General features: G+C 46.1%; 1 protein-coding gene across 1 annotated transcript; it reads left to right on the top strand.

The window, feature by feature from the left end:
- The first annotated feature begins 23,300 nt into the window (after positions 1 to 23,300).
- Positions 23,301 to 46,684, top strand: Msrb2 (methionine sulfoxide reductase B2). Its single transcript, XM_032885001.1, has 5 exons — positions 23,301 to 23,430; positions 30,032 to 30,132; positions 35,307 to 35,383; positions 44,601 to 44,748; positions 45,996 to 46,684. Exons 1-5 carry the CDS (start codon positions 23,337 to 23,339, stop codon positions 46,098 to 46,100), a joined length of 525 nt encoding a protein of 174 aa, XP_032740892.1. The 5' UTR covers positions 23,301 to 23,336; the 3' UTR covers positions 46,101 to 46,684.
- The last annotated feature ends 25,405 nt before the right edge of the window (positions 46,685 to 72,089 follow it).

Below are 72,089 nucleotides of genomic sequence, written 5' to 3'. Positions count from 1 at the left end.
GGTTCCCCGTGCCACTTGAATGGTAGAGCTTACAACTCTACCCAAAATACAAGAAGAGCCTGCAACCCAGTATCCATTTTTGGTTGGGCTGACATATTTTTAAACGGAAACACAAAAGCCAAAACCACCATCAACTTACTTCCTTTTCTACTGTCTCAAAGATTTAAATCATAAAACTTAGCAGTAATAAAGTCTGATTCCGAAGCCACTAGACGCCATTTTTACCAGGCCCACCTTCCCTTGCCACACGGCCTGCTGACGTCCAAACGAGTCCTTGTTTGCCAAGAAGATGTTCATGGTCAAGGCAAGTTGTGACTTTAAAGCGACAACAAAGAAAGCGTACGTTTGCAGGCTGGTACACAGGCTGGGAAAGCCCTTGAGAGATTCAGACAGCTCATGCCATACTTCAGACTTCATAGACCTGGGAGACATCCAGCTTTCTCCCCCAGAGAAGGCAGGCGCAGCCTGGTCCCTTCCCCTGCCACACCATCTGGTCCACAGAAACACCAGACTTCCGTGTCTCTCGGCCCTATAAAAAGCAACATTCCTTTTCCTGTCTTCTCTCCACCAGTCCCTCCCACCCGCCCCTGCCTCTCCTCTCTCCTTGCCTTTGGTCTCTCTTATCTTATCCCTTCTCCCGTGCCAATCATTTCCTTTCTACTCCACACTCCTCCTCCACTTCTCCTCTGTGCACCTGCAGTGCTACTCTTTGTCCAGCCGTGAAAACATCCCTGAAGGGCTTCTAGAACATTCGTGTGTCTGGAGGAGTTAAGGGTCCTCCAGCACTGGGGTTGGCAATTCTGCCCCCTTAGCTTCCAGGACAGATGAAGCATTTATTCCGAGGCTTTGTGCGCCCTCTTGTGGCTTCTCGTCGTGCCAACTCCCGCAGACAATGGCCGCTTTGTCCAGGAGAGAAGCCGATTTAGATGACAACCTGGCTTAAACCACAGAAACTTTCCATTTCTCCTTCTTCAGTATTTAGTAGAAGGATGGCCGTGAGAAGGAAGTCCTTATGCACAGAGCCACCGCCGTTTCACGGCGAGGTTCACCTGGCCCATGAAGATTCCCGGACACAAAACCAGGGCAACAAAATCAGGATGCAACAGGATGGAGGGGCAATGGCACAAAGGTTGGGGGTGGGGAGGCAAAGCACAGAAGAGGAGTAGTGAGGATTGACTGAGCTCAGGCCAGAACACTTGTGAGACGATTTCTCTACTCTGAGCCTGACAGTATTCCCTCTTGGGGGCGGGGATGGGGGTTGGGGAGGTGGGGGTGGCCAGACTGTTAAGCTGTCTCCGGAGGTCTCAGAGTGACTAGAGGCAGATGCTGGATCCTATGATTGCTGGACAGCTCTCCATCTCCCCTCTCCTTTCTCTATCCCTTCCTCTCCTCTCCTTCCCCTCCTTGTTCTCTCCTTCTGAGCGTCTCTCCCTCTTTTGCTGATCTTCTTTGACAGGATCTCACTCTACAGTCCAGGCTGGTCTCAAACTCACAATCCTGCCACCACCTTTGATTAGGGAGATTGCAAGCCTGTGCCACAGAGCCCTGTCTGCCTCATTCTCTCCAAATGGCAGGTTGTTCCAGCAGAAACAGGGTGCAAACACGTGCTTTAACTCATGACTTCAAACGTCAGGTTGCCATGACCTAGAACTCTGGAACATCATGACATCACAAACATCAGTGCTGGGGAAAGGCAGTATGTCCTGGTATCAGTAATGTATGCATCCCTGTAAAGGCAGGTTTTACAGATGTGAGCATATCCACGAGCTAGTAGAACATCCCCAGTAATATCTGTCTGCTTGTGAGAGACTGGGAAGATACCTCCTGGGCTTCAGGCTTGAGTTCAGGGTAAGGCAGGAATAGTATTTCCACAAGTACAGACTTGAGTTTCCTGACGAACGGTGCAGGTCAGAATAGCGGGTCATAACTATGTGACCACTTTGTTTTTGACAGATTCGTGCAGGCAGGAGGTATGCCTTGGTCTTCTTTGATCCATACTGATTCTTAAATTGCTCTAATCGATTTAACCCGAGGACCTTAGGTTTCCCAGAGACAGCAGAAACACTAAGGGGAACTTTGGCATGTCCCTAGAAAGGGTACTTTTTCCATGTTTGTCTAGAAAGAAATAGAGCCATTGTGAAATGTAGGATGATGTCATACAGGTGAAGGCAGGTACAAGATAGAAGGAGGCTTGTCATTGGATGAGAAGGAAGAATGGGCAGGAGAAAAGTTTGAGGAAAGAGGAGGAGAGTGGAACAGGAGGAGAAAGAAGCCACCGGGAGAACATGGAGGCAGATGTTAAGATTCTTCTCTGTACCTTTACAGGTTGTTATGAATATTCTTAAGGGATGGATGTGTACAGAGTTTTGTATGCCTAGATGAGCAAATTACATCTTATCAATTGGATCAGAGGTTATTGTGTTGTGTGTTCTTTCATGTGGCGATTTAAGTTGAAGAGAGTTTGTGGGGGTGGAGACACTGGGCCACCGTGGAATTGGGATGTCTATTTCTGGCATGGTGGCCACCTGCCTTGGGAACTAGATGGGTGGAGAGATTGTTGCCAGGCTCAGAGAGAGAGACCATCAGTAGTATGACATGGGATGGAGCTTTGCTGACTGAGATGAAGGTATCTACCAGATATCTTGAGGCACTGCGGTGCCTGACCTAGCGGGAATAAAAGACAGCATTTTATTTTTTATAATTTTCCAGCAAAAGTGAAGAAGTCAGTGGAGACTGCTCCAGGCATGGGGTAGGGCCCAGGTCAAAAGGTGAGGGGCTGCAAATTTCCTCTTGGAAAAATGTGTCACTTATTAACAGAAGAAAGTACAATAACGGAAAGAAGCCTTTCTCGTTGCAGGCTGGGTAAAGGAAAGGTAGTCTGAGGCTAAAGCCCAGAAAGACCAATCAAGGGTGCTAACACCAACATTTGGCTTTTTTTTTTTTTTTTTCCAGAAAGACCAATCAAGGGTGCACTGAAAACAGGGGGCAGGCTGGGGGGTTGTCCAGAGTCTGTCAGAGCACATGGAGCAGGCCAAAGCTCTGAGCACTGAGATGCTAATGTCTGGAGCATCAGACCTGCAGTTAAGAAGCAAGGTAGCTTACGATGCCCGCTTGCTTGTCTCTGATGTGCCCTCCTGTCATGGCGGCAATCTAGGAACTGAGGGGAGAACCCAGGCTGGGCGTCTCTCTGGAAAATTGGCCACCAACTGCCCAATCTATTGGTACCATGATAAAATTGTAACTCATCAGATAATCGCTGAGACCACTCACTAAGGCCAATGGGGTATGTTTTCCCTGGAACCGCAAGCCACCGAGAGAGGATGGGGATGCTCCCAAGGATGTACTTGTGTGTCAGAACACTGCTTAGTGAGTGCAAGGCCGCAGCCCATGCACCATACACATCCCAGAGCCCACAGCCACATGACTGGTCTCCAGCACTGCTAGCAAACAAAAAGTTAAAGGATCTTAAAACTTGTAAACATGGGGTTGGGGATTTAGCTCAGTGGTAGAGCGCTTGCCTAGCAAGAGCAAGGCCCTGAGTTCGGTCCCCAGCTCCGGAAAAAAAAAACAAAAAAACTTGTAAACATTTAAAATTAACTGATTTGCTAGGTATTTGCCAAACACATATTGTATAGAAGATGGTATGTGTCACAGTAAATGCACTCCTTGTATGCAGACATTACACATTCTTGTCTAACATGAATGAGAAAATTTGCTGTAAATTTCTCTTGCGTTTATTACTATGTTTTAGAGAGCTTTCCGTATCAGGACATATGTATCTGCCACCATTTTCAACTCTGCAGAAGATACCATGGTGCCATTTTTATTAATTTCTTTTTTAAAGAGTTTTTAGCATATATTAACTATATATATATTGAATATTGAGTTTCATTGTGGCATTTTTATGTGTGGCTATAATGCAAATTGATTACATTCACCCCCATTACCCCTTCTTTTCCCAACTAGACCCCTTCTACTATCATGGTGTGTGTGTGTGTGTGTGTCTTAGAGAGAGAGAGAGAGAGAGAGAGAGAGAGAGAGAGAGAGAGAGAGAGAACTGAGTTTCAATAGGGTTGTTTACAAGAACATGGGGAAAGGGCTATTTATAGAAGTATGGGTTCCTTATGCCACAAAAGAAATATTTCTTCTTTGTCTAGAAACCATCAGCTGCCTGCCAGACTGTCAGGGAGGGGTGGGGCCTTGTGAGCGTCTTCTCCCTCCATTGCAGGGTGGTGATGAGTCCAATCTTGTGCAGGTCTTATACACGGAAGAACGAAGTGGCCTCATCATGCCCGGAAGACAGTGCCCCAAGATACTCCATTCCTTCTTCAGGTCCTTACATTTTTATGCCCACCTCTTCCAGGCTGTTTCTCCAGCCCTGGACAGGGTCATATGGGCAACCCGTTTGGGGCTGAGTGCTTACCAGTGGCTTGTTCTTAGAACCTTGACAAGCTATGACTGACCCTCCCCTTTCCCACCCATGCACACATATGTAACCTGTTGCCAAGACATTGATGCAAAGGCATAATTAGACATAATGTTAATTGCTATAAAAATGTAAGTATACATAAATTATAAATATAAGACCATTCCTATTTATAGATGTAGGTATGTTTTTAACTAAATGCTATATGCTAATCTCTCAGAATAGAGCTGTTCTAATATTGTAGGTGCCCATTTTTTAAGGTGAGTACCAGCCATATCAAAGAACACTCAGCTACTTTTCCTTCTTATTCTATAAACTGAATGTAGTCAAAGTCAGCAGAATCTCTACACTGAGACAAAGCACAAACCATGCATATTAATTATCCTAATCTAATTAGAGAAAAGCAGATTGTTTAATGACCATTTTCCAGGTTTCATGCAGCTATTAGGTCTAATGTGTATTAGACATTTGATTTTTTTGTTTCAGTAAATCATTTATTTACTTCTTATGTTCAATTTCCCTCGAATTGTTCTTCCTTTTCCTTTGATGTGAGATATTAAATGTATCTACACATACAGTTACTTGTTTACACACATGCATATATTAAGTGTGTGTGTGTGTGTGTGTGTGTGTGTGTGTGTGTGTGTGTTTCACCCAGCAATTGTAAGCTTGCAATACCTTAACCTAAATATCCAGTGCACGATGTTAAAGTCTGTTCAGTTCTTTCCTAATACGACGACGACCTTCTAGACACCTCCCTGCAGAAGCAGTTGAGTTTCACTGGCCACGAGAACCATCTGGATTCTGGTGATAACTGGGTCCTGTTCTCATCAAATAGGTGTGTGGTGAGACCCAAGGTTCTGTACTGAACTCAGTCCCTGGAGGCTCAGACTCTGTCATGTGAGCCACTGACCTAGGATTTGTAAACATCTTCCACTTAGACCAGGCTGGCTCTGTCTTCCCCAGTGTCTGTGTGCCCGGTGTTGCTGGGGCTGCTGAGTCCTGCAAAACTCTGTAGCCGCCTTCTAGTAGGAGAACTGTGCGGGCTGAAAGTGTCTCTTAGTCTCTTCCTTGATAGCCAATACGATGTCCATTTTAGCCAATGTGGGGGAGAGATTATTAGCAGAAATGAGGTAAATACTAACGGTAAAATGGAGCGCCTTCCCACAGCAGCTGCTACCATATGAGGATGGTTCAGCCCCGGGAAAGGACATTCAGCTCTCATTTCCTCCCACTCCGTAAACTGAATATATTCAAAGCCAGCAGATCTGTAAGATATTCCAGACAAAGCACCAGTAGCAGAGAGTTAAGATCTAAATGCAACAATTCGAAAGCCAGGAGAGACACCAAGAAGCACATGATAGCTTTATTATTCTAAATTGCCCATTTTAGCACAGATTCTAAAATTGAAACAGAGCAAATTCTGCCTCTGCCTGTATCAAAATGGTCCTCGATGCCCTCCAGCCCTCCAGATCTACAGATTGGAGATTCAAATGAGCTAATGGGTCGTTCCAAGCATGTGCTCAGGTGAGCCTTTGTGTGTCCTTCCTTTCAGGGAAATGCCCTCTGCCCACCGCCTACAGTTAAAGGATTTTGTGGGTTGATTCTCTTCAGCAAAGAGCTCAGTATTAATCCAGGCTAGCTGGGTCAGCGACTCTTTCCTACTGCCATCGTAAAAGATGTTAATGACAAGCGAGGAGTCATCCTGTGACTCTCAGTGATTTCTCCTTCCTTTTTTATTTCTTGTAAGTGGCGGGATGAACATAGTCAAATTCTGGTGCCTGTTAAAAACTCCAACAAAATATTTTATAGTCAAATGCTTCATGTTTTTTTTTAATTTACATTCATTTTAAACTTGTTTATTTTTAATTTCTTTTATATTAAATATTTGATAGCTCTGTTGCCAAGAACCTGGAAACACCTGATGCGGCATCCTTGGTTCTAATTTGCTTCTTAAAACCCCAAATTTAGGGACGAAAGTCAGCCTCCTCAGATGACAATCTTTCTCAAATAAATTTGTTATCAGTGTACTAAGGGTCTTAAATTCCTGGAGAGTTTGGACATTACTTGCTCTGTAACTGCAGCCTTGCAAGCACTGTGAGGCCAAAGGGATATTCCTCCTTTCTGAGGGATTTCCCAGTCCGAAGCCACCATTTCTGGTCACCTTCAGTCTTCTGCAAAATGCTTGGGGGAGGGGCATAGTTTTCAGGTGTGGGGTGGAGTGTGTTTTGATTTTTTTTTTATTGTTTCTCTTCTCTTCTTTCTCATCCTAGCATACTGGATTTAGTTAGAAAGTTGAAGCAACAGACTGTGCCCTAACTTATGAGTAGGGGAAAGACAGAGAAACACACACACACACACACACACACACACACACACACACACACACACACACACGGGGCGGGGTAAGGGGGAGGATACGTAAGTGGTTGTATTAAGGAAGTATTTACTTAATACCAATGCTCTGACTTGGATGTACTTTGTCCTCCAATGGTTGTAGACTGTATAGTGGTGGGGACCTTTAAGATGGAGTATTAGAAAGGTGATTAGGCCATTGGGATGCTGTCCTCAGAAGGGATTAGGTAGTTACCATAAGGCCCTGACTAGGAAATCTTAAGGAAATGAACCTGAATGTTGTTTCATTTTTCCTGGAACACGTTTCATGTTTCAAAATTCTTAGAATATGGACTGAAATAAAACCTAGATGGCCATTTCCTTCTTAATGAAGCTTTCAGAAAGATCATTTCCCAGGAAGTTTACGGGAAGATGAAAAAGAACCACCGTTCCCATTCTGTGTGCCATACCAGAGGAGCCCTGGTTGTCCTGTGAGCTCTGTGATCCTCTCCCATTGTGTGGGAGCCACAGTATCTCTCAGCTTTACAAAGGAAAGCGCCACAGACACTCACTCCGTGTTACAATACAGGAAGCTAGCACCTCCTCGACCATGGAGAAGCTTCATCTGTCTTGACTTGTCAGGGCTTTGTGTGCTGGGATTGATGGAGAATTCCTCAGGGGCGAGCTAATGAATATGCATGTATAACGGAGGCACTTCATTAATGGCTTATGTAGGGGTGAATTGCTCTACTAATTTAGTTTGCTAAATGACACAGGTCTAGTAGGGAAAGGAAACCACAGAATTCCCCCCTCCAAGAGGTGACCTAACCAAGTCTGGTCAGTGTTGCATAATGCCATTGTATCAACTACCAAATAGAAGCACACCGTGCCCAACATGGCGGTACATGGTGGTACATGCCTGTAATCCCAGCTACTTGGAAGACCAAGGCAGATGGAGCAGCCTGTGCAACACGGTGAAGCTCCATCTTAAAACATCAAAATAAAATACACTGGAAAAATCAAAGCCTTATTAATCACAAGCTCCTTTCTTTGTAGCCACTGAGAAATGAGCCAATTAACATTGCTGATATCATCGATCCACCTTCACTTCTTCAGATGCAGATTTCTTATTCTTGAATATAAAGGGCACTGAAAGGGGCCAGGGAGATGGCTTACCTGGTAAAAAACGCCATCTCTCAAGCATGACAGGTAAATTCAATCCCAGGACCTACATGGTGGGAGGAGAGAACCAACCCTTGCCAGTGGTTCTTGAAGTCCACACACAAATTGTCTCATTCATGTAAGCATCCTCACATACACACATGTGCACATAAATAAAACCTGTGAGATGTGTTGGGGAAACTTCAGTTCCATGAGTCCATACCATAATTTTAGCTAATCCAAGGGCTAGCCTTTTAGATTGATCAAACACCATTTCCCGTGGCAAGTGTGTGTGTGTGTGTGTGTGTGTGTGTGTGTGTGTGTGTGTGTGTGAGAGAGAGAGAGAGAGAGAGAGAGAGAGAGAGAGAGAGAGAGAGGGAGACTATTTTGGGAAATAATTATCAGATATCCATCTGAATGACCAACATTTTTGTCATTATTTAATGTGACATCTGCATAAAATAGATTAGAATGTAGGTCTGAGCATGTTTCATGCCTTTGGTCTCTTGGTTTGGTTTGTCATGCTCTTGAGGAGAGACAGAACCAGGGCCCCATGGACAGTAGACAAATGCTCTTTTGCTGACCTTTATGACCCATCTCTTCTGAAGCAAGGAGGTTAAAAGTTCTGGTCCAGACATGGGTCTTTTCCTTCAATTATTAAACTTATTTATTTAGTGCATGTGACTTATTTATAACTATAGGCTTTATATGTTCAATTAGGGCCAGTGGAGTTTAGAGATAGCTCAGGACCCCTTCTCTCTCTCTCTCTTCTCTCTCTCTCTCTCTCACACACACACACACACACACACACACACACACACCACACCTGCATCCCTTGCTCCCCCCAAACACATGTGCACACATGTAAAGAGTTATATTCATAACAAATACAAATGGCACAGCATGGAGCACATGGGAGGAGGTCAGCAGATGACTTTCAGGGGTCTGCCCTCTCCTGTTATTTTACTGTAGGTGTCCTGGGATTGCAGATTCACGTCGCTCTATCTGGGGTTTCCACGAGTTCCTAGGGTTGAACTGGGATTATCAGGCTTGCACAGTTAAGTGTCTTGAGCCAATGAGTCATGTCTATAGCCTGAGGCAGGATTCTCTTCTGCTTAGCGAGTAAAGCCTTATCAACGGGCACTCCGGGATGAGGGCATAGCTCTTTGTGTAGTAGCAAGGTTGTGAGGGAATAAACGGGCTGTATTGGCCTCTATAACCTTCCTTTGACTAACAAGGAGGTTGGATTTGATGGCTGGTGGAGTCCTTTCTTCTTGCCATTCACAGTGCTTGCACAGACTTGGGGTGGGGGAAAAATCCTGTCACTATCTGATCCATTCTTGACTGGAAGTCACTGCTGAGTTGTTTTTTTTTTTTTTTTATTTTTTGGTTCTTTTTTTTTTTTTAGGGCTGGGGACCCTCTCCCAGGGCCTTCTCTCTCCTAGGTAAGCGCTCTACCACTGAGCCCTAAATCCCAGCCCCACTGGGTTCTTTTTTTTTTTTTTGCCCCCCACTGAGTTCTTAAAAGGCTGTCCTTCCACTTGCCTGAGGAAAGACGGGCTGGCTGCTGCCAGTCTCGGTGGTGGTGTGGAGACGTGGAGAGTAGACTTTCATCATACTCAAAGTTCATGGACTGCAGCCATCCCGCTGTGTGTTTGAGGTGAGGGTCTTCTCCTGAATTAGAAAAGGAAGCCAAAGCTTTGAGAAAGTTAGAGAGCTTGAGTCAGACTTCCTTGGCCTCATCTGGGAAAGAGACAAGCTTCGGAGAACCTTTGGAATAATTAGAAACAAAGCACTCTGGGACAAAAGCTCGGAGATGAAGACAGACAAACATGTTGTGTACAAACTATTTTTAGTTTGGTTTTACAACCTACAATGGTTACATGCCTCATAGACATAAATCCTTTGCTTTCCTCACGAGTAAAACGTGGCTCTCTACAGACCTACCTCTATATAAAAACCTTTCTGTGTTGCATGTAATATTATAAAACAAACCACGCTATCATCGGTTAGGCCTAGCCCAGCACATAGCCGGAGACTGCATATTTCCCTTTTGCCAAAAGTCCCACCAAAGTTGGCTCTGCCTCTCCAGAGCTCCGAAATCGCTCTCTTCTTCTTGTGCCTCCCAAATTTCTGCAGCTAGCTGCGGGCGCACGCTGGACAATCCAATGCTCCTCAGCGGTTAGCTTTCCCTGGAGCTCAGTTGAGTTGCCACAAAATGGGAAACACCAGACAATCTTAGTTTAGAATCAACAGATAGGACAGTCGCTAGGCTCAGACTCTAGCATCCTAAACTCACCAACTATTCTATGTTAGAAATCTTCCAGTGGCGGATCCTGGTGGATTTCACCACCTGAACTAACTACCACCCCCACCCCCACCACCCCAACCCCTGCTGTCTACATCATGTCTGCTTTGATCCCACCCCTCTGCATCTCTGTCCAAGAAGAAGCTTCCTGTCCCCTGCGTTCCCTCTTCCTCCCAGGACCCGGAAGCCCCGCCTCCTCCTCGCCCTGTGATTGGTTTCTTGTCATCTTTATTATTTAATCAATTAGGGGAAAATTTCACTACGTTTCTACAGTTGCCAGACTTCTAATCTGCATACAAACAAGCACAGCGTCATCCTATTAAGTACGATTACACAAACGAGCTTGCTATCCAAGAGGCAGAAGAGGGACTAAATGAAGATGGGAAGCTTTCAATGCCACCATGGAAATGCCAATGAGCAAATAAAACTGGAATCACAGAAAAGGAGGAGTAGGGAGAAAAAAAAATAAGGACTGAAAATTCCAAACTTGTAGAAACATTTCAACCCATAGACTCAGAAATCGCAGCAAATTTCAAATAAAATAAGCAGAACGTCTGCCCTGTCAAGACACGCTGTGCTTAAAATACTGACAACCAAATATTAGTGTGAAGATAACTGTTGACTTCCCATAGGACACAAGGCGAGCCAGAAATCAATGGAAGGACGCCGGGGCAAGGGGAAAGGGAAGTTGACCTAGAACTCTATAATTAGCAGAAATATCTGTCCACAATATCGAACTCTCAGCAGATGAAGGGATAAACAAGACATGGTGGAAATATACAACGGCGTTTTCTCTAGTCATGAAGAAACAAAGAATGTTGTCAGGGGAATGGGTAGAACTGGAGAGCATCACGTTAAACGCAACAAGCCAGATGCCGCAGGTTTTCTCATTCATGTAGAATCCCTACTTGAGCGGATGCACATTTGTTGTCGATGATCAAACTTCTTTGTAGGTCATTTGACAGCTGGAGACACAAATTAAGCCATCCGTCTCCTCTCGAGGTTGCCGCCTATGCTGAGGTAAGATGTCTACCAACAGTGGCACCAAGGCAGGAGTCTGCTCAGCAGAGGGTCCCGGCTCAGGGTTCCGTGGGGAGAGGCCGAGATAAATTGTACGATGATGCCATCACCAGAGCAGCCATTAGAAATGAAAACTGAGGCATAATTTTAACAGCCAATGAAGGAAGAAAATGGAATATGAAAGCCACCAAAACTTAATCCAAGGAAATAATTGATGTAATGAGAAACAAAAACCAGACTGGACAAATGGAAGTGAAACAGAAAATAACCCCCTGCGCCAAGCATAGTGGTTCCTGGGCAGACTGGCTTCCTGCAGAAAAGTCCTAAGAGATACGATTAAATCCGCTAAGTCATAGCAGCTCAGCGGCGCAGCCGCACGGCAGCGCACAGACTCGATAGCCACATCCATGATAATGTATACAGCCTAAATTAGACTGAATGGGTTATTAATAATTTCTACTTACCGTCTTGTACACAAGAGAACATTTTAGAACTTTTTTTTTTTCCCCAGCAGTTTCAACAAAAGGCTTAGAAGTTCTGCCTTGCCACAGGTAAAACACACCTTAAGCCCAGGAGTTCCTTCTCTAACCATACAGGTGATTCCGATTCTGCGGGTGAAGTCTTATTTTGACAGCTTGAGATGGGAAACTCTGGGTTCGCCACTTATTCCTAAGCTCTTGCCCACAGCTTTTGAGCATGGGTGTGCCCTTGTCTCCTGGTTGGCGGTGGGAGGGCTTAGACACTGGGACCAGATGGAGCTACAGAGCATTTACATGAACTCCTAGGTCATTTGAAAATCACAACTAAAAGTTCCACAGTGGGTGTGGGAGAGCAACCTGAAGGGCACAGATGGAAAGACTGGGAAACTGGTCATGGGTACGGCAGGCGCGAGAAACCTCATCCTCAAAGCAGAGTTCTGTCTGTGAGCAGGGGAAATCCTGGGGGACACAGTAGGAAAGGTTATACCGAAGGGAGCTCTGGGAGCTTCCTGGGCACCTAGACGCCAAGTTACAGACGAGGGGAGGAGAGATTGGTCCTGATCATTTGGAATTTGCTTTCGCACTCATATTCTTTAGGAATTATCTAAGTGGAACACAGTGCATGGTGATGTTGTTGACAACAGAGCAAGATACTGGTTACCAGTTGCTCCAGAGAGAATGGCGACATCCGGTGGGGAAGATTGGAACACGCATGCGGAAATGGTCTTCGGTTCTGGGATATCATCGTCATTTCTAGAGCTCTTACCTGCAGGCTCGTGAGCTCCTGACCTTGGAGTCTACTTGTGTGGTAGAGATGGAGACTTTCTTTAGAAATAGCTGTCTTGGGTGTGCTTCTGTTGTTGCTGTTGTTAACACGGGCAGCTTAGTCTCCATGTGGTTGGTTGTCTTTCTCCATCCATAAACTGTGGAACGTGATATTTACAATATGCCCAGCTGATGGGGAGTCTCATAAAATAAAGTAATTACAAAGACTTTTATGTTATGTGTGTGATAAAATAAAATTGACTCCATTTCTCCCGCCTTTAAAACAACGCACAGTGAAGTCAATGTGCCATTTTATAATGAGGACCGAAATCTAATTTAAATACCAACTTTAGTCACTTGTAAAATTGAAAAGAAAAAAAAAATTACCAAGGACCCTCTTTGACTTGACTGAAAAGTACACCCTGTTTTCTTGTCTTCTAGTGACCTCTTGATAGTCACAAAAGATAAGGTTACATCTATGTCATCAAAAATGTAAGTATATCACGGTTCCTAGCGGTGCTTTAAAAATCTATTATGCTGATAATATTTCTGAAGAGACATCAAATTCAAGGTACAGACTCTCATCCATCCATCTGTTTGCAATACCAGTTTTCTTACTTCCAGTGAAATTCTGACCATAACCATCAGATGACAGAAAAAAGCAAAAAACAAAAAACAACAACAACAACAAAAAACCTCTGGATTCTGATTTTACCCCGCTGAGGTACGACAGTTTTATGACTTGCTGAAGGCAGTGCCTGAGAGGCTGTGCCTCGGGACATCTTCTGTGTTCTCGCTTCCTGGTGCTCAGACCGGAAGCTCATCAAGCAGGCGGTGGTGAAGTCAGTCGTGTGATTATTTCCTAAGCCTAGCGTTTGAGAGCGATATCTTACTTTTAAATGTGGCCAGCTCCCAGGGCCTCTGAGCAACGCCAGACAAACACACCGGCTGCTGCAGGTCAGCAGCAATCCCAGGGCCTGCAGACGACGCAGAGCAATCAGACCGTGGCTGTTTATGTGGCAGGGATCCCCAAAGAAAGAGTTGCACAAAGCGTGTGAGGTCAAGAAACCCAAGGTGGTGGGACAAGCTATGTAATAATTTGCTCTTAGGTTTCCTGCCATGGTTCTGATTTCCTAAGATAGGGGATTCCCCATTCCCTCCAGCTCATTAATCACAGTAGCTTCTCATTATGAACAGTACAGTCCCAAAGACAGTACTCCAGGACTTGGCAGGGAGATCCTGTGTCTGTCCTTTGAATGTGCCAGAACCCTCTGAACCCTGCCACCTCTGATTGCACTTAGCCTTAATTGAAGAAGCTAAGGAACATAAGCCTTCCTGAGCTGAGCCACCTGGAGCAGATTAAAACCCTGGTCCTGCTGGTGGAGTGGCCCAGGGATTGTGCACGCGGGGTTGTTTTAATCTTTTCCAAGTCAGGCTGTTTAGAAATATCCATACATCAAATGTTCATGGGTCTCATACGCTCTCCTTCCTCGGGGGAGAATTCAATCACCGGTAACACAGAGTGGGATTACCTCGTCGTGGCGAGCCATCTGGAGAGAGAGGACCCACTACCCCTGTAAATATGCTCAGAGATTTGCCACTATGCTTGTGTAGTTTCCGAGGGCACTCCAAGCTGCCACGTCTAAAAGACGTTTCCATTAGCGTGTTGAGAAGAAGGTGCTACTGGAGCGGATCTCAGGCTTCCCTGTGTGCTGAAGTTCTCTGGGGCCGCAGGATGGCCTCAAATACCACGTGGAAAGTTCTTCTGAGGACGACCACTAAGAGGGGCCTTGAGCTCAACTGCAAATGTTAACGGAAAGGTTGGTGAAGCTGCAAAGAGGCAGAAACTAACACGGACACTGCTGAGCTGGGATTCTGTTTTGTAGATCTATTCTGGAGTACTGGCTTCCTTGGCAAATAAAGAAAAAAAATAATCAAAGCACTTTAGAGGCAAAGGTAGGCAGATCCAAGTTCACGGCCTGCCTGAGCTCTAATATTCTACGTAAGAGGGAGGGAAAAGGGAAATTTAGATTAAGTTCAGAAAGCAGAACACTCAGAAAGGCAAGCGTTGAATGAATGGCTTGACGATGGCTTCAATTTTCCTCAATGAGAGAAAACCAGGGTTTAGGACATAGATATGACATAACCCAGACAGAAGCCCAGGAGATCAACAGTCAGAGCCAGTCAAACCTTGGAAGGAGCTCTTATCCTCTAAAAAATGTAGCCAGCCTTCAGAGCAATCAAGATGGCAGTCTCCTGAATGCAAAGCTAGCCTATGCCAAATTGGGAATGCACTATGATGGAGGAGAAGGGCTTGCTGGGAAGGTGGAGGACAGACAGACTGATTAGAAACTTACGGTTTGTTTAGAATTAGTTTTGCTAAGTCTTGAATGTCCTTACAATTGAAAGCACCAATAACCTTTACAAAAAGTATCTTCTTGAATTTGCAATCCTTCAAACAAAACTTAGATTATTAAATTATGATACACAGCCACATTGATTTTGAGCAATACGGGTAAGGCTTTTAGGAACATTTGATGAGGCTAACACCAAGTTGATATGAAAACCAGGAATAGAATTATGAGAAAGAAAGATTTCCAACTCAGCTCAGTTTTGAGCATAAGTGCAAAGATAAAAAAAAATAAAGCTATGAGCACACTAAACCTACAGATGTGTAAAACCAATCCACACATAATGGCCCAAGAGGGTTAGTCTCAAGATTAAATGGTAATCTAACACTAACAGAAAAGTCTAGACTTGGTAGAAGCTAGTGTTGTGTGAAAGGAGGGAAATCAATTGAGAAAATCCCTCCACAAGATCCAGCTGTGGAGCAGTTTCTGAATTAGTGAAGTGATGGGGAGGTGGTGCCCACTGTGGGAGGTGCCATCCCTAGGCTGGTGGTCCTGAGTTCTATAAGAAACCAGGCTGAGCAAACCATGATGAGCAAGCCAGTAAAGCAGCACCCCTCCATGGCCTCTGCATCAGCCTCTGCCCCTAGGTTCCTGCCCTCACTGTTTCTGATGAACCACTACATGCAACTGTGAGTGAAATAAAACCTTTCCTTCCCAAGTTGCTTTTGGTCATGGTGCTTCATCAAAGCAATAGTAATGCCAACAAAGGCAATATTCAATCCTGACCCCCCCCCCAATTCTACTGTGTCAGTGTTTACAGTCAACCTGATATAACCTATTTACCTGGGAAGAGGGGACCTCAGCTGAAACATTGCCTGGATCAGATTGGTCCATAGGCCTATCTGTGGGGATTAGCTTGATTATTGATGGGAACTGTTCCTCTGGCAGCTGGTCCTGGGTTAGCTAGAAATGAGGGGAAGCAAGCCAGTAAGTAGCATTCCTCTGTGGTCTCTTGTGTGCAAGACACTGGTTTCTCTAGATGGTAGATATAATCTATAAGTCCAACAAACCCCTTCTTCCCTAAGTTGCTTGTGGTCATGGCGTTTATCATAGCAAGCGAAAGCAAACTAGGACATCTACCATCAAAACCTTAGAGCAGGGCCTGGAGGATGGCTCAGCTGGTGAAGTGCTGGTCATGAAAGCATGAGCATCTGACCCCAGAACCTATCCAAAAAGCCTGCTGGAGTGGGAAGGTAGAGATGGGAGGAGTCCAGGATAGTCAGTGGGAGGTCCTATCTCAAAAACAATGTGGATGATACCTGAGGAATTATATCACTTGAAGTTGATCCCTGGCCATGCTGGCAAGTGCTTCTATTGTTATCATTTGGGATAGGAAGGTCTCATGTTCGAGGCCGGCTTACAGTATGTAGCAAGATCCTATAGTGGTGCGTGCCTTTAATCTCAGCACTTGGGAAGCAGATACAGGCAGATCTGTGAGTTCGAAGCCAGCATGGTCTATAGAGTGAGTTCCAGGACAGTCAGATCTACACTGAGAAACCCTGTCTTGAAAAACCAAAGTAAAAAACAAAGCAATCTTAAAGGCCATGGTTGTAGCTCAGCCCTTGCCTAGTGTGGGCTTTATCTCTGGTACTAAGACAAGAAAAAGAAAAAGAAAAAGAAAAAAGAAAAAAGAAAACCTATAACAAATACACATGCTGGGTGTGGTCGAAAGTATTCACCTCCTGTCAGGTTGAAAGGCAAGGGTAGCCTGTTATCACTATTTCTAGTCAATTTTGATCACACGCCCAAGCCAGTAATGTGCTTAAGTTACTTACAAACAGCAGGCAATGAATTAACATGCACGGCACACACGGTTCCTACCAATAAACCTAACCAGAGAGTTCTGGATCCCTTCTGAGTAAGAACTGCGATACAGATAGCACATAAGTGAGTAGGAAACACGGTATTTTATTCTGCATTGGTTTGCTATTTTGATGATAAAAATAATCAAAACAACAGTCATCTATCCTTTAATATCAAAAATCAATGCAATTTCAGTCAACATCTCAATAGTTATCTTAGACTACTAAATTTTACATAAAAATGGCTGTGTACTTAATTTGATGAATCAAGAACTAATAAAAAGTGAGAATCGTGTTTATCAAATACTAAGCCTTAAAGTAAAGTTATAGGTTTGAAACAGTGTGTCATCAAGACGGTGATAGACAGTGGGCAATAAAATTGGACAGGCATTTTAATTAATGGTTGATAAAAATGAATGTGTAGTAAATGGTTCTAAAAACATGGCCTCCAGAAACAGACAAAATAATTCCCTTCTCACACTACACCTGGGAATCAATTTTATGTGGGCTAAACATTTTAACTTCGGAATACAACATAAGAGAAAACCATTATTATATTAAGACTTGTTTAAGTAGATCTGAAAATCCATGATTGTAAATTTTTAAATAAAATGTAGGGTTAGAAAAGAAACGTGGGGGCTGGAGAGGTAGCTCGGTAGATAAAATGCTCACTGGACCAGAATTTGAACTCTAGTACCTGTGTTAAAACCCAGGCACTGTGGCTCAAACCCCTAAACCCAGCACTGAAGAGGTCTAGACAGGAGGACTCCTGAGGGCTTGCTGGCCAGCCACCCTAGCCTAATGTGCAAGCCCTAGGTCCCAATGACAGCCTTTGTCTCATAACACAAAGAGGACATGCTATCCAAAGAGGACAGCATCTGAGGCTGACCCCTGGCCTCACACGCCCACACCTGCATGCACACCCCTCCCTCCACACAAAGAAACCCAAGTTAAAATTAAATGTATCATCACATACTTAAAATCATAGCACGTGGGAGGCAGGGAGACAAGGATGCTACAAGTTTGAGGTCAGCCTGGTCTACACAGTGAGTTCTAGGCAAGCCAAGGATACAAGTCAGAGACGCTGTTTTAACAAATCAAGAGAGAAAGGAAGGGGTAGGCAGGCGGGGGCGGGGGGCATTAAGCTGGAAAGTGATGGACGGTGCACACACTGGTGATTATGATAAAATGGCGTGCAAATTCTAAAGATAACCATGGCTAAAGCCCTCCTTCAGACAAATCAAACATCTATACAGGCGATATAACCCTAGTAAGCCTTCTTAATTCTGTTAATAATTAGAGAAATGAACGCTGGAAATCAGTGAGATTTACATATTGTCAAAAGGTATTGAACCTCATAACATCAAATATTGGTGAAAGTTTGGAAAAAACGTGAACTCATGTAGATTGGTGTTTGTGAGAGGAAGTGGGGCTCGTGGAAAAGGCAAAGCTAAGACCTACTCCTAGAGCCAGTCTAACAGCCACGAACGGTCAGACTCTCCCTCTCTGTATATCCTGTTTTCTAAGACATTGGTTTCATCCTTGGAGACCTCTGGAGCAAAGGTTAGCATTTCTTCTAGGCTCCACCCAACAGTTACCTAGCAACAGCCAGGTGGGAGCCTGACTGCGATGAAAGGACAGGTTAGCCTCTCTCCCCTCCCCTCCCCTCCCCTTCCCTCCTCTCCCTCTTCTTACCTTCCCCTCTCCCTTTTCCCTAACCCTCCCTCCCTCTCTAACCTCCCCATGTACTCCCAGTGGCTTCTTCCCTTCTTTTCTTTCCTCTCTCTTTCTGTTCCTCTGTCCCATTTCTTTCCCACACTCTCTTTTTACCTCCTTTCTCATGTCCCTAAATAAACTTCATTTTCATTACTAGACCCATTGTATGGCTGGTACCTCCGGGTGGGGATGCCTCAGCATGGGCCTGACAACACCCCCCCCCGCCCCCGCCAAATAATGCTACCACATTACAAAGCTTATCACAAAGGACTTGGAAAGCCCAAACCACACTAGGCACGAGATAAACTGCAACATAGTCCCCTCTCCTCCCATCTGCACACACACTAGTGGGTTATTACTATTATTATTATTATTATTATTATTATTATTATTAAAATGTCTACAGTGCTGAGCTGGAGAAACCCAGCTAGTGATCCATCCCCTCCACACTACAGGGCTAGGAATGGGACAAAAGGGGTTGGTTTAATGAAATCATGAAAGCATTCCCTACAGGGGTGAGAAAACGGCCCCATGGCTCAAACACTTCTGACACAAGTAAGAGGACTGAGTTTGGATCCCTTAAAATGGTGTAAATGCCTCACAGGCTGCTTGAGCCCTGCACTTTACTTCCCGGTGTGGGAGGTGGGGGCAGTGGATCCTGGAGCAAACGGCCTGGTGAGCCCATTCCTGTAGGCGGACCTCTGACTGTGGTTGAAAGAATGTGGCTTAACTAAGAAACACGGTAAACAGCTGTGAAAAATGCTCTACATAAACCATGGGTCTTGCACACATGCACACACACACACACACACACCACATGAAAAGAAAAATAAATAAAACGTTATAGTGCATGTTAAACAGCCTCTTTTCAAGAAATCTTTATGCATGCTTCTGTTGTGTAATTTGTCTACTACAACGAATGCCATCTAAAGCAGACCAGTCCTCTTTCATCAAACAGCACTAGCGTCTTGCATGTGTTTGTGCCCCTGTGCAGGGAACTGTCACCACGCATGTTTTCTACGCTGACCTGGAACTATTTTCTGTTCTGTTTTCTTCCATCATTTCACACAACCCATAGACCCAAGCCATCCTCACTTTTGACATTTTCGTAGTTATATACTTTTTCACTAAATTATTTTGCCAAGATTTGCTTAGCTATTAATTGCCTGTTAATGAGTTTTAAAAATTCATTGGCCATTATGAAAAGCATAATTGTAAATCTCTCTGCAAAAATAATGTTCCCCTTCATAGGTACTTTTCCCCCTGGGGATTTGTGCCCTTAAACCAATGTTCCAAAATGAGGAATAAAGTGAGTCCTATAGTCTACGTATGTTTCTTTTCAGAAGAGAATATGCCACTCTTTACAGGAAATGCATGACTATACCTCAGCCCCCAAGTGTTGCTAGCAAGTGCTTCTTAAAAAAATATCATTATTCAATACGTGTGAAGAAATATATGGAGATATTTTAATTAGAAGTTCTGGAACGATTATGGAAGTTACGCATTTTTCCAAGGGTTTGTTCACCATTTGTATTTTCTCTGGTGCAAACCATCTGCTCCCATCTTTAAAGCCATCTGTCCAGTCTGGCCTGACTGTGGCCCACACAGATATTATCTTGTCTTATCTGCATAATACTCAATGTTTTCTGTTGTGTGTACTGCAGGGCTCTCTTATTAGCCTATTGATTTTTTTCTGGTTTGGGATGAATACTCTTTTGTGCTTCACTGGGCAGTATGTGTGGTTGATGTATGTATGTGTAGACTGTCTTAGCATGACTCTAACTGTCATGTGTATGTATGTGTAGACTGTCTTAGCATGACTCTGTCATGTGTACGTATGTGTAGACTGTCTTAGCATGACTCTAACTGTCAGTATTTTGGGTCTTTGTTCACCAGAAGGGCATATTTTTCCGTTTGTTACCAAAAGCTGTATAATAGACATAAAAGAACTTAAATAGTGTTTGAATTCTACTTCCTTTCCTCACTGGTTCATTATCAGATGACCGATCCAAGCCCAAAGGCTGATTTGTGCAAATACCTGTACCATACACTGCAAATAGCTGAAAATAAGAAGCTAGCATCTGTACCAGGCTACCCCTTTTCTACTAAGCCAGCTAGCATCTGTACCAGGCTACCCCTTTTCTACTAAGCCAGCTAGCACCTGTACCAGGCTACCCCTTTTCTACTAAGCCAGCTAGCACCTGTACCAGGCTACCCCTTTTCTACTAAGCCAGCTAGCACCTGTTTCAGGTTACCCCTTTTCTACTAAGCCGTTTGTTCAAATCCTTCACAGATATCGGAGCAGCCCCAGGAGGATAGTTTCCAGGAACTCTCTAGATTTCAGCAGGAGCAATCTGATCATCAGTATTGCATTGGGTACAGATTAAAGCAGACGGCATGCCCTTGAGGAAGAGGCTGGCTCAGAGCTGACCCCGCCCATCATGTCTTTCCACATAGTTTTAAGTAGAGAAAAGCCTGTTGACTTCTGACCTGGTATCCATTTAAGTGGTCAGTCCATATTATTCCCTTGTAGATTCAATGGTCGCTTTGGTGGATCCTCCATCTTTTTCTTTTAGGGACTTAATTAGCATTACTTTCTCTCCCCTTGCGCATGCAGTTTGCAGAGAACTGTGTGAGATACACAGACATCTGACACTGTAGAGCTTAGGCCTTCATTGAAGATTCTCACAACCAAACGCAGGAACAGCTGAGTGCTGTATCATCCTCACAAGAACACATTCACAGACTGAACAAAGCATGGATTTGTTTGCAACGAGGGGGGGGGGCACAGCTCCAGGCTTGACCACTGCCTCCACCCTTGACACTCAGGCTCCACGCACCTCCTGTTCAGCATCTTATATTCATGCAGAAAACTGTCAGTGCTCCAGCCATTGCAACTAACTCCCAAGCAGAGAGAAAGGGGAAGACGGAAATAGCTGGTGCAGAGTCAGCTCCTCTCTCGCTCTCCCCCCCAGCCTTCGGTGGTGTTTGCTTTTGTTATTTTCCAGAGCTACGCTTCGAGATCACAAAACTGAAAGCCCTGTTTGTAAATAAACCAGGAAAAGTGCAGTCGGTCAGGCATTTCAGAGACTGAACCCTCTAGTATGTAAAAATCAAGGGTAAACTAGTAAGTGGGTTTTGCCAGGTTAAAACCTGGGAATTCGAGATTAACCCTTGATCTTTCTTGATAGTTAATTGGTGGGTGGGGATGAGGGATTGGGGGGAGGGCGAGGTGGGGGTGGGGGTGCAGAAAGCCCTGTGCTAGGATGAGGTGAAAGTTCTCAAAGCAGTGGAGAGAGGAAACAGGGAGAGGAAAAGATGGGAGGAAGGCCTTCCTCGTGCTTTCTGGGAGGGAGAGATCTGCAATTCACCTCCAGAGATGCAGAGGCTGCAGCACTGATGTAAACCCACTGCTGTGTAGATTAACTGGAGAGAACAGAATCCAGAAACCGACCCCTATACTGATTAAAGCAAACAAGCAAACAAACAAAACCCTGGGGCCTTGAATGCCAGCAATTGCTCTACTACAGAGCCGCATTCCCAACCACGTGCTGATTTTGACAAGGATTCAAAGGAGAACAAAAAAATATTGCCTTATTTTAAATAAATAAATTAATTAATTAATTATCTCCGATGGGTAATAAACCTAAATGTAAAACTCAGAACTGTTAAATTAGCAGAGTAAAACACAGCAAATATTTTGTAATCTTGGACTAGCAACCATTTTTACTACCCAAGCTACTACGAACTATAAAGAAAAAAAGAAAGATAAAACGAAGTTTAACAAAATCTAAAACGTCCGTTCCCAAGGCACAATTAGGAAATAGAAAACGCAACCCACAGTCTGGGGAAGGGGAATTTGTAAGTAAAAGATTCGATAATGGATTTGTGCCCAGAGAATAAATGAAGAACCTTGAAAAACGGCCACAACTAGTAAATCTAATAATAAATGGGCCAAAAAAAGTGTATAATTTACCAACCGCTAAATGTCAGACACTGAAAAGTAACACCACACGAGAGAAGCCTATTACTGAGAGAAATTTATGTCTAACGTTGTAGTGACGCAGCCTGTAAGCTGAGTCCCGAGGCAAGAAGATCCCAAGTTTGAGGCCGCTCAGACAACACAGAGAGATGGGGTCTCAGAAATGTAGCAAAACAAACAAACAAACAAACAAACAAACAAATGAACACCCAACCAATCAACAACCAAAGAAAAGGCCTGAGTAATCAAGTGTAGAAAGGGATGATGAACGGCACTTTCATACATTGCTAGTGAAGCAGCCGTTGCCCTGGAGACCTGTATTCCCTTTCTAGATATCCACACAAGAGAGAACCCCTCCATCCACCCAAAGGCGTGTGCAGGAACTCCTGGAAGCTTCGTTTTTGATGTGCAAAAATTAGAAACAGCCTAAACTAATGAGTAACTGGTTGGATACAGTTTAGTATAATGGACTTTACTCAGAACAACAACAACAACATCAACATCAACAGCAACATCAACATCAACAACAACAACAACAAAGATATCCGCACAACTGTAACGCGAAAGGTCAAGCAGCATTGTCCACACAATTATGTTGAGTAAAGGAAGCCATATATAACCAACTGTAATTGGTCTAACTCCGGAAAACGTAAACAAACCGAAACACAGCAGGTTTTAGGCTAGGAGTGATCCCAATCGGAGTGAGGTTACTCTGGGAGGAATCAGGGAAGGGTTGGGGTCCGGGGATATTACAGAAATTCAGCGAAGATCAAGGTCAAGTGGTGCGAGGAGCAAGAGGATAAGTTCAGGGGTGGGGGTAGTGCACTAGCGGAATTGAAAGGCCAGGAGAAGAGACCTGGGCGGAGGGGGAGGGACCGGGCGGAGGGTGGGGGTTGGGTAGGCTGGGGAGGGAACCCGTTGGTGGCAGAGTCATGGCGCGTCTGCTGAGAGCGCTGCGGGGTCTGCCTTGGCTGGAGGCGCCTGGGCGAGCTCGGGGTTGCGCGGGATCGGGACGCGGGGACACAGGTAGGTCCTCAGTAGTCGTCGCATCGTGGCTTTTGATTTCACAGCCCTGGCTGACCCGGTGAGGCCCTGAGAGCCTAGTCCCCGCGGCCCGCTGCCCTTTGCTGCCGAAACTGTCGAGCCGAGCACCGCGGTCGGTAAACTTGGTGTGCTGGGGGAGCACTGTTGCCGGAGAGGGTCGAATTCTCTCCCATGCTTGCACACAGTTCGTTTATATGTTACATTTTAGTACACAAAATCCTGAGTGTCAGGAGCCATGGTGGTGTCAGGAACCCAGTGGCGGTCAACAGCCGTACCTCGTGCGCCCTCTTCTGGGCGGAAGTTAGTCCTATGCCCTGTACACCTCTTTCCCGAGGACTGCAAGCTGCCTTCTGCCCTGTGGGAGCAGCTGCCTGTCCAGTGTGACTTGCCCATTGCAGCCTCGTGGGTGCTGCTGCAACACTATCTTGGTTTTGTGTGAATCTAGGGCCTGAGACGTGAGGGCGAATTATTCTTGTGTTCCAACAGGTCGTTGTTAGCGAGTGGCTAAGAGATAGAATGGAGTGGGATGGTAAGTGCTTTGAACCCTCATTTGTGAATCCGGATACTTCTTTGAGGAGTCTCAGGTGTAATGCTGTGTAATTTTGTGCTCCTGTGGTTTGGCACTGAGCAGCTGCTCTCCTGACCAACCCGGTATTTCTTTGTTTTCGTTTTTGTTTTTTGTTTTATCTTATGCTGCTGACAGGTACCAATTCTTTTGGAAGTCTTTTTTAGGCCCTTGTTAGTTTAAAATTTTATTGTTCAATAAACAAATGTCCTGAGAATATGGAGGGTTAACTGATCCAATACCATTTCCGGTTAGGGATGTCTCCTCGTTTGGTGTCTCCGCCAGACCCTGCTGCAAGCCTGCTGGGCTGGGACTGTGCTGATCCTTGCAACTTACTGATTTTAGTGGAAACTTCATGGAACTTGGTGCTTTCAGAAGCGACCTGATGAATAACGCCGGGAGCTGAGAGTCCTCAGCCAAATTAAATCCGGCCAGACACCAGTACGTAGCCAGAGCTGTGTAACTTGCCAGACGGCCCCTCCTGGGAGTATATTCTACGGAAATAATTCAAAAGAAGAACAAAGCTTAGTCGCAAGGTCCTTCTTAACAGCATTAATTTCAGGATGGGAAACTGGCCACAACCCAATCAGTTAAGGAATGCTTAAATAAAGCGTGAAGGTCCAGGTCAACAAGCAGCATCCATTAAGAAGGAGAAGCAGGGGCCGAGAAACGGCACAGTGGTTAGGAGCCCTGGATGTTCCTCTAGAGGACTCTGGTTCAATTCCCAGCATGGCAGCTCATAGCTCACTCTAGTTCCAGGGGATCCGTGGCACCAGACATGCATATGGAGCCCAGATATATGATGCAGGTAAAATACCCATACGAGTAAAGCAAATACATCTTCAGAGGAAAAAGGAGAATGAGAAGCAGGTGATGGTTCTGTGGTGAAGTTCTTGGTTGCCAGTGGGCATAAGTTCCAATCCCAGCTCCTGAACAGTCCCTTACTGGCTTTGATGTGTGAGCACAAGGCATCCGTAACAAATACTAAGCAGGGGACACAAACGACATGTCTTTCTCACCGTGAGAGACTGGGACATCAAAGATCAAGGAGTTAGCATTGGTTTCTAATAGGGACCCGCCATCTGGGTCTCCTGTCCTGTGTGTGTCCATTTGGGCTTTCTACAGTACGAGTGCACTGGGGACAGAAATCACAGGGGCTGCTCTATTCCTCTCCTTTCTCCTGACCCCGCCTTTGTCTCTCTTGACCCCGCCTTTCTCTTTCCTGACCCCGCCTCTCCCTCCTGACCCCGCCCCTCTCTCTCCTGACCCCACCTCTGGTATTGGAGATAAAGCTTAGAACCCAACATACACTGGGCAATCACGCTACTACAGAGTTGTGGTTTTTCAGTATCTTGACTAAGAAGCTAATTAAGGAAGCTGACATGATGGCTCAGCAGTTAAAGGCAAGTTCTGTTCTTGCAGAGGACCCGAGTTCAGGTCTAGTCACCCACATCAGGGGGCTCACATCCATTTGTAACTCCAGTTTCAGGGAAGCTAATGCCTCTTCTGGCCTTCCCCGTTAGGGACACACAGAGCATATATTCCCAAAGGCATGCGCACATCACCATCCATAACAAACAAACAAAAGTAAATGCATCGTAAAGAAGCTAGTCTGACAGTAAGAACCCTGCTCTCGTGACCTAACTTTGAAGACGAGGACACATATAATGTAAAGTAACAGGGTGGAGAATGAGAAGCCACGTCGGTGTTAATTTAAAAAAGAGGACAGACAAACAGCCACATGCTGATGTGTGCCTGTAGTCCCAGCCAGGGTCTCAAGGCCAACTCGAGCTATGCAGTGAGTTCCAGGCCCACCTCGACTGCACAGGGAGGCTTCCAAAAACAAGACACAAACGCAGAATCAGCTACGCTAATTTAAGATAAAGCAGATGTCAGAGTGGAGTTGTCAGTGATAAAAAGAGAATTGTAGTACTTCATAGAGATAAAGAGGCCCGTTCTTCAAGAAGCTATGACAGCCTTTAATGTGCATGCACTTAACAGCAGAGTGTCAAACTGTGATGGGAGAGAAGTGCAGGGAGAAAGGGGACTCCACCATCATGGTGGAGACTTAACATCCTCTGTCAGAAGTGGAGAGATCGACAGGCAGACAGGCAGCAACGGCTAGGAATTGAATTCAACAGCACCGCCAACAACCCACCAGGTATAACTGGCATTTATGGATGGTTCCACTGAGGGAGAAGGGGAATGAGAATGGACAAGAAAAGGCAGAGGGACATGCCAATGTTAGGACAGGGCAAACAGGGACATGTTTGTGAGGAACTCCGAGATTGTGGTTCAGAGCTACTGGGACATCATAGAATGTACCAGTTGAAAGTGGTGACTGTGACCGAGGCATGGATGGCTTTTGGAAGTCACGTTTTGGAAGTCAAATCAGAAGTGGTCCAATAAGAGAAAGGCACATGAGGAGTCCTGTGCTGCACACAAACCCAGATCTGGGCTGGGATGAGGGGGATGTGTGCAGTCCTCTGGGTAGAGTTCACATGGACGTGAATGCAGGCTTCCAGACTGTGATTGTAAACGGAGGTGAATAGCCCACCTATCTATAATGGAGGGAAACCAAGGTTTGGGAGCCTGCACCAGGGGCTGGGATTCGGAGAGATTAAGGTGACAAAATCTCCAAGACTGCGGTTTGAAGACAAAAGGAAGCCTAGGACAGACTTGCCTTCCCCTCCCCGAGGCCTGTTTAGTAATCATTTGAGTCTGTCTCCTCTTATTCGTAAATTGAAGAGCTGACCGATTATAAACTCCTTTCACTGTTAGACAATAAAACACTTATTATCTGAACTAGGCTTTTGTTCCGGTTGGGTTTTATTTGTTTGTTTTGCTATTACCATTGTTAACTCGACCCAAGCTGGAGTTATTTGAGAAGAGGAACCTTAATTGAAAAACCGCTACTTGCCCCCAGCAGGCAAATCCAGGAGAGCATTTTTTTTTTCTTGATTGACAATTGTTGGGAAAGGGGCCAGCCCTGCTGTAGGTCATGGGATCCCTGGGCAGGTGGTCCTGGGGTGTGTAGGAAAGCACACGGAGTGAGCAGGCTGTGAGGAGACAGCCTGGGAGCAGCCCTTCTCTACCATGTCTGCCTCCGGGTTCTGCACGGAATTCCTGTCCTGACCTCCCTCAGTCACGGACTGTGAGCTGTGTGAGCTGTGAACCCCTTTACTCTCAAGCTATCAGTCACGGTGTTTTATTACTGCAATAGAAACCCTACGTAAGGCAGCTTTCTGCCCACCTTCCCTAAGTAGAACCTTCTCCCGGATGATTTGGACACATGCGTCTGTATAAAAATAAGACAGGCCAGATGGGAGTAGCACACGCCTTTAATCCCAGCACTCTGGAGGCAGAGCAAGAGGATTTCTGTGAGTTCAAGGCCAGCCTGGTCTACAGAGCAAGTTCCAGGACAGCCAGGGCTGTGTAAAGAAACCCTGTTTCAAACAACAACAACAACAACAACAATAATAATAGTAATATAGAAGTCACGAGGAGCAGGAGGAAGGGGAACAAAATATGTTTTGTTTTGTTTTGTTTTTTCTTTTTTCTTTTTTTTCTATTTTTTTGGGAGCTGGGAACCGAACCCAGGGCCTTGCAGTTGCTAGGCAAGCGCTCTACCACTGAGCTAAATCCCCAACCCCATATGTTTTGTTTTAAGAAATTGTGAAGCACAGTAATACTGGAGTAAGGACAGGCAGGAGGTCGAGCCTGCCTAGGCCGATTAGTGGGTATGAGGCAGCCTGAACTTAAGACCTTATCTCAGAGCAAACAGACGAGCAGACAAATAATGGATATGGTAGATTCGCAGATTCACTTTGGGGTTGTATACAATACGGGTCTATCTCTGTGCAAGAGAATTTTTAATAGAGAGCGTCTTCCTCAAAGACCACCTCTATCCAGTCCACTCACTGCTCCCGGCTGGTCCTGATGGAAACGAGTTTCAGAACTGGCCTGTGGCCCATCTGTACCACCCCTAGTTACACACCTAAGGGATCGAAAGTCCGACCTCAGAGATATTTGCACATTCACGTTTATTGCTGCACTATTCAAACAGCTAAAAGCAGGAGTGGACGAGACACACAGCAGGTGGACGAGTAAGGAGACCGCAGCACTGCTGTGGAGTTCGAGACCGCCGGAAAAAGACTTCGTGCAGATAATAATTAACTGACTCTGTGAAAACTGCGAGCAGGGCCACAAGAAGTCCTGGAATATCTGCAAAAGCAAGTTAGAAAAGCCAAAGCCAGGAGTCAGTCATGTCCTAACAAGCAGACGGTCACAGTGGCACAGTTTTCAGGGGTAGGGGGTCAAGGAATTGGGGTTGTCAGGAATTTATCTTTTTAGGAACACAGAAACAGAAGGCTGTTGGGTACTAAGATGGATGCCTATCATAAAATGGAGTTTCTTAGCCATTACACACACACATACAAACACACACACACACCACACACACTCTCATACACACACACACTCACACACACACACACATACACACACACACTCACACACACACACACACACACATACACACACACACACACCACACATACAAACACACACACATCACACACACACATCACACACACACACACACACACACACACATACACACACACACACACACACACTCACACACACACACACACACACACACACACACACACACACACACACACACACACACACACATCACACACACACACTACACACACACACACACCACAAATACACACACACACACACACACACACACACACACACATCACTCCACACACACCACACATACACAATACACACACACACACAAACACACACACACACACACATACACACACACACACAGACACACACACCACACATACAAACACACATACACTCACACACACACAGACACACACGCAGAAGCACACAGACACACACACATAGAAACACACACACACACAGACACACACGCAGAAGCACACACACATACATACACAGAGGATGGATTTTATTCAACACTAAGAAAATGAAATCATGTTATTTGCAGACAATCAATGGGACGTGGAATCATTATTATAACCAGAAGGACAGATGCCTCACATTTTCTCTAGTATGCAGAGCCTCTATTTTAAGTTATATTTTTTAATATATTTGTGTATGGGGGTTGGGATACAGGTCATAAATGTAGAAGAACGATGTGGAGCTGAGGGCAGGTCTCAGAGGAAAGGCGGGGGAGGGATAATAGGATATTTGCGCCAGCAGAGGTGGGAAGTGGAGGGAAGGGCAGGGGATTGTGGGACGGGAAAGAGAGCAGAGGAGTAACAGAAACACGTGTGTGGAAATACCTAATGAAACCTTTACACGCTGTTTCTTAAGGTGACTTTTTTAAATTGCAGAAGAAAAACTGAGGCACAAACAGCTTTTTTTGAAGTCACGTGACTAAGCAGATCCCAGAAGGGATCTAAAGCTAAGGCCCATGTGCAAAGGGATATCACATGCTATATGACGAAGGTTAAACCAATAAGGACTTGACATTTTTTTAAAGCAGAAAGGGGGGGTCCATTTTCAGCTGGGCAGTGGTAATGCACACCTTTATCCCAGTACTACGGAGGTCCAGGCAGGATCTCTGAGTTTGAGGCCAGCCTGGTCTACAGAGAGAGTTGAGAAACCCTGTCTGGAAAAAAAACAAAACAAAACAAACCGAATAACAACAGAAAGAATCCATTTTCATTGGGAGGTGGCTGGGGAGAGTTTGTTTGGTAGTATTTCCTATTTGAGCCACTTCTGGGGGTTTGCGCGCCAGGAGGACCAGAGAGAGCACCCCAGCTCTCTACTTATTACCAATTTCTTGCTAAGGAAATGGGAAAGGCACCCCGAGACTGGGCTTCCTGCTCCCTGTGAGGAATGCAGGCATGGGGGAGGGGAGGGTCTGGGGTTATTCCCCCGGATGATAAAATGGGGCAAAGCAAAATGGGGGAGGAACAACTCTTTCTCTTAATAAAAAAAGTCCCCCATTTAACGACGCAGGGTCTCTTACCAAGTCCAAGCTCTCTCTAAGCAAGGCAGACTGGCAGAAGAAACTGACCCCTGAGCAATTCTACGTCACCAGAGAGAAAGGAACTGAAGCGGTAAGCGGACCAGTTTCTCAGAAGATGCTCCGGGGAAGGGGAGGTCGGAGTTCAGGTGCCTACAAACTGTAACATGTGCACCGTGAGAGTCTGGTGGCCCACTAGCAGTCTCTGTACCGGGCCATCAGTTTCCATCCACTTGTAGAAACCAACATCCTGCTCCGTCCTTCAGAACCGCACATGCTCTCCAAGCTCCACCCCTACCCCTGCTGACAAGGCCAACACTTTCTCTGCCTCTATCTACTCCTTAGTTGCCCTGCTTTCTCTCCCTTCCCAAAGGAGTCTTTTGAGACAGTGGACCAGGCTATTCCTCAGAAAAAACTCACTCAGAAGTTTACTGTTGCTCTTAAAGAAAATGCACAGTGTTTGACTATTAACCGGGTCCTCCCAGCAGTGCTCCCTACCTTCACTCCATCCTCAGGTACAGCCATGTTTCCTCTGGTTCCCTGCAGATGGCCATACTGTCCTCTGACAAGCAATGGCTCCGTTTCCTTCCCTTTAGGACCCTGTACCTTGGGTTTCTTTCCCTCAGCCATTTGCCCTAATAATTAATTCAGACCTTTCTTTTAGCTTTTAAGATTTACTAATATGTATGTATGTATATATGTATATGTATATATGTGTGTTAATGTGTATATATGTATATACGTGTGTGTGATGCATGTATGTGTGTGTTCTCAGAGTCCTGAAAAGGCATGGAATCCCCTGGAGTTGGAGTTACAGACGATTGTAAACCATGACCAGTATGAGTTCTAGGAACCAAACTTGAGTCCTCTAGAAGAAAAAGCGGGGGGCTGGAGAGATGGCTCAGCGGTTAAGAGCACTGGCTGCTCTTCCAGAGGTCCTGAGTTCAATTCCCAGCAACCACATGATGGCTCACAACCATCTGTAATGGGATCCGATGCCCTCTTCTGGTGTCTGAAGAGAGTGACAACGAACTGGCATATAAAAAATAAAAAATCTTTAAAAAAAAAGAAGAAGAGCGAATGCTCTTAACAGCTGTGCTGCATTTCCAGCCCCAATCCCACCCCCCATCGTAATTTTAACTCAACCCAAATTAATTTCCCCAGGAGTACTTCTCTTAACCCTAGCCTGGGTTGTGTCTTCCTGTGTTTTCCCCATAGCAATGCTCTCCCCCCACCCCCGAGTGTTGTTCGCTGGGACTTCCTGTAGTGCCTGACTGTGGTAGGCATTCAAAATAGAGGTGTTGCTGGATGTTGCATGCCAGAACCGGAAACACGCAACCGCCCTGGACAGTCAGAGCTTCTGCTCACTCCCCTGGGCGACAGCATTGTGCTGGACCCCAGCCATGAACGTAGTCACTGCAGTTTTCCTGTTGGGCTGTTCCTGTGAGCCGCTTTCTCCTTTGAACTAGATCCTGTGAACAGGCCCCAGTGTAATGGTTCTTCAGTCTTGTGTGACCAATGTATTTGCCTAGCGGCACCCATGCACAGTACACCATGGTCACAGGCTTGGTTTCTCTGATGCCACAACCACCAGACAGGTTGGCAGTTCCCCCACAGATCCCCGTGAGGGTTTTTCGAAGTTATGGGTTTGTCCAACTTCCTGTGGGCAAGTGGGGAGTGAGACTTCCTCATTGCTGTCGACAGCACACAGGGACCACATAGGAAGCTCTGAGCAGTTGGGTGTATGTGACCTCAGACTATTCTGAGGTGAGCCTAACTCTCAGGTAACCAACCAGTTCAGGTTTGGTGTGTACAGGGAGCCTGGAGACGGTGTGCCAGATGTTTAGGAGAATAAGTCTAAGGGCTTCCGAAGCAGATGGCAGCGCCGAATCCTTTGCGCTTGGCCCTTTTTACAAAATGATCATCCGTTGTTTTAACTGATGTTGTAAATCCCTTCTAGCTGCTCCATTCCACATTTAACTTTTTAGAACTATGCAGAGCTGTAAGAGTCAGTCCGCTTCATTAGTCTAAGGGGAGAGACACTTCAAAAGTCTCCTGATTGGTGACTCCTAATTAAAACTCAGTTACACCTGAGGGTTTTTGTTGGTGTTCTAAATCAGGCAGGAATGGCATGTTGGCTGTGCTTGCAGCCAGCGAAGGAATTTTCACTCTGGCTGAGTAAGAATCAAGAGTCAGGTGTCAACAGAAGGGGACGTTCTTGGCTCCTTCTCTGAATCTGGTCCTCCTGCTTTGAGTTCCAGGAGGAGGGCCAGCTTTCTGGCCCCGTGGCTTCTCATTGAGGCTACAGTAGACACCAAGAGCCCAGAAGGCAGGATAGAGAAATCCAGTCAGGACCAGCATCCCCTGTATGAGACAGCCCACATGTGCCTGCCTTCCTGGCAGCTACAGCCTTACCAAACTCTAGTGATCTTCTCTTCCCTTTCCCCACAGGCCTCATTGTGTCCTCCCGGCCAGCCACAGCGCAGTGGCTTCTCGCCTCCTTTCGTTGGTTTCCATCTGCCCTGACCCTTCCTCTTGAAATAGTCTTGTGTGAGATTTCCCGCTGCCATCCTCTTCCAAGCTTGTTCTCTGCCTCCGGTGTCTGATAACAAACAGGATCAAAGAGGAGGGAACTGCTGCTGGTCCAGACAGACCTGAAGTCTCAGGGTGATCTTGGAGTTCATTCCGCCTCTGACCCTGCTCCCTGCTCCCCTGTGCAGGCAGTCATTTCAATTACACCTTCTGAGTCATCTTTCAACCCCTCCCTCCTCCCTCCCTCCTTCCTCTTTTCTTTTTCACTTTCCAACTGGAGCAGTCGCATCACCTAGGCCGGAATGAATGACTGACTTCTCCATAACCTCCCCTTCTCTCTTGACAATGATATTTCTTCACCCTTCCAATCATTTTTTTCATTTTTTATTGTGTATGTTTTTGTTTCCCCTTCTTCCCCCTCTCTTCCCTCTTTCTCTCTTTCCCCCCGGTGCTGGGAGTAAGCACGACCACTCGGACCATGAGCCCAGTGAGTGGACAAGTCTGCAGTGTCCTCCTCCAGCCCTGCGTTCAGCAGACCACACACACATTCTTTACCCCAGGCCACTCACTGCCGAGCATGAGCTGGCCTCTCCCGCCTTCCCAGTGTCATTATTGGAATGTCCTCCCTGTCTGAAACACATCGTTTCTCCGTCTGCTCAGTTCTCACCCATTCTTCCCAGCTCAGCTCAGTAGTGACTGGCATTTTTCTACAATCAGCATCTATGAGCTATGCACGTTAGTAAGGAAAGGGTAGTAATAATGGTGCCTCCCTTCCTAGACACTGTCTGCACAGTCTTCATGGCCGCTGCTTCCCAGGGACGGTCCTGTGTTCATCTCTCAGGTCTGTCATCACCAAGTACGATGTCTTCTCAGTTTCTTGTCACCAGGGCAGATCAACAACTTTGGCTTTAATTTGGGGCAGGTGCCTAACTTTTGAGTCAGTTTTTGCCTCCCATAACATGATGTCTATGTTATCAGTAAATCCAAGGATGCACAGATGAACGAGGGCAGCTCAGGTTGTTCCTAATCTGCTCAGTTCTTACCCACTCCTCCCAGCTCAGCTCAGTAGTGATTGGCCACATCAGAGAGTGGACGAGGAGACATTAGATGTCAGGCTGGTGGCAGCAGAAAGCCATCTCGACAGGATGTAGGTTAAGGAATCGTCCTGTTCATTCGGATTATGTGTTTTACTTCTTGGTATAGCAACTCCCCAACTCTTACAGGAATGAAGTTATACTTTGCATCTGTAGGCCGCCTGGTTTCTAATCAGCCTTCACGACGGGGACACCACATTGTTCCTGTCAGGAGTCGCTGTGAAGGAACAGCTCACCAGACACATTCAGACGTTTGTGGCTAAATGTGCTATCAGCTTATTTATGTATTCACTTGTTTTTTAAACATGTCTGGATATGTATGTCAGCTGGTTTTGAACTCATGATCCTACTGCGTCAGCCTTATCAGTGCTATGATTACAGCCACGTGCCAGACTTTAAGTTTAGGGCTTTTGAAGAGAGAAAACATTCAAGTGTGCCCATCTAGTAGACTTAGCAAGTGGATTTAAACATGTTCCCCCCAGGAAGCTTTTTTTTTTAAATGCAGTTATTACTATGAAGAGTTTTGTTTGAGTTGGGTAAATCTGGAGAGACAGAAAAGCTTATTCCCTGATAACTCAGGCAGCAATCTCCGCCTTGAGTGCTCTGGCCTGCGTGGTTGGGTAATGCTTGCCTCTCTAACAGTAGCTTTTAGAATTAGCTCATTTTTAATTTTGTTAATGAAAGTTTTAAAAGATTATTTGTGTGTGTATGTGCATGTGTGTGCCTACATGGGTTTATGTGTGTCATACGTGCAGGTTCCTAAGAAGGCCAGAAGAGGGCGTCAGAGACAGCCTGCACCCATTCACCATGTTAATTCTCCTACCCCTCTCAGCAGTTGGAAACGCACAGTCTTTAAGCTCCTGTGGGAGGTGATTTCATCTACTAGTGACCTACCACTGGGGCCCCGGCTCATCATTCAATGCTGATTGACTCTACACGGTGTTGGCATGGCACAACCCCGAAGCCATCGAATGATGCGTTTGATGTGTCTGTGTTTTCTCTCCTCTTCTCTTTCTTTCCCTCACCCTCCCCCATCCCCCAGCCCGACCCCTATCAGGGATCAATCTCAGGGTCTAGGCATACAAGGAAAGAACCCTACCACTGAGCTGCACTGCCAGCCTTTACACTCCACCGTTAATTAGAGAGTTCAAAGTGTCTTAGACATGCGTTTAGATTCCTGTTGTTTTAGCTCTTTTGAAATGAGAGGGTGAAGTCTTCCAGGACAACAGAGGATGGGACCGGAGCTCACGCTTTCTCACCGACTTTGATGTTCTTGGATGAAGGGTGGTACATAAATACAAAGCATTATTAGTGTCACGATTTGAATATTTGGTGTGATAAAGGCCAGGCTATAAAGAGGCTTGCTTCCTTGGCTGCTTCCTTACCTGACTTCAGTTTTTCTCCATTGACAACTTGCACTTTGTCAGATTAGTATAATTCCTTCATTGGGGCTTCGTTGTTTGTTTTCAGAGGTTATTTATTTCTGTGTCCTGGTGGGGATTGAACCTAAGGCCTCACACATGCTAGGCAAACTCTTTAGCCCTGAGCCAGCCACACCTTAGCCTCACAGTTGGGTTTAGACTCACTCTATCAACCCCCCTCGCCCCCAGGGTGATGATGCTTCTTCCTTGTTTCCTTTCAGCCTTTCAGTGGGATGTATTTGAAAAACACGGAGACAGGGATGTACCATTGCGTGTGCTGTGATAGCCCACTCTTCAGGTAAGGTGAAGAATACAAAAAGATCTTAGATAAATACTGTTGAACTTTTCTTATTCTCGGAGCTGAAGATTGAACTCAAGGACCTCCTGTCTGCTACCCCGAAGGTCCCCTAGCCCTCGGGGGACCATTAATTGCTTTTGTCCTCTGTTATTACTGCTGGAAGGAGAACTGTTCTGGGAGGATATTTATCTGTCTTGCTTTTTCTCTGACATTGAATGCAGCTGACAAGGCTTCTCGGCTTATGTTTTTGCTTTATGTATCTCTGAGAGAGAGCAAACAAATTCTGATGGGGACTTCATGATAAAGCCATTAGAATTTTTTAGAGGAAAAAGTATTTAAAGAAATCAAAACCCTAATAGTATTTGCTTGGCCATATGATTAAAACTATACCTCTCCCAGGGAAAATGGGTTTATAATTTAATTTAGCAAAGCAGACTTTTATGAGACTGGATGCCCCACAGTGCTTGACAGAAGTGAATACCGTGCCCTCTTCTATGTAGCTAAAAGTAAATTTAATTGTCCCTTGATTTCAAAGCCTCTTTTAAGTCAATCAGCATCTAAAATCTTTCAACAAAGGCTTTTTTTGTTTAGATATGCAGGAAATAGTCTTTAAAAAGTAGATTCAAGGAAGAAGAAAGGAAAACATCTTTGAAGTCTTGTTTTTCAGAACTTCAAAGATGTTTTCCTTTCTTTTGCATCAACCTTAAATTGGTTTAGAATAAAATATAAATCAAGCCAGCTCTGCGAATCTTCCATTAGGCAGAGCCTCCTGTGTCCTTTGGGCTTTCAGCAGCCTGGCTTTTTGGCCAGCCGGCTGCTAATGTGGGCTGTGTTAGGAGGACAGGCATGAGAAGGATCAATTTCCCTTCATGCTCAGGAGGCCAGGCTGTGGCCCGGGCACATCCGAGATGGTGAGAAACTATCTGGAAGAGCCCACTGCCAGCCACTGCCAGCCACTGCCAGCCCAGGAGTGCCAAGGAAGACCAGAATGAAGTTAGTGAATGAAGTCAGTTCTTATACAGAAGTGTTGGAAGAACATCTGATTTCCCCTGCTGCATCCCAGCTGTCGATACAGACTTCTGTAATCTTCAGTGTGTGTGTGTGTGTGTGTGTGTGTGTGTGTGTGTGTGTGTGTGTTTGACATGCATATGTGTGCATTTGTGAGTCTGTGTGTGTACAGGAGCACATAGAAACCAGAGATGCCCATGCGGCTGAAGTTACAGGCTATTGTAAGCTGTCTGACAAGGGCTGCATGCCCTCTACAAGAGCATTATGTGCTCATGACCACTGAGCCATCCCTGCACCTCTGAAATCAAGAGCTGTGAGGCCTTTTGTCCACCTGACAGCAGTCATTTCTCCAGCAGATGCAGGCAGGAGGTCTCCTCCATTTTGGTCCAGTACAGATCTTGTCTACTTGGTGACAGAGGCAGATCCCACAGGCGGACAGCTCAGTCCCCATGTCCTATATTCAACTTCTGATGCTAAGCATACTCTCCTGGTTGTGACCTGTGCTTCTGACCAATCAGCTCTTTAATTGGGCTTCCTACACTCTCCTCTATTCCCCGTTTCTCTCTGAGTAGTACACGGCGCTCAGGGAAGCACTTATATTTGCCAGTGTTATGGAAGGTATTACTATTACTGAACGATACAGTTGAAGAGAAAAAGGGAACCGGTTCCAGGGAAGAATATAGGGTTCCGTGGCATCTCTGGGAAAATTCTCTAGAAACTCCAGGAGTTCAGTTGCCCAGAAACTCAACAGACCCTGCCCTTTGGGGTCTTATGGAGGCTTCATTCATTCATGACCGTGAGCTTTCAGCTTCCTTCCCTGAATGTTGGGGTGGGGCTGAAAGTCCTAACATTCTAATCCCACTTTGGTTACGAGGCCCCGTCCTGCATTTAACGAGAGGGCTGCCATCCTTCAGTTAAGGTATTATACTGGAAAGAGATCCTGTCCTGTTAAAGATCATAAGAATTTTAGGAGTTCTATGATGGCAGAAAGAACAAAACACAGAATGGCAGCAGTAAAATGTGAGACTTGGGTTTCAGACAGACAGTTGTTTCTTCACCATCATTTCTGTCATGACATTAGGATAAGGAGCTTGCTTTCGACTGGAAGACGCTGGAATAGTGAAAGACTACATCCTTACTATTTAGCCCCTGGCAGGGGTCCTGTTCCTCCATGTGGAATATGAGAAATTATCCTTGTAAGAACGCACTCCTATTGTCTATTCTCCAAGGTTCTGTTGACTCAGGGTTGGTGTCCTGGTTCCTGTGCATTTCTAGAAGAGGTCTTCCTGCCGCCCAATGGTTCCTCTCACCTCACCACACAGGCCTAGTCAGAGTCAAAACTTACGGAAGCAGAGAGAGCAGAGTGAAGGGGTCTGGGCAGCGCGGGCTTGCTGTGGCGAAGGACACACTCTTGCTCTGTAGAAGAGCTCCATAGAATCTTCAGGTTACGGGCAGCTGTTGGGCATCCAGAGTACAGTCAGTGTGGCTGAGAGGCTGGACTTGTTATGATTACAGTTTTAGTATTAGCCAAGGGTCCACACGCAGCCAGTGCCTTCTTCACTAAAACAATGCTAGTTCAAATTAAGAAAGTTATGTGACCGTTTGGTTTCTGAGTCACAGTGAAATAGCCCAGATCCATAGGCAATCCAGTCAATAGTCCGAAAGCCTGTTAACCAAGTGGTTAGCTCACTGAACTGGCAGTTAGTTCAGGGGCCTTCATTACTGTCTTGCCGGCCATTTTAGTTTTTAGTATAAAGTTTCCCCTTCCTGTCTTCCTTTCTTTTTTCTTTCTCTTTCTTTTTAAAGAACGTTTGCATTTTTGTTCCATTTCCTTGCTGATGAAGAAATTAAAGATACATCCATCTAACTTCCTTGAATTATAATAAGAATAAACACATCTAGCTTCCTGTTACTATACTGAGCACAGGAGCTGGTTAATTTACAAACACGAAGGTTATTTTGGCTCGCAGCCTTGGAGGTCTCACTTTTTATCATGGTAGTGTGTGGTAAAGCAAAACTCCAACCATGTGGCTGGGAGCAAAACAAAAAAGAGGAAGAGGAAAAAGCCAGACTCCTTCAGTCCCCTGTAGGCCCACCGACCTGTGCACCGAGATCCATCTTTTACTAGTTCCTTTCTTGACAGCAGCACCAAGCCTTTAACACATGGGCGTTAGAGGGGGCATTTAAGACCAAATCAAACAAATCACAATAGTCATTCCATGCTAGGACGCACTCTTCTTAAAGAACGTTCATTTCTAAGAGTGCGGTGAAGGCCGTCTGGGTGTCTGTATGTGTTCCATTGTTGGGTAACTTTGGGTAAGTTTCTTAACGTCTCTCTGCCTCGATTTTCCCATTCACCTGTAAAATGAGGATACAATGCACCCAGTTTACAGGACTGATGCGAGGATGAACTGAGTTATGACTCAATAAATATTAACACAATAGAACGAGGCATAGCGCCTACTAAATACTTAGGGCTTACTAACAATGGTGCATTCTTAAGAGGCCAGGGCTAGGAGTATATTCTTGTTTTCTCACTCATATTACCTCTTCATTTCTAGTCTCAAGCTTCTTTTGTAGGAAGTAGGGGTGCACAAATGCCATCCCTGCAAACATTTGCCTAGAGTCAGAACAAAGTGTAAAGTGTGCCAACAAAAACCAACCCTTAGGAAATTAGGAGGTGAATTCAGGAACCCTGGCTTCTCCAGGGGCCCGCTGTGGGCTGGTGGTCATGTGGTGCAGGCTTTGGGAAGTGCTCACCCCTACTGTGTGCTGACTTAGGTTCCTTAGGGCCAGGATTTCTCCATGAAGCCTTCCTGAGAACATGGACTGCGTTTGGCTTTGTTTCCCCTTCTAAGTCACGGTGTCAGCACATAGTTCAGCACGTGGGTGCTTCCTATTGGCCCAAACATTTTATTCAGTGAAGGAGATAAAGCTGATAGGCTGAGCACCTGGCCAGTTAATTTTATCTCTGTTTAACCTGTTTGCTTGGTTAGTTCTTTTACTGTTGGTTTGACAGAACCAAGAGCCACCCAGGAAGGAGTTTTAATCGCCTAGATCCGATTGGCCTGAGGACACAGTTGTGGAAACTGTCTCGGCTGATGATTGATGTGGGAGGGCCCAGTCCACTGTGGTCCTGGGTGGAGTGAGAATGGAGGATGAGCACAGGCAGAGAGATGTTGCCATGAGCGACATCTCTTACTCTGTGGTCTTGGTTCTGACTTCCTTCAGGGATGGATCGTGATCTGGGAGTTATAAGATGAAACAAACCCTTTTACTCCCTCTGGTGCTTTTGGTCAGAGACTTATCCCAACAACGGAAAAGCCAGGTGGAGCACTGTGTCCCTGAGGAAGGCAAGTTGAAGCCTTCACGTGCAGAAGCTGTGGCCTGAGGTGGACAGGGGGTCACCGCAGAAGGAATTTCTTACAATCGGGTCACATGGAAAGTGGATGCTCCTTTAATCCAGTACAACTGGTGTTCTAATAAGAGGAAGGCAAAGAGGACCGAAGAGGAGACTGCCCCATGAAATGGACATGAAGACTGGAGCCATGCCGAGGGTTGCCAGCCACTCCCAGAAGCTGGGCAGAGGAACAGAACACGCCCTAGGGTCTTCTAGGGGACACGCCATGCTGAGATCTTGATTTTGGACTTTCAGCCTTCAGAACCAAAAAAAAACATCCCACCACTTTGTTGTCATATGCTAGCACCACCCTAGGCAGCTAAAGATGTGCTCAAAACATGCTCTTTGACCCGTTAATCCAGGACATCTTCTCTGCCCCGAGCAGCTCCAGCAATGTCAATGGCCCCTGGACACTTCAGTGAGGAAGCCCCATGTGTATGTGTAGAAGTCGGGGTTCGAACTTGTCTTTTCTAGAAAATATTTTTTTAATTTTATATTTTAAAAATTACTTATATATGTATTTGCATGAGCACCTGAGAACAGTACTCAGAGAGACCAGGAGAGTGTGCCGAACCTCCTGGAGTTCCAGCAAGTTATGAGCCTCTCGGTGCAGTGCTCTGAGAGACACGTATGTTGTGTATTGAAACGTGTCCTGTGTGCCGGGTTCAGTCTGACACAAGCCATCACCTGTGATGGGGAGCTGTGCGTGTCCATGTAATAAATGTAGAAACCGATGTTAGAGTCCATAAGAAAGTGGCTCAACATCCTCGTGTCAATTTTCTTTGTGTTGCTGAGTCCAGAGCGCCAGACAACAGTTTTTTATTGAGAAGTTTATTTTGGGCCAGGCCTCAGGGGGCTGAGAAGTCTGAGGAGATGGTGCCACCCAAGCCCTTTTGGGTTCTAGTGAGGGCTTGGTCAGTGAGAAGGCCAAAGGGTGAGCGAACACAGTGGAAATAAAACACAAGAGTAGCCTTGCGTTTTACCAACCAGCTCTTGCGTTGGGTAACCTAGCCCTGTGAGAAAGAACTTCAGTGTTCCTTCTTAGGCCCCAGCCACCCCTCGGCACTGCCATGTGACCATGAACTTTCCACTTGAACTGAAACTGTGTTCAGACACCAGGAGTCACCCTTTTAGTAAGTGCTAGCACTGAGCTCCAGTGCCATGGGAACCAGAAGTGTGGCAGGGAAGGGCTTCAGGGCTAAGGCACTGCCTGCCAGACTGTTGGCTGTGTGCACCCTCACTTCCACAGACCTTTCCGTGTCTCTCTGTAGTGAGGTCCTGAGGCCTTGCAAGGTTAGATGGTTTACCCAGGATCCCACTGCTACCAGCCTTACACGAGGCCACGCTTTATTACCCAGGTGTCTGTAAGCCACACAGACCTTGCTTTTCAGTGTCTTTACCATCTGGTGTCAGCTTCCCAAATCCCAGCCATAGGGCCCTAGGCAGACAGGATCAGACTCTAGAAGGTACACGCGTCCAGGTTCCTCCACAAGCCCCCTTTGAGAGCCTGGTCCCCAGCCATGTCTGACAGAGCTCCCCTTGTCCCTCTCCTGGGTCTGCTCTGCTGCAGTGAGTGGTGTCTCTTTATGGAGTGCTCCCCCACTAGTCTGAGTGAGGGTCAGCAAGCCAACACTTTCCAGCTTGAGGAGCTCCCCTACAGATCCAGCTCCAGGATCATCTTGTTAACCCGAGACTCTGGTGATCCTGGATTGCCCCCTGCCTTCTCCACCTTTCTTCTTTCCTCCCTCAAGCTGTTTCTGGAAGGGTTTATTAATCGTGTCGATGCCAGGCAGGTGACCAGGAAGCTGAGGCAGGAGGATCTAGAGTTAAGAGTTGCCAGACTGGGTTACACAGTGAGACCTTACCTAAAGAAAAAGCATTCTAAGATTATGTATTTTATGGCCGTGTCTTCTTAAAATAGTAACATTTGGGAGCCTGATGCTTATTTGTTTTTTTCTACATTGTGCCCTGATGTCCTGCATGTCCCAAGTAGCAAGGTAATGTTATTTAAAAGCCCGTGTATCCTTGTTCAGAAATGAATGTGAGTGCTTCTACAGTTCCATTTAGAATTGTCATTGATTACCGCTGCTTCTGCTGTTGTTTGTGAGGACCGTGGGGTATCCAGAAACGAGGGGAAAATAAACATGGAAGAACAAACCCAGAAACAAGTGGGAAAAAGAAAGGAACAAGGCTCAGAGCGTATGGTCCAGAATGGCTTCAGCTTGGGAGGAGTGAGCCATGCAATCTGCTAATCAATTAAATATGTATCGAGTTCGCCTTCAGTGTACACCGTCGGTCTTAGATGATGTATCCCGGGCTTATATTACTCGGTAAAAATCTCCAAGTTTCTGCCAATTCCATCAGTAAAGGTTTATAGCTTCCCATAAAGCCCTTAATGACTTTTTATTAGCCTTAGATTCATTTGACGGTTTGGAAAAAGAGGCTTTATTGCATTCATAATTCTCTATCAAAATTCCTTTAATGGCTAGTAGTTCATATAATGTTGGGGATCGGAGGAGGATAAGAGGTGCTTGGAATACAGAAGTAGTCAGGTGAATCGTCCTCCCACCCCACCCCCAGTGCACACCAGGCAGGCGTCCCCTCGCTAAGCTACAACAGCAAACCTCAGGTGAAACCAACACAAACACGCAGGGTTGCTCGAATTCCACACACACCTCTTATTGGCAATAATAACAAAAATCAAAAAGACTGACAGCACGTACCGTGTCTCAGGCACCGTTCTAAACATACCACGTACGAAAACACCTCCGGGATTCTGCCTAGCAACCTCGTGAGGCCACCATGCCATGAACTGATGGCGTCAGAGGATCCGTAACACCGTAAGGACACAGACGTAATGGGGCATAGCTTCCACCGAAACCTTTTGGAGGTCAAGCTACCACTGCAGAGATTTCTCACCCTCACAAAGCAGCCCTGAGGCTTCCTGGGGTATTTCTAGAGGAGCGAGCAGACGCCAAAGCTTGAAGGGTCCTGCTTGCTAAGCAGACAGATCCTCTGCCGTTGCTCTTCACCCCACTCCAACCCCCTCTTCATTCCACAGTTTAGTTAGAGCAGTCTGGAGGCAGACTGAAGGGAGAGACGCAGATCAGGGTTTGCTTTGATGTTTTTGAAACGGACAATAAATACATTTGGAAAATTATGAAATAAAGCAATTCTTCTTACAAAACCAGGTTCAATTCAATATAACAAAGATGTCTGTTAATATAAAAAAAAGTATTACTTTTTGTTGTTGCAGAGTTTCTCTGTGTATCCTTGGTTATCCTGGAACTTACTTCGTAGGCCAGGGTAGCCTGGAACTCATAAAGTTCTGCCTCTCTCTGCTTCCCGAGTGCTGGGGTTAAGGGTGTGTAAATCTCTACCCAGAAAGAATTTATTACTTTTAAAAGTCCATATAAAGCAAGCGTGGTGGTGTGAGCTTGTAGTCCCGGCACGTGAAAAGCTGAGGCAGGGGGATTATGAGCTCAAGGCCATCTTGGGCTACGCAATGAAACTGTCTCAAAAAAAGAGTACTATGATACTTACCTATTCTAAAATTCCAAGTGTTTCTAAACTTGCTAAATATTAGTATTTATAACCCACACTGAGGAGTTTGGGGACCCTTGATAGTTTGGGGCACAGAAGAGTCCTGGACCAAAATGTTTGAAATCCCGTCCTGTGGCCCTTGTTCTGAGAAGCTGTGTGCTCAGCCGGGCTAGGAATTTGATTCTTTACCACTCATTCCCTGTCTGCTTGGTTTAAGGCAGGGCTTAATTTCAAACCATTTCTTTCTTAGGTAGAGAGGACCATCTCTACGCTGTCCGAAATGTTATTTTCCCAATGTCATTCACAGACCCTTTTCTGTGGAGTTCTAAGATTGAGTCTTTCTTTTGGGATGATGCTGGGAATCAAACCCAGGACCCTGCGTGCACCAGCCTCTGCCACTGAGCTGCAACCTGCTCCTGAGGGTGAGGTGCTCTGGGAGCCTGCGTCCTCTCCTCACCGCCTTGGCCCATTCCGTCAATTAGCATCCTTCGTCCCCGGGGAGACCATCCCGAGCATCAGGCTTTATCCAGTGATAGTCAGAGTACCAGGCTTATTAACTAATGACAATAATCGTGAGTGCTCGCGAGCACCTCCCTCGTGCCGTGCCGACCTAAGCTTCCCACCAGGCTCCACGGAGTCTCCTTGACTCCTCAAAGTCTCCCCGCAAGGCAGGTGCTACTGTCCCCAGTGAGGAAGCCACATCCTCAGGAGGCTCGGTGGCTTCTCTACCTTCGTAACTCTTAAGTGGCATGTGGAACGCTCATTCTCCAGGACAGACAGCTGTGTTCCGATGATGGAAATCTCCATCGCTACAAACTGTTCCTCCGTCAGATCTTATGCCTACGTGCCTCCATCACGTAGACCCCGCGCCAAACGCTCGCTCTTCTTCCTTCTCGATCTCTTCCTTTTCCGCCTCTGGAGTGTGTGGATTGGATCTGTGGTTCCTCACATGCAAATGAGTTCACATAGCCTCAGTCTTTCTGGTTCTTTTAGGTCAGATATAAAGAAGCCATTAACATTCAAAGAACAATACTTCATTTCACTATGGCCAGACAATGTCCTGAACAGCGAAGGGGCAGCAGGAATAATTCTCTGGAACTGACTATTCACGAAGCCCAGCTTGGGATCTGTCATAAGGAGTGGGAGTTGGGTCTTGCTCGGAAAAAGAGGGATGGGATCTAAGAAACTGCTGTTATGCCCACACCCGTGTGTTGTGGCTTTGGGTCTGCTCTGTTTCTAACACTGGGTCTGCACTGACTCCTGCAGTTCTGAGAAGAAGTACTGTTCTGGCACCGGTTGGCCTTCGTTTTCTGAGGCTCACGGCACCAAAGGCTCAGATGAAAGTCACACAGGGATCCTGAGGCGCCTGGACACTTCCTTAGGATCTCCTCGCATGGAGGTGGTCTGCAAACAGGTGATATGTTTTGCTTGTCTTCGTTTTCTCTGAAAGGAAAGGAGCTGTCCTTTCCTCAGTGCCTCTCTTGTATGGTATACCTCATCATCAAAATGCACCGGACTCGAGCCCACACCGGTAGTGATCTCTCTCTCCCTTCCCACCTGGCATTGGAGATCAAGGTGTGGCCTCTCTTCAGCCCCGCCCTGCTTGGCAGCAGGCCACCAACAAGCAGAGACGTCAGCATCTTACTCCTTCTGGGAGCCTGGGGAGGGGAGTTTAGATCCAGACAGGACTTGGCTTTGTGTTTTATTATTGTTGTCGTTACTATTACTAACACTATTACTACTGCTACTACTATTACTACTGCTATTACTATTACTAATACTATTACTATTACTAATACTATTGCTATTGTTATTACTAATACTAGTACTAGTACTATACTATTACTATTACTAATACTAATATTATTACTAATACTATTACTATTACTAATATATTACTAATATTACTACTAATGTTATTACTAATACTATTATTATTATTACTATTACTATTACTAATACTATTACTATTAATTGCTATTACTATTACTAATACTATTACTATTAATTGCTATTACTATTACTAATATTACTATTAATTACTATTACTATTATTTGTTTGTGTGCACATGCAGTGAGTGTGCTTGCACACACAGGCACCACTGTACCTATGAGGAGGTCAGAGGACAGCTCTCAGGAGTCAGTTTTCTCCTTCCACCATGGCTTCTGGGATTAACTCGGATTGCCAGGCTTGTGGCCTGGCTGCTTTTCATCTGTTTGACCATCTTACCAGCCCTCAGAAACTCGGTCTCTTATCATGGTGCTCACATTCCCTGATGCATGGGGTTCATCAGACGGCAGAGGCCAGCAAACGAAAAGGGCTGTTTTGTCTGCAGGAAAGGAAAGTGATTGTTGGGTGCTCACCCAGATGGTATTAATCCTTACCCTCCTTGGGTTCATTTGTCTTCGTGATGGCTCCTTATTCTTGTCCCCATTTGACAGATGAGCAAGTCAAAGCCTCAGTTTAATCATTTGCCCTCATGCTCCCTGGGACAGTAGGACTGTGCACTATCACAGCTCTCTGTGTATATCCATTTGTCCATTTTGAACCAAATTCTAATGCAAAAGACCGTGCTTTCCAGTTGCCAGGCTCTGGGGTGTGGTGGGCCATGTGGGGCTGTTTTCCTGGAGAGTGACAAAGGTGTTGTCTCTGCCCTGCAGTGTGAAGCTCACCTTGGCCATGTGTTTCCTGATGGACCCGATCCCACTGGACAAAGGTTTTGCATCAACAGCGTGGCCCTGAAGTTCAAACCAAGCAAGCCCTGACTGTCTGCAGGGGCCTGTGCTTTGCCCTTGCTTGTGGAGCCGCGGTTCTGTAATTCTGTTGAATGCCTTGCTTTAGTTGCTGAAAGTTTAGGTGAAGGTTGTTCCTGGCCACAGGGGAGTCACAGCTTCTTAGTCACCTGACTTCCACTTGGGCTGTGGGATTTCAGACTCTGGGTGAGAACACAGGGCGGGACCCAGGCAGGATTTCCACAGGTTCATGGGCTGATGAGGGTTCCCAAAGCTGCTGAAGGGAACCTGAGTTGGCCATCTCCGTTCATTCCTTCATGGGCGTATACAGATGAGGGCCCAAGGGGGAGAGAAAGGAACAGATGGGCTGGACCAGATGAGAGATCCCAGTGTTGGAGAGGAGGATGGGAGTGGCCGAGCATGGGAACACATTCAGGGATGGATGAGTCTGTGGTTTCTTATCCAAAACTCCACTGACTCAACCTTAAAACTCACAAGTGGGATCCATGCGGACTGAGTCAATCTGAGTGACTGTGAATAATGAATGCTCTCCCTCAACTCTTTGTCACAACACTAAACTTCAAAATACTCAAATAAAATATTGAGGTCAATGTTTACTTTTCGCCTCAGTCTGTTAATTTGCTCTTTAGGAACATGACTCTAAATGACAAGGGAAAAAAATACAGCAATTGGACACACTGAGTCAATAACCTTATAGATGATTTGCAAATTGGGAATCTTGAATTATTTGTTAGTAAAAAATACTTAAATAGGTTTGTGTGTGTGTGTGTGTGTGTGTGTGTGTGTGTGTGTTGTTGGAAACTTAGTTACCTCATTTTCTTCTTGCAGATACATTATCTTCTTGTTATACATTATTTGACATTTTATGTACTATCTAACCTAATGCAAATTATGGCTACTTTTGGCTTCTAAAAGATTGGAGAAATGGCTCAACAGTTAAGAGCACTGATTGTTCTTCTAGAGGTCCTGAGTTCAATTCCCAGCAACCACATGGTGGCTCACAACCATCTGTAATGGGGTCTGATGCCCTCTTCTGGTGTGTCTGAAGCCAGCTACAGTGTACTCATGTACATTTAAACAACAACAACAAAAGCGAAAACCAAAGCAAAACAGAAGAATGCTAGTTTAGACCGCAGATTCTAAAAGAATGCCAATCCAGATCACTAACAGCAGGGAGCATGGCGGCGGGGAGCATGGCCGCCCACAGACAGAAATGGTGCTGGAGAGGGAGGTCTACTTCTAGATCCGAAGGCAGCAGGAAGAGAGAAAGGGAGAGCCATTGGGCCTGGCTGGAGCATTTGTAACCCCAAAGCCCATTCTACTTTAGTTCTGTCTTTTGTCCAGTGCTAAAACTCCCAGTGTTTCTTCAGACATTTCTCCTCTCTGTGGTGCCGTAGACGCACATGCCTTAGCCACTGCTGTCCGGCCACTTACCAATCTCCCCCCACCCTGCTCTGTGCTGCTCTTCTCAGCCTTCTCCACCAAACTCAGTTCTTTACCTTGGGGAATTTTTGTTAATTTACCCTCAGTTCTCTTGTTCTGTCTCCCACTGTGGCTATTTGATTTGGGAGAATACTAAGCACCCTTTATTTTAGATCCTGCATTTTTTTTTTTTTTAGTTTCTGTTTTCCGCATTGTTTTTATCTTTGTTAAGCCCCCCGCCCCCGCAGATAGTTTTGTCTTGTGCTGTTCTGCAAAAAAACCAAACAAAACAAAACAAAAGACCCAGTCATCTAGAAGGGCCTCAAGTGCTAAACTCAGAAGCAGAAATGTAGGACTTTCATTTTGCAGCATGGCGTTCCTTCACTTGCTACAGGTTCTGTGACTCAACCCTTCATACATTGCAAATGCACTTAAAAAGACCTAACTGAATAGCTCGGCGTGGTGGCGCACGCCTTTAATCACAGCACTTCAAGGCAGAGGCAGGTGGAGTTTAAGGCCAGCCTGGTCTACACCTCGAGTTCCAAAGCAGCCAGGGAACCCCTCTATTGAAACATCACCGTGTGTTTAGATAATTACAGATTATGGCAGACACTATGAATTAGAGAAACAGTATAATACTAACATCAAAGACTGTGGTCTCAGAAAAAAACCAATAAGACCACCTAATGGTTTTAATAAAAAAGATTTATATAATTTAGTATAAGAATAGATGCGTGTTTGGGTTTTGTCTTATGACAAAATATTTGACATAAGTGAATTAAGAGCAGGAAGGAAATATCTTGGCTCATGGTTTCAGAGGATTCAATCCATGGTGACAGCAGAAATGTGAGGTAGGGGCCATTGGCCTCCCAATGCACAGGGCATAGGTGGAGAAATAGAGGAAGGAGACAGCAAATACAGACTCAGGGATGCACGGAGTCACCTCAGTGCCACCGAGGTGTGGCACCCACTCCAACCACATTCCATCTCCAAAGTAGAGGTCACCGACCCAGACTTCAGAACATGATTCTGTGGGAGACACTTTGTATTGACATTATAGGGAATTTAAATTAGCACACACCCCATAGAGCTCATTGGAAACGGTTGGAATGCACGATTTTTGCAGAAAGTATTGAAGTCCCTATAAGAGGTGTTGGGATAGAACTGAGTGCTAGCGAGGATGCTGAGCAAACCATGTGTGACGCTTGGACCCAGCCCTCAGCAGCACTGTAATAGCAGCTGCACAGATGAGAAACCCTTCACGGTCGCCTCCGCCAACTGAGTCCATGCTGGGGAAAGTTTAGAAATGGGCTGTTTCAAGTTTTTATAGCCTCTGGGTGTCCTCTGTCTCTGCCTGTCTGTCTGTCTGTGATTGTCTCTCTTTCTCTGTGTATGTAGTATATGAGTGTGTGTATGTGTGTGTGAGTGTGCATAAGTATGAATGTGTGTGTGTATGAGAGAGAGAGAGAGAGAGAGAGAGAGAGAGAGAGAGAGAGAGAGAGAGAGAGAGAGAGATGTTGCTGAGGTGGAGTGTGAAAGAGGAAGAAACCAGGGTATCTTTCCTTACCTTTTGTTTCTTTTTCTTCTTTTCTTTTTTGTTTGCTTGTTTGAGACAGCATCTCACTATGCAGCACAGGCTGGCCTTAAATGTTTGATGCTCCTGCTTCAGCCTTCTGGCCTAGGAGTGGGTGTAGACTATACAAAAGTAAAGGGGTCACGTCCGAGTCTCTCTGCTACAGGAGCCGCTGAAGAAGTCTGTGGGCCACAGACTCACCCACGGGCTTACCTAATCTAGATAACGCTTAGGTCCAGGTTTTACTCTCAGCTGACTCTAGGCTATATCATGAGAGCATGATGTTCCTCACTGGGAAGGCGTCACACAGATTCTCTGGTTCGTGTTGTTAAGGACTCTTGTGATAGAAAGGTTACCTAGGAATTTCTTAAGCTGTGCTTTAGGCAAGAAAATGAATCAGAAGCACCGTAGGAACCGTTTCAGGGAGAACGGCAGAGGAGTTAAGTCTGGGGATTTATACTTTAAGGAATTAGAACAGTGAGGCTCAGGATACACAACTGCCTTCCTTGTCATTCAGTCACCTAAGCTTGAAGAGTGAGCTCAATGTAAGCCCCAAGAAGCACTCCCAATGGTAAGGATGGTGGAGCCTCAGTCTGCAGGCTGGACCATGGCTCCCTGCGGGCTTCTTCCTGTACGTCCTGGGAATGTTAGAAGCTACCATCCGCTCAGTCAATCTTAGGTAAGTCTATCTTTAAGAAGATCCCAATGGCTTTACAGGTGGCTGTGACCTGACTCCTTTGGTGTAGGCCTTAGACAGTGTTAACATCCCCAGTGATGACCAGAAACCTCAAGATCCTTAGTCTGTTTGAAGGTGACATCCCAAAGTGTCCCGTGTGACACCACAGAGGCATCGGGCCTCTAGGGAATGGCATTTTTAGTAGCCTATGTTATTTGTTCTAACAGGTCGCATGTGGATGTGTTCACACACGTATATAACATACCTTGGTCATATGTGTCCCCTTTTTTACCCTCTCCTCTCCTTTCTCTTCCAGTCCCTTGCTGTATCCCCAATAATCCTCCCAGAGACTGTGCTTTAAGAGTCCCGAAATGAGGAACTCTACAAAGGATGAGGAGCACATAAGCTTCCTTCTGTGTCTGTCTACAGCCACCTCGTCACTCTCTTCAGACTCTGCTCACATCAAAGCTCACTCTCAGTTCTCCAGCCCTGTTCTAGGGAGCAGAGGGATGTGGCCCAGCCAAGGCGTTTGTTTGTTTGAGACAAGATCTCACTGTGTAGCACAGGCTGGCCTTGATGTTCCTGGCAGCCTCTTGCTTCCTGGCCCTGGCTCTCCTCATCTTCTGGAGCATCCCACCTCCTGCTGGGGCTGTGGAGTGATGGGTCTGTGTCTGTGACGTTATCCCAGACATGGTCCTGGTGTCTCAGAGTGCTGGATGCCCTTCAGTCTAGCCCTTCATCCTCTTCCCTCTGAGACATGAACAAAAGAATAATTTATGTTGCATTTCGATGCTGATTATGGGATGTAGGGGCTGGAAAGAGAGAAGAGGAGAGGAGAGGAGGTATTTCCAGTAATGGGAGTATTTGGCTGATTGGTAACTGTTTACAGACGTGTGTCTTTCGACGGCATACCCCTTGAAATCATTTTCTTTGTAAATGTTAAAAGCCACAAGAAAAAACCAACAACCCTGATCAGTCCTCTTTGTACTCCAATCAGCAGCGTGTCAGCGGCTGAATGGACTGTAATTCCTTCACTCTGCCTGTCACGGAGAACATTTAGGCCACGTTTTTTTAAAAATATCTTGGTAGGGGTCTTGAGAACAATTAGTAATTAAAATAATCTATTTTCTACATTTTGCAATATAAACAAGACCGCGTGATTGATTTCACAGTCACGGGTGCTGCTCTGCCCAGAGCATCTTGCTCGCTTTCCCCAGCTCTCAGACACGGCGACAGTGGCGGCGGCGGCGCCCTAAGTACAGCAAGGCAGCTCTCAGCTGTTAGAGCATTGTTAGATTTGGAATACAACTTGATGCCTTCTCCAGAGGATGTGCTTCTGAGCACAGCCAGTGCACTCTCCACAGCCTCATTGCTCAGGACTGGAGTCTCAGTGCGAAGCCGCCTGGCCAGCAACCATGGCAGCAGCGGAAAAGCTATGACAGATAACTGAGACCAGCAACTGAAAAGGTGGAAAGGTTTGCTCAGGCCCATAGCTTCACAGGCTATCATCCATGGCAGGCAGTTTCGTGGCTTTCTGAGCCTATGTTGAGCAGATCCTGGAATAAGGGCATGGTGGGCAGAGATGCTCACCTCATAGCTGGTGAAACTAACAGGAAGAGGAATTAGCTGGAATAGATTTCAAAAGCACAGCCCCAGTGTCCCCCTTCCTCCAAGCAGGCCTTCCCTCCCTCCCTATAGCACATTTGGGTTAAGCTACTCAGTAGAATAGCCCACCGATGATGCTAATACCTGTGTTATCTATCTTAATACAGGCACATGTCAGACACCAGTCATGACACTGGGCTCTCTCAGATCCCCAATGACAGCATATGGTGTGCTTTGCCTAACGATGCTATTATCACGTTTGGGCTATAAGAAACCACAGTGGGATACAGACAGCAGAGAAGGAAGAGTCAGCATGCTCAAATTCTAAACGTCAAAGATAAGGCATCTGAATCCTAGAGAGCACAGCCAAACCGTAGTCCTCACCTGAGCCTCTGCTCGTACTCTTTTACAGTTAGAAATCATGGTTAGGCAGTTTCTATCTGGGGAAAGCAAGAGGGTACATCTGCAAAATCACTTCAGAAGTGCGTCTGATTTAACAGAAGAATGGACTTGGAGGGGAAAAGGGTCTTCTCAAGGCCACGGTCAGATCCACGATGCTCTGAGAGCTTCAAACACCAAGATGACGCTCTGCGGGCTACTCTCCTGCTTCTTTTGACTCAACATCTACCTCTTTGGAGGTCAAAGACTGGGTAAGAGGGCTGCGACCTCGTAGCAGGGTCAGGGCTCGGATGAGGTAGAAAGGCATCTTCCCCTACAAGATCCTTCCAGCTGGTACCCCAGGCAGCTCACTGTCCCCTACCTTTCTCAGCAGAGCATCCAACGGACACAAGGGCAGGGAAATGAAAGCAGTGAGGCTGAGGTGGTGTTGGCCTGAGAAAGTCATCAAGACAAAGCCAGGAGGAGAAGAAACCGTCCCTGGCAGGAACTCAGCCAACGTGGCCATTTCCATGTGGACCTAAGGCATTTGCCAGGCCTGGATCTCATGTTAAACTGTCGTCCTGGACAGAGACAGAGGGCAGCATCTCTCTCTTCTCTCTCTGCCTTTGGAGTAAGGGGACCTCAGGAAATTCTAGCAATGAAAACAACCCAAAGTCTCTGATAAATTGAGGTTATGAAAAAGTGGGCTGGAAAGATAAATGAAGTTATGGGAAAAGACCTGGGCTGGAAAGATTCCAGGAAAAATAGTTTGCCTTAACAAGTGGTTCTGGGCTGAGGAGATGAGGAAGCTTTTGTTACACCGATGTGAACGCCGAGTTTGGATCGGCGGCACTCATCGCAATCTCAGAGCTCCGTCTGCGAGTTGGGAGGCAGAGACAGGAAACTCCTTGAGCAGAAAACAGCGGCAAAGAACAAACAGACCCTACCCAGGCAAGGCTGAAGGCCAGGGCTTACACAAGGTTGTCATCGACCTCCCAGCATGTGCTTCCCCAGGAAAATTAAAAAAAGTTTTTAGCTCAGTGGTAACAAAGCACAAGTTCCTGGGCTCCCCAGCTCAAAAAAAAAAAAAAAAAAAAAGGAGATGAGGAAGAAAAAAGCAGCTTTGTTTACATTAAGTTACGGCCCACGACATAAGATAACCGTGTTGAAAAGACTATAAAAGTAGTCTAAAGTCTCAGAGTTTGGATGTGGGCACTCATCCCAATTTTTTCCAAATCAGAGCTCTCAAATTTTATGTTTTAGGACTTGGGAACTTTTTACTGAGACATCTTTCAAAATTAGACATTCTGCTTTTCTTGTTTAACAGCCTTTTCCCTGAATTTAACTTTTCCATATGGTACCTGAATAAATTTCTGATTGAAAATTCATCAAAATGAATCTTTCAAGAGACTGGAAGAGACAGCTTGGCTGGGTAAGATGTCTTTGCCACATGAAATGGACACCCATTTCCACTTTCCAGCACCCTGATAAAAGACAGTTCTGATCGTGCTCCTATAGGATCTCACCACTGTGGGATGGGGACCAGAGGCTTCCCCAGCCCTGATGGCCAGTCGGTCTAGATGAATAGGTGTTTGAATAAGTCCAAATGAGAGACCATGTCTCAAAAAATGAGGTAGCTCAGAGGAATTGAGGAAGACACCTTACATGCACGTGCAGGTCTGTGTATTACTAAACAACGGGACAGCCGTGTAGAGCCCTTGTGGCTAATGCTGTGCTTGCTTTTAGGGCAGCTGAGAACTTCTAAAGTGAGTCCATGTGTTTCTGTATCTGTCTGCTTCAAAGATTCCTGTGGGGACCAGTTCTGCACAGTACAAGGGACGGCCTCCGTTCTTCTGCTGTCCTCTGGGATGGGACGTGAACCATCCAAAGAAGAAACTCTTCCTATGAAATCTCCGTAAGGCACAAGCCGGAAAATGGGAGCAGACAGAATGAACTCTTCTGCAGACACTTCAGGGAGATAGGCACATCTTGGAAGGAGAGGGTAGGTGATAGGATGGCCTTGTCGTGCATAGTAGCAAACATGGTGGCTGGGATGCCCAGAATTGATGTCCTCACAGAAGTCTCTGTCAGTGTGGAGGTGAGCCCCATGGACGTACATCAGTGTTCGAGATCCTGAACCGTGGGGAGCTGAATGGAGTGGAAGAAAACATGGATCTTGCCTCTGTGCTGACTGTAGCTAGGGCCTGTCTCTGAGGTCTTCTTTGGAGCCGGCCCCCCAACAACACACACATGTTGAGCTTTGATACATTCGGACAGATATGCCCTTCTCGGATGGAGTTTGCTGTAATTTGAGCATTAAAAGTGAGTCATACCCTGTTTGTGGATCTCTACCCTGACTCCAGTGCTAATGAGAACATTAGTTAGAGAAAACTTTCCTTACCACTTTCTTGTAGTCTCTGTGGTAAGAGAGTTATTTACAGCAGGTTAGAACTTGGTAGGGGTATTAATTCTCTTCACCGAAGCTTGTGAATGAGTAAGGTAGCAGAGAAACCATGCATGTATTACCAGGCCTAAGACCTTGTAGTGCAATCTCAGTGCAGAGGGCTTCACTTCCAGGAACTGGAATCACAGACACAGTGGCCAAAAGAGAGTTGAAGGATATTGACTGCTTTCTTGACTGTAAAAAGCCCAGAGGCCACCCATGCAGTCTTGAGCAGGTGAGCCACACTGCACAGCACAGCATGATTATGAAAAGAAGCCTAGGTCTGTGGACCGTTGTGGGGTGACTCCTGAGATCCGCTAAAGGGAAGAGCAGGGGGAGATGGACGAACTCATGTGGAAGAAACTGCTCTCATCAAAGAAGGGATCCTCCGTCAACAAACCTCACAGATTCGTCTCTAACCGTGGGGCTGCTTTATGTAATTACACAACAAGATTAACTTTAAAAAAAAGCCACCCTCAAGCCATTAAGAGCAAAATGAGACAAGCTCTCCTAAGTGTTAGTGGAGAAACCACACTAAAGAGACTACTTGTAAATAGTGCTCAATCATACTGTTTTCCAGTGGACACATGGACTCAGAAAATCTCGCAAGACCTCCCCCTAGATACAGAGCCACAAACAACCAATGGCTGCTTAGAGAGATGTAAAAATAGCTTTTATTCGCCTAATTCAATTGTCATCTACGAGGCTTACAGCCTCTGTCTGCTAACCTAGGTCTACTCCTGGAAGCTTCTAGCCACCGTACGATTTTATGTAGTTCCAGAACATTTTCAGCCTCTGAGACTTACTGCTTAATAAGCTCACCTTCTCCTTGCTCTTTCTGAACTCTGGCTGGCTGATTCAACTCAGCTGTTCTGGTTCAAACTTCTCTCGGAGCTGACTGATTCCATTCGGCTTCTCTCTTGGCCTCTCCTGAATTGCTCTGCTTGGCCTCATACAACTCCTGGCTCCTTCTCATTCTCCGTCTCAACTGTCCCAGTAGTAAACTGCCCCCTTTTTCCCGGTTCTGCCTCTTAAGTAAGTATCTTCTCCTCTCCTTTCCTCTCCTTGTGAGACTTGGGCACATCCTATTCCGTCAACTCTTTCTCTGATTCATCACTTTGTCTGCCACACAATTTGACATCACCTTCAAACATGGTGCTTCCTTCTACAAACTAACTTTACCTTCATTGTTTGGGATTGAAGGTGGGTTTTAAGGGCAGGTCTGTATTTTAGCCAGCGGGATTAGAGGTATGTCCTAAAGGCTGAGACATACCACAACTAGAAACAAGTTTTTTTTTTTCAGTAAAAACACAATCACAGGGTTCACAGTGTGATCAAATAGCCTGCACCAAGAGAGAGAATCTGTCTTCTTCAGGAATGAACTCCCTAATAGGTATTTAATTCAGTGGTCAGCTCTAAACACATATATATGAGACTGAATGGACTCGTGTGTGTGTGTGTGTGTGTGTGTGTATGTGTGTGTGTGTAAAACAATATAGAAAAAGGCCATGAATTTGAGATAGAGTGGCAAGAAGTGAGAGTAGTTGAGAGAGGGAGGAGTAGAAATTATGTAACACAAGTATGAAATTCTCAAAAATATTTTTAATTAAATAAAACATGGGGGGTGGAGAGATATTTAAGCAGTTTCAAACACTGGCTGCTCTTTTACAGGTCCAGAGTTCAATTCCTAGCACCCAAATGGGCTATCATTGATGACAGAACTACCAATGGAAGAATGAAGGCATCTTCAATCCCATATTTTTAGCATATGAGTGATTGTTTTGGTGTCATTGGGAACTTGTATCATCAGTATGGATAAGTAAACACAATATAGGAGATAGATAAGAGAATGTAACATTCCAGGCCAGCGAGATGGCTCTGCAGGTAAAGGGTTCACTGTGCTGAGCCCACGAACTTTGATCCCTGGAGCACACAGCATAGAAGGAGAGAATCAATTCCAGGAAGTTGTCTTCAGACTGCTCCATGTATAACATGACATTAATTCATTTACTTCCATACATACAATAACAAAGAAAAACATTTAGAAACAACTAAAAAGCCAAATAAAGAAAAAACAGTAACACCCTGAGAGTTTTCGATACAGTGAGCTGGGGATAATCTGTGATGATATAGAATTCTATGTGTACTTTAAAGAATTCTATTTGCACTTTATATTTTAATAAATCCTAGCACTGACTGTTCAAGAAATGAGTGATTGGTGTTAGTGAGCGGCTGAGGTCTCTAAATGTGTCCTACTTGAAAGGATCCAGGGCTCCTTGAAGAGCCTGGTGGCTTTGGATCTGGGACAGGAGGGGGTACAGGATGTGCCTAGGGCATCTTGTGATCTCCAGAATGAAAGGATTCTGTCAAAGACCTACCTAGGATCAGCCCTAAAGCACTTGGAATCCCCAAGGAATGGCTGGAGTGGCCAAAATGGATGATGTTACAATAATATGAACAATTTCCAAAGCAGTGTGAAATAGGGCCAATGTGTGTAAGCCCATGATTTTTGAATGATGGAATAAAATGTGTGTTGGCTTTCTTTTAAGGATATCACGCAGCCAAATAGCTATTTTGACAAATAACAAGGGACGAAATAACCCTAACACATTGCCCTGCATTTTCCTAAAAAGACTGTTCTCTGGGATAGTCAGATCGTAGAATCCAGAGAAGTTTCCTTCAATAGAAGCAGTCTAGACTGTGGATGAAATTATGCACTTTCTGTGTTACCAGCTTGCAACTCTAAAGGAGTCATGGGTATAGATATTAAAAGTGACAACAGGGAGAAGATATTTGAAGTCCTTTTCCTAAGAAAGTCTGACATGAGTCTCATCAATTTCTCAATAGTTTGTAGTAGGTAGGAGCTGAACTACGCTGAACTACAGCTTGCTCTGTGTAACACACACCATGCACAAGGCTCAGCGTCCCATTCGTAACACAAGGGAAGAAGAGGGTAAGGGGCCGGGGGTGTGGAGACAAAACAGGATGCAGAGAAATAAGGCAAATTGTACAACATGAATATAATCAGAAAAATTTGTGTGTGTGTGTGTGTGTGTGTGTGTGTGTGTGTGTAAAAAGCACAGATTTTTTTTAAAAGTCATGAGACATAGTATAAACCTTGCATTTGGACCTGAACAAACTATAATTCACAGAAGGACTGAACACATTCATTTTATGTCTTCATATTATGTACATATTGTGGTATTAAGGTATTGTGCTCAATATTTTGTGTAGAATCGCCATTTTTGTACAGCTTTGGCGAGGATTTCTGTTGCTTAGAGGTGTATTACTGACGTGTTTGTGGCTGGGATGACATAGCTAGAATTTGCTTTAAGCCATCTGTATAATGAAACTACCACATACAAATCTAGGTAAGTGAAGCTGGTCCTTTAGTGGCCGCTTTAAAGCCAAAGGAGGGGTTATGAGAGCTCATTACCCTAGCAGGGAGAGACAGCAAGTGCACCAATGAGAGGACAATCACATAGCCCGCAGCCTGTGGCGTAGACAGCCAGAGCCCAAGCAGAGATGGGATGCTTTGAGCTGAGGAAGCAGAGACCATCACTGACAACTTGAGCAATCTGATGGTCAGAATTGGCTGAGGGTAAGAGAGAGGAAGAAGCGGGTCTGGATCTGATTGTCTCTACGTGTGAGAACATGTCTCCCTGGCCTCAGATGTTACCTTCTCAATCTCCCACTGCCTTTCTCTTCATCATACCAGTGATCCTGTTTCCTACCAACACCAAAATAATCCCTCATATGTAATAAATATGTATGTTTTCCACTGGCAAAGTGTCACCAGGGCTGGAGACAGGGAGCACTGATGTATACAGACATCACTGTCCCTTCTACCACCAACAGTATTGCCTTAGCCTGGGTGACTCTTACACACTACCAAGTCCAGCCACAGCACAAGGTACAACCTTGACTTTCTCTGGAACACCGTCTCTTTGTGCTCTCAGAAAACACTTCCCAGAAGATTTCACCTCAATGATGCTGATCTCCTCTTAATCACCACTAATTTCTTAGCTCCAGCTGACCAGCATCAATAGTCCCAGTAACTCAAAGGTTTGCTTCAGTAGTTCTGGTATCTTGTTAATCACAGCTGATTCTTCAGCCCCAGCTAACCAAAACCACAGAATCTTTACAATCAAAACAATTAGGCCTGATAAGAGTCTTTAATCTTCCCTCTGAAATATCACAAGCCAGGCCTCCATCTTCGGCACTGTTCTAAACATTATCTTCAAAGCTCCTACAGAAAAATTTTTTTTCTTTTTTTTTCGGAGCTGGGGACCGAACCCAGGGCGCTCTACCACTGAGCTAAATCCCCAACCCCCCTACAGAAAATTTTAACATCCCAATAGCTCTTCTAGCTCAAAGTTCCAAATTCCTCCCATAGTCCTCCCCAAAATATGATCAGGTTGTCAAAGGAACGCCCCACTTCTGGTACCAATTTGTCCTTGTCAGGGTTTCTATTCCTGCAAACACATCATGACCAAGAAGCAAGTTGGGGAGGAAAGGGTTTATTCAGCTTACTTCCACATTGCTGTTTCATCACCAAAGGAAGTCAGGACTGGAACTCAAGCAGGTCAGGAAGCAGGAGATGATGCAGAGGCCATAGAGGAATGTTTCTTACTGGCTTGCTTCTCCTGGTTTGCTCAGCTTTCTTATAGAACCCAAGATCACCAGCCCAGGGACAGCACCACCCACAATGGGCTGGGTCCTCCCGCCTTGACTACTAGTTGAGAAAATGCCTTACAACTGGGTCTCATGAAGGGATTTCCACAACTGAGGCTCCTTTTCTGTGATAACTCCAACGTGTGTCAAGTTGACACACAAAACTAGCCAGTATAAGTACCAACTTGAATGGGCCTGATCTTCTCTGCTCTCAGAAACTAAGCAGGGCCCAGCCTGGATAAGACTTGGATGGGAGAAGTTACTCTCCTGTTGGGAGAAAGTGGTTTCTCCAGTACTGGGGTGGGGATGGCAGCTGATAGAGGATATCCACGTGGTACCCTGCTGAGATGCTGGGAAGGCCTTGCATTAGAATAATGACAACTCCTGTCAAAATTTAAAATCAAGCCTCCAACAATCTTCCTTCTGAACACAGAAATAAATGATGTTTTAACAAAAGTGGGGACAAGGGAGGTCAGTACAATAGATCAATGTTCCCTAATGTTTAATTTTGTTGAAGGCAGGGGGGGGGAGAGAGAGAGAGAGAGAGAGAGAGAGAGAGAATGAATGAGAATATGAATATGGGATTAAGAGGAGCCATAGGCAGGCCTAGATAGCATGGAGTCTGCCTCCACTGAGCCAATGGAAGAGCAACGTTTCATACGACATCCATATTTTCTTCCACTTTCCCATTCCTGAGGTTTGATGTGGTTTACAATACTTTGTATTAATGTCACATAAAGCAATGAAGGATCTTGTAGTTGACAGTTTTCAGACACCCAGGCGTCAATATCAGGTGACTGGGGGCGGGGGGTTGGTGATGGCCACTTGAGAGGACAAGGAGCAGAGACAGGGGAAGTCAGTGTTGTCTTCTCTGGAGACACTTCCGAGAAGCTGTCTGGAAGGCACGTAGAAACCAGGGCTAGAAACTCAGGGTGGATATAAGGTATAAAATGGAAGGTGATATCAGAGATGTAAGAGCCTTCAGCACGTAACCCACGGGAGAGCGAGAAGGACTGTGCACAGAAGGTGGAAGACAGAAGGGTGTGACGTCGTGAGAGCCAGGGGGTGAGAGTAACCACAGACGCCGTAAGTGGTTAATCCATGGGTATGCCACAGGGATGGGAAGAAAGGTCTCAGTAACTTCTGCTTTTATTTTGTAACATTGGAAGGAGGGATGGGGTCTAGCTCAGCGGTAGTGAGTTTGCCTAGCTTGCTCAATGCTGTGGGTTCAGTCGTCAACACTGAGATGATGATGATGATGATGATGATGATGATGATGGTGATGATGATGATGGTGGTGATGATGAGGATAAAATAAAAGTAAAGATAAATAAGCAATCGGGGGAAATAATGAATATGTGAGATCTCATAACGAAGTCATGAAAAGACAGAAATTCAACAGGCAAATGAGAAACATTTACATGTTGGGCATTAACAAGTGCATGCTACATGGGTGCATAGACGATACCTGTGTGTAGGTACACTACATGTGCACGTATGCTACGTGAGTATAAGTAGAACTTTGTCTCTTGTTTCCTGCAGAAAGAAATGTTGGAGGTCAAGAAAACTTGCAAGTGAGTAAACTCACTGGCCAGGGCAGGCTGGTGATACACCACTTTCTGTAGAGAAGTTAGTATGAATGAATGAATGAATGAATGAATGAATGAATGAATGAATCTTTGCTTTATTTATAACTCAGAGCATCAGTCTAACTCAGACTAGACTGTATAAAACATATTCAAGCCAGGTTCACGCTGGGATGGGTGGACCGCACCTGCTTTCTGTCATCTCAGTGCTCGACAGCCTGAGGCAGGAGGATCTTGAATTCAGGGCAACCCTGGGCTACAAGGAGACTGTCTCAAAAAGCCAAAAGGAAAAAGAAAAACACGACACAAAGAGTTGGCTCAAAAATATAAATGCCTGGGAACGATCTAGATTTCCTCATTAAATAACAACCCGTTTAGTTCAAAGGAGAGCTGGCATTACGAGGAACTTCCACTCAGATGGCCAAAGAAACGGTCATCTACAGTAAAACGTTCTAAAGAAAAAAGGCTACCAATGGAGGCCAGAGTTTCTGAGTCGAGGGGCGGAAGACATCCTAATTGTGACCACAGGGAGCCTTTTTTTCAGTACACGGTCAGGCAGCTGACCATTCTGCAGTTGGTCAGTAAGCTGATACCTACTGACCACTTACCCTAGGCCAGGCGTTTGCAGATCTGGGAGGGCAGAGGTGACCACCGAGAATGACCTGACGGTGACCATCACTGGGCTCTGAGGATCAGCTCTGGGTTCACAGACCCTGAGACATTAATCTCTTCTCCTTTATCCTATGTGATTTTCCAAAAGAAAAATCCTTACCTGTTCATGCCAAATATATTTCACTTTGAGCCTCTCACCCAGCATTGAAGATTATTCTGAAGGTTTTTATAAAGCGGTCTCCATTTATATTTTGCTCCCAGGGCAGGGATACAGCTGGTGAATTTGCCACTGGACTGATGACAAAGGACAATCCTTTAACCCGGGAAACAGCAGAATGCTTCTGCTGGGTCCCCTCCGGCTGCGTCCGGTCCGCTGGGTCCTCTAGGCTGGCAGCTGTATTCAGTCACTGATCCCGTAGTACATTTTTATGGGCTTGTAGTTTTGATATCTCCGACTCCCTCTTGCTGTTCCTGGATCAGGCCTGGAAATCCCGTAAGGTGGGAATGGTGATGTGGGCAGATCGGGCTGAGGGCAGCAGACGGATGGGGCCCAGCTTGTGAAACAGATCAGCAGTACAGAGGCATGTCCAGAACCGAGGAAAACAAGCCTTAGCCAGGCACGAAGGTAGAGACCTGCTATACCGGCACACAGCACACTGAGGCATGATTTGTGGCATGCATACATACACACATGTAACACACAACAAACATATGCACACATGGAGCATGCATACATACAGTACTCACTGTGCACATTGGTGTGGTGCATTTTGCAGATCCCTGTACGCTGACATATATGGTGTTGGCCTGGAGAGATGGCTCAGCGGTTAAGAGCACTGGCTGCTCTTCCAGAGGTCCTGAGTTCAATCTCCAGCAACCACACGATGTCATCTGTAACTGTTTCAGGGTCTCTGGGGGCACTGCACGCCTGCGATGCACAGGACAGCATGCAGCACGCAGTAAGCCAATGTTTTGATGGCGTTTGCGGCCTTGACAGATTTGTTTGACTGGCTGTGTGTTGTCTTTTAGGTCAGTGTGTCACACTGTATTTATTCCTCCACTGTCAACACGTAGGTCGTCTCCATCATTTTATTGTTACAGCAAATGTGGCACAGAGGTTCCTTTGCTGAGTGTCCTGGGGAATAAACCCAGGGCCCCTGCACAGCAAGTGCATGCTCCACCACAGAGGCATTGCTTCTTTATCAGGGCCGCTTCAGATGTGTATTTACAAGTGTATGTGTCGGGCTGAGGGACACACGCATTTCAAAGCTGCCTCCTTCATTTCCTCTGTGCTCTCCCGCCAGTAGATGCAGCCTAGCATGCTGCCATCAACGTCCACACTACACCCTGGTTGGTCAGTCTCTGTCTCACTCTTCTGCCTCGTCATCTCTCTCCACAGAGAGGGAAGACTGTGGACGTGTTCGCTACTTTTAAAGGCTTTCCAAATTCCAAAGGACATCTTCCACACGATTATTCTACCTTGTGCTCTTCAGGGACACCAACCACTCTGGACGGTTGTGCCCTGTCCTGCTAACCAATGTTTCTCTGTTGGGCACGCCCACTTTTGCTTCCAAGGGTGTGCCATTGTGAGCTGCACACGAGGCTATCCCAGTACAGGGTAAGAAGACAGATGAGGGACAAGCCCTGGCTTTTGCCTAGAGCCCAGCTTCCCTGCCTGCTGTGCAGCCTAAGACAAGTCTCAGACAAAACACGGTTCTCATTACCACTCCAGGGTCTCATAGCTCCACAGTGTGGCTCAAAATCGAATCTCTGAAGCCTGCTACTGTGTGACTCCTGACTCCTCCACGAAATAGCCGTGTGGTCTCAGACACTTTGTGAAAATGTTCCTGTGCCTCAGTCTCCTTGTATGTAAAACCGGGCATTTACAAAACCAAAGACTTAGTTTAGGAGATTGCTGACTGACTGTACAATAAAACAGAGGACTCTCACACAGTGCCCAATACAGAAGGATAAATAGGATTGGTTATCTGCAAGCTGCACGCTATTGAAATAAAATTGAATTTGGGTACCAAACAGGATCTCGATAATTAATTCCAGCTTGTCCAGATGGGAAAAGCAAAACCCAGAGGAGCTGGGGTTTGGCCCGTGCTTCCCACAGCTGGTTCCTGTCAATTTAAGGAGTGGAAATGAACCAGGGACAGCTGGATCAGAAGGACCAGTATGTGGGCCAGAAGGACCAAATAAATCGGCAAGAATGCCTACCCGGAAGTACCATACCATCCCTCCTTCGTACTCCCACTGTGTTCCCAGCGGTGCCTGGTAGCATCTGTCAGCCCATAGATACTAAGCCAGATGCCGATTTGCTCATAGCACGAGGAGGAGGCTACTCCCAAGTGCTCAGGCTCTGCAAGCAAGTCCGGGAGATCGCGCGGAGGTGCACGATGTTACCCTTCTGCTCCGGGTAGAAAACTGGATCCTGCTGCCGGGACAGCCTGTCTTCATTTCCCTCTAGGGGCGTGATCTCCGGCTGTAGCTACTAATAAATCAGCAGCTCTAATTGTCTGTCAGCGACTTCTTGGGGGCGAGTAGACAGCTGACACTACTCAGGCTTGCACGCTACTCAAAAGCAGGCAACCATTTAAGACCCAGATACCCTATATCTGCTCCTGGGTATGCCTTCTCATCTAGAGCAAGTCCAGGCATATATAACCTATGTAGCCCCCCCCGCCCCCATCATGACCCCACAGGAGGCTTTCTCCCACCCCTTTGAAACACCGATCTATTTTGTACCAAATCCACAAGGTCTTTTCCAAAGCATAATGAATGTGTTTTGGGGGGAGACAAATCCTGTTTCCAGAAAACCAGCCATGTTTAGTATATAGTTTTATGCCAATTTGACACAATCTAGCAACCTCTGAAAGGAGAGAACCTCAACTGAGAAAAATGCCTCTGGTGAGATCAGGTTGTACACAAGCCTACAGCACATTTTGGTGGGATATCTTGGGATAATTTTCCAAGTAGCAGCTATTACTCGACCATGTAACAGCCCTAGAATGTCCTAGGCCCCTTCACTGCCACATAGAAGAAATGTTTTGCAAATGTCGCTTTTATTTCCTCAGAATAATGAGATGAGATGAGAGCCCCACCCAAGCTATGCAAATACATGGCTTGGTGGAGCCCAGAACGTTTCCTAAACTGTTCAAATGATCCCTAGGCCTAGGCCTGGAAGCTTCAAGCCTCCACACAATCTAATCTTCCAAACTGACTAATTCAGTCTGACTTCTCCTGGCTTCTGACTGAATTGCTCTGTCTAGCATCACATCACACCTTTCTGCCCGTGTCTCTCTCTGCTCCTAAGTAGCCTCTTTCTTGTCTGAGAGTCGGGTGTATCCTATCCCTGACTCATTCTGTCAAATCTTTCTCTGGTTCGTTACTTTGTCTCCCCCTCAATTAGATGTTGCTTTCAAATATGGCTGCTTTGTCCTACAAAGCACCCTTACTTTCCTTGTTAGGGATTAAAGGTATGTACTAAGGTGTATCTATATCCCAGACAGGTCATATTGTATCCATGGCATGTCTGCATTCTGACCAGATCATGCAAACTTAGAAGGTCTCTGGATATGATCCCTTGCCTGAGCATCCTTGTTGCTGGATTAAAACTCTTCTCTCACAGCTCATAAAACTGTCTCTGTGTGCATCATATGACACTTTCAGATAAGGTCAGAGCAATGCTCGTTTGCAACAAGCCCCATGAGAAACTACCTCAGAGGGCCAAGATGAAGACTCCCTGCCTGCTAGACTGGGCTAGGTAGACTCAGAAAGGAACAGAGGAATGATGGGATACGTGCTCCCACGAGCCATTTATGATCCAATCAGGAGAGTGACTGACTAGATGGCTGTGCATGGATGAGGATGTCACATGCTGTCACACGCTGTCACAGACTAATGTCCACTGGAAAGAGAAGGCATCCACTCCCACCATTGGCAGGTGGGAGCCAGCCCAGCTCCCACCTCATTCACGCATATTTTTAAAACTATTATAGGCTGGCATCATGCCTGCTTGAATAAAAGAAAAGGGAGAAAACAGGAAGAAGAAGAAGAAAAAGTAAGAAGATACACAGAGAGGAAGGGGTGAGCTGGTAAGTTTTTGTCAACTTGACTCATGCTAGGCAGAGGAACCATAACTGAGTAAATGCCTTGGCTTGCAGGTAAGTCTGTTAGGCATTTGCTTGGTTAGTGATCAGCCCACCTTGAGTAGTGCCACCCCTGGTAGTGGGTTGTGTAAGAAAGCAGGCTGAGCAAGCCAGGAAGACCAAGCCTGCAAGTATCACTCCTCCATGGTCTCTGTTTAAGTTCCTGCCTCTTGGCTTTCCTCAGTGATGGACTGAGGTCTGTAAAATGGAATACATCCTCCCCACTCCAAGTTGTTTTTTTTACCCATCATGTTGGTTTAAATGTGGACTCATGTGTTTGAATGCGTGTTCTCCAGTTAGTGGAACTGATTGGGAAGGATTAGGAGGTGTGGCCTTGTGGGTTGGAGATGTGTTGCTGGGTGTGGACTTTGAGGTTTCAAAAGCTTGTGCCAGGACCAGACTGACGCCCTTTGACTGCAGCTTGCCTGAATCAGATGTGAGCTCTCAGCTGCCTCTCCAGCACTATGCCTGCCTGCTGAAATGGTCACCACCCCGATGTTCATGGACTCGCCCTGTAAGCAGGTAACCCTGTTAAATGCTTTCTTCTGTAAGCTGTCCTAGTCATGTCTCTCCACAGCAATAGAACAGTGACTAAGGCACACGTGGTACTTTCCACAGCAATAGAGAGCCAAGTAGGTCAAGAGGAGACCTGGGCAACAGATAAGGGTAACAAGTAACTGTTGTGACCCCTGGTGAGTCCTGGCTCCAGGTTTGCACAGCGCTTCTGTGAAAGTCACGCAGCTTGCCTTAATCTGGCTGCCTGCCTTCTCTTCTCCATGAGAAAGAACTCCTTGTTGACAAGTCTTCACAATCCAGCAGAAGGTGCATGGTACATAAGGATTTAAACCAAAAGGTGATATTTTAAAAATGCAATATGAGCAAAAATTTCCTTTAAACAACATAGGAAGGAACATAGGAGCCAGGCCTGTGGAACATGGACCTGATTTTTCCATAACTCCTTAGTTTCATTTCCACACTTTATTTTAAGAACAAGGTGTTGAATTAAGCGAAAGAGAAAAACCCTCAGATCGTTGCGTTTCTGAGACCAGTCTTGAGGTGGTTTAGAGCATATGTGCATCTCTCAACGGCCTGCAGTCAGGTTGGTATGGGCTTCATGTGGGTGATGTATTAAGAGTGTGCGAGAAGCCATACGAAAAGCTAAGTATCGTGCAGCGCCACTGTGTGATCCCAGCTCTCAGGAAACAGGTTTGAGGTCAGCAGCCTGGTCTAAGAAAGGGAGGCGGGGGAGGGGAGAAGGAGAGAGAGGGAGGAAGGGAGAGAGCAGCTTTGACATATTCCCTGTGAAGTGTCACCCCCACCCCAGTCTGTGATCCCACCCCACTCCACCCCCACCCTGGCCAACCGGAAGCATAAGTCTGAGACAGCAAGATGCATCCCTAGACTAAAGTCACTTCTCCTGCGACGTGTGACTGCCATCACAACGAGGAATGAGCTTAGAGCACCATAGAGTTTCATCTTATTAGTGGTGCAGAATCATAAAGAGGAAGCCGGGTGTTGAAGCACTGGGGGTCTAGGAAGGAGTCAGCTGACTGAGGTGAAGGGGAAGAATCCCGGGTAGGAAATGCTGCAGTGCCGGCTCTGGCCTCCAGGCGGCGGGCTTCTTGGACTCACGGGGCAGGGAGGAGAGTTACAATGTTCCTCATCTTAATTGTTGCTGTTAATAAACCTGTCGTAAATATGTAACTAATACCTTGTGGCTGGAGGAAGGGTTTCTAACAATAAAAGGAGAAGAAACGGCTTCTGCTGGGATGTATTCTCTTCGGGATTTCTAAACAAAGGGAAGTCTCACCCGCTGGACATTATCTAAACCGATAGAGGGCGTATTTCACCTTCGCAATTCTTCAGCACCGTGTGGGACTGGGGTTACTGAAAGTTTAACTATGTGCTGGCTTTTATTGAAATCTAAGATACGGGGATGGTGGGGTAGAAAGAGCTAGTTTTCAAAGCTAGCAGGATTATTGCCAAAATGCCATATTAGCATTTAGCAAAGAGCTTAGTCATTTTATCACTTAGATTCGGTCTAACGAAGTTTAGTTAAAGTCTTTAGCCAAGTCCTCCATCCTTGTCACACAGCCGAGGGTTCGGGCTAACTAATTTAAGATTACTTCTCCATTTACCAAGCAAGTGAGTTCCGTGTCACCCGGTAAGTGCTGGGCAAGGAATTCCTCACTATTCCACTAGAGGGAGCCAAAAGACTGCTTTAGAATGTTTCACGGGCTTTCCCTTCCTAAGATTGTTAATGATATCCTGTTATGCTTGCAAACTGGAGCCTAGCATAACTGTCTCCTGAGAGGCTTCATCCAGCGGCTGATGGAAACAGACCCAGAGATCCACAGCCAAACACTAGACGGAGCTCGGGGAGTCTTGTGGAAGAGTAAGGGATAGGATTGAGGAAGCCAGAGAGTTCAAGGACACTGGGAGAAGACCTACAAAGTCAACTAACCTGAGCCTATGGGGCCTCACAGAGATTGAACCTCCAAGCAAAGAGCATGCAGGAGCTGGACCCAGGCCCCTACACTTTTGTAACAACGGGGGTCTCCTTACAATTGGAGCTGGGCTCTCACTCTGTTGCCCGCCTTTGGATCCCTTTCCCCTAGGTGGATGGCCTTGTTGGGTTTCAGTGGGAGAGGGTAGGCTTAGTCAGGCTTTGACTTAATGTTTCAGGGTGGGTTGATACCCACCGAGGACTTCCCCTTCTCTGAGGAGGAGGGGCAATGGGGAGGGGCTTGCGAGGGTAGGACTGGGAGCAGAGGAGGGAGGGGCTGCAATCGGGATGCAAAGTGAAAGAAAGAGAGGGGGGAGGGAGGGAGGGAGGGAGAGAGGGGGGATGGAGAAAGAAAGAGGGAAAGACTTCAACCTCAAAGCCATCAAGCTGCCCTCCTCCTTGCCCCATCAACCCCTCCCACCTCAGACATTTGAAAACTCAAAAGGGGCTTCACTAGCAACTCGAATTCCATATTTTCTTACTTTGACCATAGGCATTAGCAGATAGTACTGCTGTGGTCAAGTATTTAAGAAGGATACTGTCTCCTCAGTGGGAAATGATTAAAGAGCTCCTGACTTAGGAAAGACATGAAATTGTACAGAAGTCATGAGGACCAAATCCAGTCAAGAGATCAGCCTGAGGATGGCTCCAAGTGGGTGCCCCATGAACAACATTCTAAATGCCTATTTCATTGGGGGAAGGGGGATCACTTGACAGTGAACTTCTCTTTGTGGTGCAGCACAGGACCAGGACCAGCTCTGCATCCAAAGCTTCCCAAACTCACCTTCCCTGCTTCTGTCCTACTTCAGGGATACAAGGCTGTCGGTCTGTCCTCTGCGCTTGGAGCTTGAACTGTGCAGTCTACATCCAGGATCCATTGGGAAAGTGGCGAGTGAATGCAGCTAAGTGCCTCAAACACTCCCCACCCCCCTTGTTCTTGGTTCCCACCCCTGTCTTTCGTTCCACTAGCTGGGGCAACAGAACCTTCTCGAAGATCCCAAACCCTGAGCTACTATAGTCCCAGCTTCACCACATGACTACCTTAGCTCTGCCTTCCTTCTAAGAATTCTCCACGTCTGGGGAAATAATTTTGTCTTTAAAAAAAAAAAGTGCACTCAAAGGCTACGTAATCCAATTACTGAGATGGGCCAGCCTCACAGAGGAACAGGTGCACAATAAATACAGAGAGAATGCTCAACGGCTTGACTCATCAGAGAAATCTGAATAAAGACCACACTGGGAATCTACCTCACCCCAGTCACAACGGCTATCCTTGGAGAAACAAACAACAAATTCTGGCAAGAATGTGGGAGGAATGAGACAAGAGATGGGGGACACAAGCTGGTAGGGTCATCCCCAAAACTGGTAAGATTCTTCAAAGACCCGAATACAGAACCGCCATGTGGCTGGGCTAGACCATGCTGGCAGGCGCCTGAAGGCATCTAAGTCAGCACTCCATGTCTTTTTATTTTTATTTTAAATAAAATTGCCCCCCAGCCCCTCCCACAATTCCTCATCTCATTCCTTCTCTCCCTGGCCTCTGACAGGATGCCCCCTCACCAGACCTCCCTCTTCCCAGGAGCCTTAAGTCTTTCTAGGATTGAGCGCATCTTCTCCCACCGAGGCCAGACCAGACAGACCTCTGCTGTACATGAGCCAGAGGCCTGGGGCTGGCCCATGAGTGCTCCTGGTTGGTGGCTCAGTCTCTGGGGGCTCCCAGGTGTCAGGGTTAGTTGAGACTCTTGGTCTTCCTATGGAGTTGACCTCCCCGTCAGCTTCTTCAGTCCTTCCCCTAATTCAACCACAGGGGTCCCCAACTTCAGTCCAACGGCTGGCTGTAAGTGTCTGCTTCCTTCTCAGTCAGCTGCTGGTATGGCCTCTCAAAGGACAGCCATGCTAGGTGCCCTTCTGTAAGTACAACATGGCATCAGTGATAGTGTCAGGCCTTGGTTTCCCCCCTCCCCCGCCATGAGGTGGATCCCAAGTTGGGCTGGTCTTTGGACTCCCTTTTCTTTAGTCTCTTCTCCATTTTTGTCGCTGCAGTTCTTTTAGGCAGGAACAATTCTGAGTCAGATATTTTGACTGTGGGTTGGTAACCCTGTCCCTCCACGTGAGACCCTGTCTATCTACTAGAGGTGACCTCTTGAGTTCCCTCTCTCCAGTGTTGGGCATTTTGGCTAAGGTCACCCCATTGAGTCCTTAGAGTCTCTCACCTCCTGGGTCTCTGGTACTTTCTAGGGGGTTCCCCCACCTCCAACCCCCTGGAGGCTGCTTGTTTCATTCAATTCATTCTCCTGGCCCTCAGGGCTTCTCTCCTTTTCCCTCCCCATACCTGATCCTGTTCCCCTTCTCCCATCCTCCTCCCCTCTCCCATCTAAGTCCCCCTCCCTCTGCCTCCGGTGATTATTCTCTTTCCCCTTCTAAGTGGGATTGAAGCCTCCTCACTTGGGCCTTTCTGCTTGTTCTGCTTCTTATGGTCTGTGGGTTGTAGCCTAGGTATTCTGTACTTTTTGGCTAATATCCCACTTATTAGTGAGAACATATCATGCATGTCCTTTGGGTCTGAGTTGCCTCACTCAGGATATTTTCTGGTTCCATCCAATTGCCCGCAAAACTCAGGATGTCCTCATTTTAAACAGCTGAGTAGTATTCCATTGTGTAAATGAACCACATTATCTGCATCTGGGTTCTTTCCAGCTTCTGGCTATTACAAATAAGGCTGCTATGAACATGGTAGAGCATGTGTCCTTGTGATACGGTGGAGTGTCTTTGTTGTATATGCCCAAGAGTGGCATAGCTGGGTCTTCAGGTAGAACTATTTCCAATTTTCTGAGGAAGCACCAGACTGACTTCCAGAGTGGTTGTACCAGTTTGCAATCCCACCAGCAACGGAGGAGTGTCCTTTCTCCACATCCTCGCCAGCATATAGCATTCCGTGTCTTTATGTTGTCAAGTTAAATGTTATTTATATTTTGCTTGTTTGCTTGCTTCTGTGTGTGTGGCTGTGTCTCTCTGTCTGTCTGTCTGTCTGTGTGTGTGTGTGTGTGTGTGTGTGTGTGTGTACATTCCCTGTGGCACCTGCAGAGATACCAGAAGGTCAACTTTTGAGACTCAGTTCTCTCCTTCCACCATGCCTGTCACAGGGATGGAGTTCAAGTCCTCAGATTGGCATCCAGTGCCTTCCTCCCCTGGGCCATCTCGCCAGCCCCACGTCTGTGTCTTACAGCATCTTCCACAATAGACGAACAATAGACAAATCAATAAATAAAATGTGGTGCACAGGTACCTATGGGAGTATTACTCATCCATAACGGAGAATGGAAGGTTGTCCATTGTCAGACAGTAGACGCATCTGGAAATCATCATGTTAAACCCAATACACAAGATTCAAAAGGACAAGTAGTCTCGTATGTAGAATCTAGATGTTTTTAAGTTATAAAAATAGAATGGAGGTGCTATTGGGCAAAATGGCAGGGGCTATCGAAAGGAGAGGGAGGACAAGAAAGGATCATGGGAGGCGTGAAATGCACCCAGAGGGCGCACATGGAAAGGCCTCGTGTTCTGCATAGGAACATACGGTCATACAGATGAAAACCAGATGACAACTGTGGAAGCTTCAATAAAACTTATGTTCCAGAAAGAAGTAAAAGGGCTTTGTCACAGTTTCCCCTGTAGCCCCAGAACACGCCAGGGTGATAAGGTGCCTGAGCTAAAGATCCTCAAGAAACGCTAAACTAAGAGAGAGGATAAGAGCATAAGAGATTTCCCAGTCTCCTAGACCCTTTGAAAGCTCTTTTTCAGCATAGTGGGGGTTTTCTCCCTGAGCAGCTGCCAGGGGGCACAGGCCTGAGAACTGAGAGCCGATGAGCTTCAAAGGCAGATGGCAGAGCCTGCGTATTCGGTCTGATTAGCTCATCGTGCTAAGACCTGAAGGACCGCAACATGCTTCTCTTGTGGAATCGTGAGGAGCGTAAAGGCAAAGCTCGTGGCATAAGAGATTTCTGCAAACGCAGTGTTTTGTGCTGCACGTCACAGTCGTAGCGTTTCCCAGGTAGCAGCATGAGGTGACTGCTCCAGGTCACTGGCACGTTATTACCCAGAAACCCAGGCTTGTCCACCCTAGTCCTGTGATCCCTATGGGCCATGCTCTGCATGGCCGAGACTGGATAACACTGGGTTCAGGCTGCCTCTAGAAGGAAGGCACCATGTTCCACCATATTCACTGTGCTAAGCACCCGTTTGCACAGTCACTGTGCTAAGCACCCATCTCCTGGGAGAACTTGGTCACCCAGCCATATTTAACTGCAGGGACTGAAGTCTCTCTGGGCAGCACTGAACACAGTCACAAGTCCATTTTAATGCACGGCAAGGA

The sequence above is a fragment of the Rattus rattus genome, chromosome 14 (genome assembly GCF_011064425.1).
Source record: "Rattus rattus isolate New Zealand chromosome 14, Rrattus_CSIRO_v1, whole genome shotgun sequence".
Classification (NCBI taxonomy): Eukaryota; Metazoa; Chordata; class Mammalia; order Rodentia; family Muridae; genus Rattus; species Rattus rattus.
The sequence above is the reverse complement of the archived record's forward strand: the minus strand, read 5'-3'. Positions and strand labels throughout refer to the sequence as shown.

What these genes read in the sequence shown, in the direction of transcription:
- Msrb2 (XM_032885001.1), top strand. Translation starts at nt 23,337, where the DNA reads ATGGCGCGTCTGCTGAGAGCGCTGCGGGGTCTGCCTTGGCTGGAGGCG. An exon ending in ATCGGGACGCGGGGACACAG is followed by an intron (nt 23,431 to 30,031) that starts GTAGGTCCTCAG and finishes TTAACGACGCAG; the next exon opens with GGTCTCTTACCAAGTCCAAG. An exon ending in TGGAGGTGGTCTGCAAACAG is followed by an intron (nt 44,749 to 45,995) that starts GTGATATGTTTT and finishes TCTGCCCTGCAG; the next exon opens with TGTGAAGCTCACCTTGGCCA.